Source organism: Syngnathoides biaculeatus, chromosome 3 (genome assembly GCF_019802595.1).
Source record: "Syngnathoides biaculeatus isolate LvHL_M chromosome 3, ASM1980259v1, whole genome shotgun sequence".
Taxonomy (NCBI): domain Eukaryota; kingdom Metazoa; phylum Chordata; class Actinopteri; order Syngnathiformes; family Syngnathidae; genus Syngnathoides; species Syngnathoides biaculeatus.
In genome coordinates this window covers 26,166,187-26,238,275 of record NC_084642.1, presented here as the reverse complement: position 1 = coordinate 26,238,275, position 72,089 = coordinate 26,166,187, and the positions used below count along the sequence as shown (strand labels likewise).

Sequence of the window (72,089 nt, the reverse complement as noted above, 5' to 3'; positions counted from 1 at the left end):
GAGAACACATCAAAATACATGCTAGCGGTAAGAAAGACAAAGAAGAGTAATTATTTCATACATAGTATAACAGCAGATTAGATTATACCATTATATGCAGTAGAGCTAGGGTTAGGATTAGGGTTAGAACCCTAAGAACAGCAAAATATAGGACAGGACTGGACAGAAGAAGGACAAGAACAGGGGGGGAAGCATGCAGGACAGGGCTAGTGGACCCAGCTGCACAACTAAAGTGTGATGGGAGTGGCTAATGGCTCCAGCAAGAGTGGAAGATTTTTATTAGAGAAAGACTTATGTTCTTCTCAATCAATTCACAACCGACACCCAAACCTCATTACCACCATACTTGTTGAATCAAGAGATCACTTACTGTTAATAAGAGTGGTGGACTGGGACACATGGGAGGAAAACACGAAATGCAACTCAAACAATCTCCAAAAGTACACAAGGGAGTGAAACAAAGACAGAGAAACACAGTCGCACTTAGTAGAAAAATAGCAGACAAAAATAGCTTCTGGTAGAAGAGAATAAATTTGAGAATGCACGGGAAGCAAAGTACAATTTGTTAGTGTTTACCTCCTGCGTCTTCCATCATTGAATCCTGAGCTGATAACAAATCACCAGCAGCTGCGTTGCAAGAAACTCCTCCTACCGATCAGCACCCAGGCCCTGTAACACAACAGAAAACTCCACACAGGAAGCATGCAAACAAAACAGTATATTACAGAAAGTGTGTCCATAATAGCAATGAACAGAATTGGTGACAAATGGCAGCCTTGGCAGAATCAAAACCTGAGTGGAGATGAGTCAGAATTACCACCAGCAATGCTGTGCAAATTCTAACACAGGTTTTAATAGAGACTGAACAGCCCATCTTATGACGTCCGGTACCCCATACTCTGAGAGCACCCAGCACGACTCCCCCTGGAAACACTGTCAAACATTTTCTTTAAGTGTGCAAAGCACTAGCTGGGCGTGATCCCACGCACCCTGAATGACCTTGAGGAGGATATGGAACTGGTCTGAGAGAGCTGAGATTATCAATCACAATGATTTCAATCAGAATGGGGAAAAAAGTGTGATGTAAACCCAACTAATGTCAGACAAATATACAGCCAGAAAGGAGCATGACAATTCATTCATTCATTTTTATTTTCATTTTCATTTTCATTTTCGCTTATCCCTTATCATGGGCATGTTGGAGCCTAAACCTGCTCAGTCTGGGCAAGAGGCGGGGTACACTGCTGAACTGCTTGCCAGCCAGTAGAGCATATAAATGCAAACATCGGATAGATGGGGATAGAAATGCACAGTAATATATGATTTAACTCTGTCTTTTTCACAAAAAGCTGTGGGAAAACAGACGGGAACTACCAAACATTATTGCCAAGGCAGATATGACATAAGGGTGTGAAAGTTGGAAATACCAGAATTTTTTTTCATTTTTATCCAGTGAGTGTCAATCATGACCAACATCAGCCTCATTTGCATGACCGACCCTGAACTAATAAGCGTAATGGAAATTCAAACTACATGAACCAAAGGAAGCTTTTGTTACCAGGAACTCTTGCTACAAGGCAGTCAAAGTTTCTGGGCTGGTTGGCGCCAAAGCCCCGAATGTTTAAAAAGTATATATTTTTAAATATCATCCATCAATCCATTTTTTTTATATATGTATTGTTTGTCCTCATTCTGGTTATGGGTGAAATGGAGCCAATTTCATGTGATTTGGAGTAAGGGCTGCGGTACACTCTTGACTGGTATCCAGTTAATCCTGGGTGACACAGACCTGTAGTCAGATTAACATTCACAATTTTGGACACAATAAAAGTTTCAATTAAACCAAGCTCCATAGTTGGGAAATATTACAGAAAACCAGAGTACCCATGGAAAAGCCACGTAACCAAAGGGAGAACACAGATACTCCACACAGGAGGAGGGACTAAACCAAGATTTAAACGTGTGACTTCTCAACTGTCAAAACGACATGTGAATCATTCATTCACTACCCTGCCAACTGTATAAACAATGTTTACTTTCCTGTATAAAATATTTACTGAAGGCACAGACCTCAGTGACAAGTGAAGGCCATGGATGGGATAAAATTCCAGATCTCTTTCTGCAGGCTAATATACCAAATGACAAACAGTGGCAATTTGATTATTTAATTGGTGTCCTGAAGATACCGTGGACACTGCACTGTTATTTGCTCGGACTGTTTTTACTCAACTGGTGCTAGTACTGGTCCAGCAGCCATTCCTGGAAATACAGGAAAAAAAAGAGAAAGGATACTCACAATCATTAATCTAAGAAAAAAAAAAGGCATAGATATATTGGTGACTGAGAAACAGAAATTTTGAAACTTGGCGAAGTGGTTTGGACTCAGCTGTCACTCAAATATGGTCGTGAGACTTTGATACACTTTAATCTTTGATTTAGACATTCACCTTGTCACACGGTCATTTTCTTTACAGAAAACAGATTTACAGCAATACCTTTAAAAGTTTGGAACCACAATCAAAACCATGAAGGATAGTGCAGATTCCTCCATTTCTGGAGAGGTTAATGAAAGTTGGTTCTTGTTTAAAATCGGAAAAGGTTCAGAATTCCAAGGAAGTCTCTTTTGCCTCTATCCATGTTGGTAATGGCACGTTGGACTAGCAAGATTTAATGACTACACAGGGAAAGCACCATGGACCACTGAGCAGTAAAATTAGACTACGTATTCCACTGCCAAAAACAAATTTTGACTCCCAAAAAAGGCTGCATTGGAAACAATGTTAAGTTACTGTTGAAAATATATGATGTAGTAAACTAATAAAGTGCTAAGTATGTTAATTAAATAATTTTGCATGATTCAGACTTGCAAAAAAATGTTTTAGAAAAATGTACACATTTAATCACACTCGCGCAAGTCGGAGCAGTTCCTAGCGCAGGCCATTGATCCAAAGATGTTAGAATAGTGAGGCTAACCCCATTAAAAGTGCAGTAGACGGAAAACATTAGGGCTTGACATCAAAAGATGACTGTGAGAGATATCAGATACAGAATATGAAAGAGATCATATTAAATATTTACATCTGTATCAAAAAACATTTTGGTAATTACCAATGCTTTCAATTTATGGCAGTTTAAAGTTTACAGGTGAAATGATTTTGAACTTCTCTAAAGTTTCAATGTCCTAAAATCGCACCACGTCCACTCTTAACATACATCAGACCTAAGAACAATCTAATAGGAAAATCTTACTTAATCTTAGGTTTAAGATTGTCTGGCGTTTGAGGTGTGAGGTCGTGAAGGGGCCGAATCAGCACCAAAAAAGGCTGATTGTGTTTCATGTATACTGAGCAAAAGATGTTTGTAAAGAGTTCAGATGGTTGAGATGGCACAGGCATTTCTGTCAATGTGTGACCCAGGTGGCATTTGATGGGCACTGCTGGCTGTCAACAAGGTGAACACCTGCTACAATGGCGATGTATTTGTACAACTGTATCAGGTTTTGGACAGTGACGTGAAGCAGACATTCAGTTTTTGGGACATATTGAAGGTACTTTTGTACTGTTATGGGGCTCGGCCGTCTGTGACTTTCATGTGCACAGTTTGGGAACTTTTATGAATGGATGTCACTTCGCCATATTCTACCAGTTTAATCAACGACTGTAATAATAAAACATTTCCTAGCATGTTAAATTTGTGATTGTTAGGGTGCTATAGATATATCGTATTTATGTCACCCCAATTCACAACTTTACAGCTTTACAATGTTACTTTTGCTTGAACTTTACCTTTCCGAACACTAAAATTATCAATGCCAAATCTGTTCAGTTGAAGTTTCTCCAACCCTTCAAAATTCACCCAACCAAGCCTGTGTCCACTCTTACCCAAAGCCCTCCAGCTATAATTCTGCTTCCTACACATTCCATGTTCCAATAGATCGTCATCGCCCCTTCAATATCATACCTGCTTTGCGATTATTTAATTAAACACACATCTATTTCATCGGCCTCCATCTGCTTTTGGATCTAGTCCGACACCATAAAAATACCAATTCTGAAACACATTCTCGACTGTTGATTTTAATAAGTCATTTTAGAAACTTTAAATTAACATTGTACTAAGCCTGTGTTTTGAAAATTAAATGCTGTTATGTCTTAATACCAGGGGAAAGGCAATTAGTAAAACACCAAACTGGTCTACCTGACCGTATCCGAATCACAGCAATCGTGTTTTTCTCAGTTCTGACAGTGGATGTGAACATTAGTCACAGCTCCCTGGGTTCATGCTCAGCACTCGAGCTGCACGGTCAATTAAATAATTTCAGGTACAAGTTCACAGTTTTCTGATAGGGTGCTAAGTGAATGTGAATAATTGTTTTGGATTATCGTAGAAAAATAAATTACATACACTATGGAATTGTGATGTTACAGTAGCCATAAATCCCACCGTGTGAATGGAAAGATTTATGGATGTAAATAGACCCTCTGGTTGCCAGAAAAGTCTAAATGGAGTTTATAATGATGAGTACCCCATTATTTGATCCTGGATGGACTGAAATCTACACAATCCATGCTTGCTATATAGAGTATATATACATATCGTGAGTTTGTTTATTTTCTGTTGGCAAATAAAGCAAAAGATCTGAGCTCCATCAGGACATCGACACATATTGACAGTTCACCTAATTACGCCAACACCCACTAGTGCACATGGCTACATAAGTACATCAACAATTCAAGCACTGCACGGTGTTGGGTGAGAAAATGACAAGTACATCTAAAAGAATGAGACTTGCTTTGGCCTCTATACAGCTCTGCATAAGGTGCAGCATTAGACTCAAGGATACTCAAGGTGAACTTTTGGGGAGCTAAAATTTACACCACTATCCCTCTTAAACCCTGCAGATTTGACTTGCTATGGCCATGCTAGCAAAGACTTGTATCTGATACAATTATGAGACAGTCACCTTGTGAATTTAACATTCAAAGACAAGCTATATTTAAAGTGCACCGTTGGATTACAACACCACATAGTAAATTGGTTCTAAGAAGAAAGCACACATTCAGATTCTATTGAGACAATGTTTTTGTTTTTTGGGTTGTTTCTTTGTTTTGTTTGGTCACAACATGACAAAGTTCTGTCAACACACAGAAAGCTAAGTCACATAAAGCAACAACAGACTATGATCGGTCAGTCACAGAACATTTTATAACTGAGCTAATTTGGTGAGCGTATACGAGTACCGCTCATCACAGGAGAGGTGTCACATAGTGACAGTTTAGAAGACACAATGAAGTTATTTGAAATATTACATTGCAACTGTTAAACTGTTAATTTTACTCATGTTTTTTTTTAAGTGTTTCCTTTACTGATGCACAGACGATTGTTGGGTCCAAAGAGGCTACAACTATATAAAAAAAGTTTCTTTCGGCTTGTCCCATTAGGGGTCGCCACAGCGTTCCATCTTAGATTAATGCTCATATTTGTTTGGCACAGTTTTTACACCGGATGCCCTTCTTGTCGCAACCCCTCTTGGGGAGTAGAGGGCCCAGTGAGATATGAACTCACAAACCCTGGTTTACCAAAACCAATGATCTAACCACTGAGCTATGGCCCCATAGCAACAGGCTACAGCTATATACACCAAACAAAAATATAAATACAACACTTTTGCTTTTGTCCATTATTTTTAAGGCAATACTGACCAACTCTATGCGAAGGATATGTGTGACTCTGTGTGAAGCCTATGGTGGTCACACTAGATACCGACTGGTTTTCTGATTCCCCCAGACCCCCACAGTAAAGCAAAACTGCACATACAGTATCAGACTGGCCTTTTAATTAAGCCATTCGACGGCATACCTGTGCAATTATCATGCTGTTTACTGTTCATCTCACTATGCCACTCCAGTGAGGATGGATTATCTTTAAAAAGGATAAATGCTCAGGGACAAAGATTTAGACGCTTTTGTAAACTATATTTAAGGAAAATGGCCCTTTGTATATGTAGAAAAAATGTTAGATCTAAGAGTCCGGCTCACAAAAAAAGGGAGCAAAAAACAAAAGTCCCGTGTTCTTTTTTTGTTCAGTCTATTTACAACAGCATGCCACACGATGGGCAAAAGGATTACACCTAATTTATCAAATGATTATACAGAACTTGATTAACATTTTGTGATTTTTCCAATTTGATTCTAAACTTGCAGCATCAGACAAGCATCCATACTTGCATAATCCAATGCCTCACTTTCGTAATCCATATTTGTCATCAGCTCTTTCGCAACAGTTCTGTTAGCAAATTGAACAGACAGCTAGTGGGTGTGTTAGATTGAACAGAAAAGGAAATTATGATGCAGGAGACATGCTGATAGCCTGGACACACATATTTACACAAAGACAATCTAACAGCCCAAAGACCAACACTGATTGAGAGTCTGTTTGTTTCCAATCTGTCTCTTCCTGACAGCCCACTGAGCTGCTCTGTCTCTTCTTCCAGGGTGATTTCAGTCTTTTAATTGATTTGTGACTGTGTTACCATTCCTGGCGCATGAAAATAAACATGTTGATGCAACAAAGTTATTTTTTCCACCTATCTATCCATTTTCTCCAGCTATTCATTTTTACATTAATTGATACTACAGTATTCACTGTAGTATCAATTAATGTAAAAAGACCAAGTGGCCAGAAAATGTATATATGTGAGTGTAAATATGTAATCAACGTTTTGGCTGTGGTTCTACAGATACCATAACAAACAGTATCATCCTCGTATGTGTCAGATAAGGTTTTTTTATTGTCAGTTACAAAGTCATTGTTATTGTTACTTCAACCCCTTGAAGCTTGTGCAATATGTGTGTTAATTTAAAAAAAAAAAACGGAATTTGAATACTGCAAGCATCCACATTTTTCTGTGTGAAGAAATTACAGACTATTAAGGACGGTGATGATGATGATGATGATGAGTAAATGTTTTGACACTGCATGAATGTAAAGATTTAGGGATGTAAGCATGCAATCATCTGCTAGCATTTTTTTTTTTTTGCAAAATGATGATTGTGTTTTGGAAATTGGTTGAATTTCTTACGGTATGGTAACATTATTAATTGAGTGATATAGGCAGGGCACATAGAGACAGACAACAGTTGCACTCACAATCACACCTAGGGGGAATTTAGAGTGTCCAATTAATGTTGAATGTTTTGGGAATGTGGGAGGAAACCGGAGTGCCCGGGGAAAATCAACGCAGGCACGGGGAGAACATGCAAACTCCACACAGGCAGGGCCGGGATTTGAACCCCGGTCCTCAAAACTGTGAGGCCAACACTTTACACCTGTTCCACCGTGCCACATGTGCACCACATTAAGACCTTTAATTATGAATGTTTTCTGTTGCTTGATGTGAATGTGATCTAGAGCATCTCTTTGGTGACGTATTTGGTTTTCCTCCTGACTTTATGGGCAGGGGGCAACAAATACAGTGGTCAATTCCCCCCAGAGATGATCCCGTCCTTCAACTGTCTTTAAAGAGTCTGTGAGATTATACAACATTCGGCGTGATGCTTCATGGTGTAGTGGGAGCAGCTACACATATCTTGTTAAGGGCCTGAAAAGCCGACAAGTATATTAAGTGTGATTTAGTTCCAGTGAAGTGCCCAGACTTCTTTAGGGTATTTGTGAGAGTGTTTGTGGTTTTGTCTGTCTTTGTGTATAATGTGGAGAAGAACAGGGTTGGGGGGTCACACTCTGTATCACTGCCTGGAGGGAACAAGCTGAGCCAGTTAGAAATAGCACAGACAAGAGTAAAATATTTTTAATAGCTCCTCCCACTCCATCATATCATATCTTGGCCTATCCTCATCAACACAAAGCTGCTTCAAGGTTAAAAACCATAAATACAGAGAGACTCGATAAAAATTATCACAGTATAGTTAAGACTTGGTAATAAAACATTTTACGTGCATTGTAAATATGTTCTGTAATGTGAATTAAAATCTTGATGTGTACACAGTATATCAGTAGAATTTTGTTGGTTGTATTGTATTTGGTCGATCTAATGAGCTGATGTTGTGCAGTCGTTGTGGTCTAAAGAAAATGAGGCAAAATAATGAAAAAAATTGTAATTTTGAAATGTGATGTATCAGAATGATCCAACTTTGATAGATGATGGCCTTTATTAAGAATCAAATACAGTGGTACATTGAAAATGAATGACCTGATGTGTGTTTTTCAAGATAGGAACCATTGTTTGGCCAATTTTTTGCTTGGACTTGCGATCATGAGCTTTAGATACAAGCATTCTGTCCCTGGGCAAGAAACTCAACCCACATTGCCCATTAATTCATGTAGTTGGATATTTGGTGGTGACCTAAAGAGCTTTAGGCAAAGAATAGCAGCCACACGTCCGTCAGACTGCCCAAGGGTAACTATGGCTATACAAGTAGCTTATTACCACCAGTCTTGACTGTGGAGTGAATGAATAATGTGTGCAATTGTAAAGTCGCTTTGAGTCTCATGAAAAGCGCCATATCATTGTAATGCAGTATCATTGTTATTATTATTGTGAATATCCACCCATCCATTACCGCTCAAATAAGCGGCTCCGGCGTGAGTGTTGGAGCCTATCCCAGATATCTTCAGGCAGGAAGTGGGGTACACCCTGAACTGGTCGCCACCTAATCGCAAGGCACATATAAACAAACAATCATTCTAACACATTAACACCTATGGGTAATTTAGAGTCATCAATTAACCTACCATGCATGTATTTGGGATGTGGGAGGAACCTGCAGTTCCCAGCGAAATCCCACGCAGGCACGAAGAGAACATGCAGACTCCAAACAGTCGGGGCCAGGATTTGAACCCCGGTCCTCAGAAATGTGATGCAATTGCTATAATTAGTTGTCAAAAGTTCCACCTCACTTTATAGAAAAAAAAATATTGGCTGTCTATGTTTGACAAATTACTGCCGTCAATGGGCAATACTTTGAAACAATCTAAAACTAAAATAATTTCTGCATAGTGGAAGGCTCTGTTTGCTGCATGTTAGAATTCAGTAATGCATTATTAAGTTTCAAACATGAAGCCTCATTTCATCTCATCAAAAGTTCATATTCATCAGGCATTTCTTAGATAGACAACTAAATGTGAACATGTTGAAACGTAAGATAGGGTAAAACGTACAGTTTTTTCAGGAGTTTTTTTTTTTTTTCTTTCAGAGGCAGAATTCTTTTCGCTGGAAAGGTTTTATGTTATTCTCATAAAATGTTTAGGGTCATTATTCAGCTTTCGTTTCAAGAGCCATCCAATCAGTTTGAAGCATTCAGCTGAATGTGATCAGAGATCAGAATCAGTCTTGCTACTTCTCTGAACAGTCACATCATCATTAACACCAGTGTGCCCATTTCATTTGCAGCCACACAGGCTGGTGCAGTAGCCACAACATATTTGGCACATGATGTGGCACACTTTGAACCACCTTTCCTCTTCCCTTCATTCGTATCCAAATTGGAATCATAACAATCGTTCAAAAAATACATTTCAGAACACAAGCGACTTTTTGATGTTTTCTGACAAAGCCTCAAAAACGCTGCTGAAGATCAATAAGTAAAATGACTGTAATTTCTAAATCGTAATGAATCGGCACTTCACACACACACACACACACACACATTGATTGCTTGACGGTAATTTGTTGCTGTCGCACTTCACTTACTGCACATTCAGTGTATTGCAGATTTTTCCTAATAGATCAGTGTTGTGTAATTAGTCACCCGCACATCTCTAGTACAGTTGGTGTAAATTTGATTCCAGTGACTTACATAAGGTCAAATGGGGTCTTGTTCTTTGCAGAAAAGGAAATATTTCTTAGTGATCGTAACTCATATATTTGATAAATCATCCAATTGCTTGAAGATACCAAGTTCATGACTTAAATCCATTGTTGAACACACAAGCCACAGTCAGACTTTAATAAAATGAATTGACAGTGTAATGCTAATGCACACACCCATAACAAGGACAGGAACAGGAACAAATGCAAGTAACTGTAAAGAATTCTAGGAGGGAACAGGATGTGCCTGCCCTACTTTTCCTGATGTTTTGCGCTGGCTACACCACGAGGACCCCTCGTGGGAGGGTCTTAAATCAAGAAATTGCATGTGCACATAATCCTCGTGGACTCAAGCAGAGTACAGCCACTTTTTTGTACATGTGCTCATGTACCATCAAGTGGACAAATAAAATACCCGCACCTCTCAAAAGTAACATTTATTGGAATTGTATTACACATATAAACATTTACATTTATACACTAGATCATACATTTTCAGTTCTATAGAAATGCTAAGCTATGAATAACTTTGTGGCAGCATTTGAACTACGCTTCCCGATGCTCAGGGCCAAGTCTAATTGACAACACTTGTAGCCAATCATGAGGTGCACAGAGATAAAAGCAGTGAGTCCCTCCTTACTCACTCTCTTTTGTTCCCTCTCCAATGTGATCCCCCCTCTGTGCCAGAAACTCACTTCAGTCAGAGGGGCTGAACTGCACGTGGGCACTGGCTTCATGGCTTGTGCCACAGTTTCCTCTTATGGTGATGTAGTATTGAGTGAGTCTTTCTCGCTTCCCTCCTGCATGTAACACGTCTGCAGTCAGATTTCTGTGCCTCTTCTTCCCTTCTCCTGTATGATGGGTCCATCTTGGACAGGATTTCCTCTGTTGATAGGACATGAGTAGCATCATGCGACGCTTGCAGGTGTACTACGCGAGCACCTGAACCATTGGTGCTTTTGTGTTTGGGAAGTACAAGACTAGAGTTGAGTATTGTGTATTCTTGTTTACCTGGCAGTGTAGCCACTGCTTTGAGATGCTTGGCAACTGCTGTGTGCCTGGTTCTGCTGTATTTTTTAATAGCAAACATCTTACATTGTTAATTATACTTTAAACTTATCTGAGTCATGAATGAAGTTTGTTTTGTATTTATTCTACTTTAACACTTTTATTTAAGGTGCACCGAATTTATTCCCTTTGTTTATTTTTTGGGGGAAGGGTTGTTTTATCTTTTGTTGTTTTAATTTATGTTAGTATTTGGTTGTTTGGTTTACTGATTTGTGTTAGTCAATTATGTTTGTTTTTATTGTAACCCAACAAACTCCATTCTGGTTTCTTAGTTGCTGAGACCTGGGGATTGCTGTGCCCCCGCCCTTAACACCAACCGCCTTTGGGCTTGGTGTTGTGTTTCCCTGGGATCAGGATCCCTTCACCGTGTGAATGCCACGTGACCCTTGGTGCTTTCTAGATTTGTTTTATTGGGGATGCTCAAACCACCACTAGCCCCTGAACCCAGGTAAGCCTCAGCCTTTATTGGTCCCTCCTATTTTAACTGTTATTTTTAGCAGGGGTCAAGTGTATTATTTGTGTAATAAAGTTTCTCTTTCAACTGGTTCCTCGTCTCTAGTCTGACAAAACCAGGGGTGCTGAGACTATGGTCCCGTTGACCATTTCAGTTCGGCCTGTCAAAGATCGGTCCAGAATTGCCCAAATCATAACAAAATCATGACTACACTCATTCTACCTTGTCCGTAATGCTGACTGGTTTCATCTGGTTGTGTTGTCATGTCCATTGGTCCCACCAAGTGATAAGTCCACTGATCCATTGAGTTGACTTTGGCTATTCTGTTTGTACTCTGCTTCAGCTCTGAACATTTTAACCACCAGCATTAGACCAAAGTATAGAAAAGTCAACAGTGAATGTCGTGCCTGATTCTGCTTCTTTAGGAAATAAGTTAAGTGATACATTAATTTCCCCAACAGACTAACCAGAATCCAATTAATATTGGGTTCATAACATTTCTCAGCGAAGCATGATTTTATGCTGTTTTGATGTTTCATCGCTTAAACATTCATAAATATTTAACAATCCACATAATTTACAAATATATAAAGTGGAAAGAAAGTGATTGTTAAATCTACAATCAACAATGTGAGATACCTTAAAAGTGTAAAGAAATGCATGTCACTGGTGCCACACTATTTTTTTTTATTTACCTTTATAAAAGGTGTATTTTTTAAAATGTTTTAATTGACACCATAGTTTTAATGGGTTTTTTAAGCTTGCAGTCCATTGTGCATCATCCCGACATGTGGTGTCATAAATGGGTCATGAAGGTTCAGGACTGTCTCGCTGAATAATTTACAATACTTACCTTAAATAACATTCAGAATGAAAGGTGAGAATTTCCAACTTCATTGTAGTCGGGACTTTGAGAGCTTCTCCGCGCCTTCAATCACCCGCAGTTTTGCTAATTAAACAGTTGTGTCAGCTTGTTACCTTTTCTTGCGCTTCACAAAATTACAGTGGTGGAACCCATGGTGTATGCGTGTTTGTATGCCTCCGATATCAAACCCACACTTACTTTCATGTTTTTATACACCCATGCAGACACACGGACACTTGCCTTCATGGAGCACAATCAGAATCTATCTATCTATCTATCTATCAGTTCAGAGGTTTTTGAGAAATGTACTGAGAATAGTGTGCTTGTTCATGTTTAGGTACTGTACTTACTGTACGCTGCTGTCATGGCAATTCTGCACTAAGTTGGTGCTTTAACACTAATATTTAAATTATTGGTTCACATCGAGGTAACTAACTCGTGTGGTGGGCATTACCGAGTAATGGGTTCAGTTAGGCTAATGCCTTTTTTTCTTTTTTTGTAGTAGATAAGTGAGAACCCTGCCACCTGGCAGCTGCTTCTCTGAGAATTGCCGCACCAAAACTAAAACCGGACTTTGATGCACTGGGAAAAAAATAAATAAATGTGATCAACAAAACAACACAGTTACCATTTTCAGTAAATCTCAGTATTAACACTAAAGTGCATTTTTGTTGTTGTTTATTTTTTGTATGTACGCATCTGCTTGTGACTTGGCCCGGCTGTCAAATTTTAAACATCATTGTTGCTCCCGAGCCAAAAAGTTTGCCCACTCCAGGTCTAAACGTATGTGTGCCTTAGTAAATATCTCCCTGGGGCTAACATCCTTGTAGAGCTACACAACTTTTTATTTTATTGATACTCCCTTTGCTTATTTATTTATTTTTTAAATTCAGTTTCTTGAAAATGCTGCCAGACAAACTGTTTTAGGAAACATAAAGAGGGACAGAACAGACATGGGGGATAGAGGTGAAAATCACAGCAAAAGAATAGTAGGTGTCAAGATATTTGGCTATAAGTAATGGGATGGGGTTTGGGGGACACCCAGCGAGGACTTGTAACAATTGACTCAGTTCATTTCTGAAGTAATATTAAACAGACCTGTCAAAAACAAGAATTTGCATCAAATAGTGTCACAATTACAAATGGAGTGTTCTGACAAATATATCAGCCGAATAAAGCATAAGGATAAAATATACATTTTGCTTTCTTAAAGAACAACTATGAATACACAAGAGAAAATGAGACATTTCACAAAATGATGAATTTGGTTTCCTCTAATCAACTGCATTTACTAGTCTAGTCTACAAATATGATATGTGAGGCAGCACAAATAGGTTTCAGTTTAAACTTGGCATTTATCAAAAACTGAGACATTAATTTAAAAAGATGAAAATAAGTTGCTATATGAAGGCAGTTTTATCCGACTGGTAGTGGTTGAAAAACTGGAGGCACTCTTTAAATGTCAAAGAGGCAATGAAAAGGACACGAAGAATGTAGTTTCAGGCCAAGGAGATGCTCGCTGCGTGCTGATCAATTGGAAAAGTGAATCAAAGAAATACAGAACAAGAAATTTTTTTCTGAGCTGACAAAACCAAACTGGAACCTACAGGAAGCGCAGACAGTGCAAAGTTGGCCTGCTGTGTAATTTCCGTGATCGCTCACAACGCTTCTTGCGAATTCTAACGAAAACAAGCAAATCTGATGCAAGATGTGCAATTCCCACAATGGAATCCAGATTTTTATTGTTGGACTAATTTGTGTCCTCATTATCTGAAATGTCTACAGTGTATATCAACATTGGAATGTATCACATATTTAGCTTTCATATTGAGCTATGTTGTGTTGTTTGTTTTTTTAATGTCCTCTGAATGACCTTTTGATCAATTCACTTGCTAGACCACACCCAGGGTGACAACGTCAAAAGATAATAAGTACATATTAGCAATAATGGTGTGCGACCCATGTTTGACTCAAGAATTCAACATTGACCGGCATTCTACAGTGCCATATTTTTTTTTGAAGTAAAACAGTAAGATACATTTTGCGTGTGCATGTGATGACAAAATGCTGATTAAGAATAAGAGTAAACTAAGAAGTTTGTTTTTCAGCGCTTTGGGGAAAGTCTTTTCAAGTCAAAGTGAAATCACAAGTCACTATTGTTCAAGTCCAAGTCCAGTTGAGAGTCTTTTAGTATAAATTTATTCAGCGTTTGACACGCTTCCAAGTCATAAGACTCGAATCAACACCCCTGGCTGTGGCCTTATCAGACGTGTTAACTGGTCTTTTGGTCATGCTCATATTTAATGATATATTTGGTGACAGTGTCATTTAGTGAATGTTTTAGTCAGACCAGCCTGATGGGAGGGATTTACCATGCATAATACAAATATACTGGTATTGTCAAAATGGGAAGGAGTCACTGATGGCGTAGTGGTACACAGGTCTCACTTTGGTGTAGGCAGTGAGGGATCCAGTCCCGCTCAGTGATGGTGTTGATATGTGCCCAGTGGCTGACTGGCAGTCAGTTCAGGGTGTAGTCCGCTTTTCACCTGAAGTTGGCTGGGATAGGCTCCAGCGCTCCCATGACCCTTGTGAGGATAAGATGCTTGAAAAAGTGGAATGGAATGTCAAAAAAATGGGAAAATTAAGGCCCATTATGTTTTGAAGCAAACTTAAATTGTCTGTGTCCACTGCAAAGTCTTGTACCTAGTAACTGAGACACTTTGAGGCTATTTATGTCCAGCTGATTTGTGTGTGAATTGACACTAAAGTTACAGTTACAATTCTCCATAAAACAGCTGCATATGAATCCTTTATTAAGCCATCAGTTTTGTCATTTAGAGAAAGCCTGACATGTTTTACCGAGCCAGTTTAAACCCTATTTTTGATTTAACCTTTACTTAGCAAGGAGCTCCTAATTGAGATCAAATAACTCTTTTGCAAGAGTGTCCTGGTCAATCACAGGGTCGCCTGCGTCATATTACCCTGTACTCTAATTCATTTACTGGGAAAGTGACTGTTAGAGTGTTCCCTGTACTCTCAATCAAGGGTATTACACTCATCTGGAAAATAGGGTTGCAGGTGGGCGTATCTAGGCTGGTGAGTCAGCATTGCTGCCTCTGGTAATCACCTGTTTCCCTGATGAAAAAAAAAACAACTACATTCAGACAAAACCAATTTTGCTGCAGTGTTTATTGCAGGTGGTGTAACACAAGCAATAGTGAAATATCAATCCATCCATTTTCTTAGCCGGTTATCCTCACATGGGTCGCGAGAGTGCCGGAGCTTATCCCAGCTCTCATCGGGGAGGGCCCAGGGTAGAGCCTGAAATGGTTGCCAGACAATCACAGGGAACATTGAGACGAAGAACAGTCGCACTCACAATCACCCCTAGGGGCAATTTAGAGTGTCCAATTAATGTTGCAGGTTTTTGGGATGTGGGAGGAAACTCGAGTTCCCAGAGAAAACCCACGCAGGCACATGGAGAACACGCAAACTCCACCCAGGGAGGGCTGGGATTGACCCCGAGTCCTCAGAACTGTGAGGACGTTTGTAGACACACACACACACACACGCATACACACACACACACACACACACACACACACACACACACAAACATACATAAGTGTTTCTTCTTCTTCTTCTTCTTTTCCTTTCGGCTTGTCCCGTTAGGGGTCACCACAGCGTGTCATCTTTTGCCATCTTAGCCTATCTCCTGCATCTTCCTCTCTAACCCCAACTGCCCTCATGTCTTCCCTCACCACATCCATAAACCTTCTCTTTGGTCTTCCTCTCGCTCTTTTGCCTGGGAGCTCCATCCTCAGCATCCTTCTACCAATATACTCACTCTCTCGCCTCTGAACATGTCCAAACCATCGAAGTCTGCTCTCTCGAATCTTGTCTCCAAAACATCCAGCTTTGGCTGTCCCTCTAATGAGCTCATTTCTAATCCTATCCAACCTGGTCACTCCGAGCGAGAACCTCAACATCTTCATTTCTGCCACCTCCAGTTCAGATTCCTGTTGTTTCTTCAGTGCCACCGTCTCTAATCCGTACATCATGGCCGGCCTCACCACTGTTTTGTAAACTTTGCCCTTCATCCTAGCAGACACTCTTCTGTCACATAACACACCAGACACCTTTCGCCAGCTGTTCCAACCTGCTTGGACCCGTTTCTTCACTTCCTGACCACACTCTCCATTGCTCTGTATTGTTGACCCCAAGTATTTGAAGTCGTCGACCCTCGCTATCTCTTCTCCCTGTAGCCTCACTCTTCCCCCTCCACTTTTGTCATTCACGCACATATATTCTGTTTTACTTCGGCTAATCTTCATTCCTCTCCTTTCCAGTGCATGTCTCCATCTTTCCAATTGTTCCTCTGCGTGCTCCCTGCTTTCACTGCATATGACAATATCATCTGCGAACATCATGGTCCAAGGGGATTCCAGTCTAACCTCATCTGTCAGCCTATCCATTACCACTGCAAACAGGAAGGGGCTCAGAGCTGATCCCTGATGCAGTCCCACCTCCACCTTAAATTCCTCTGTCACACCTAAGGCACACCTCACCATTGTTCTGCTGCCATCATACATGTCCTGTACTATTTTAACATACTTCTCTGCCACACCAGACTTACGCATGCAGTACCACAGTTCCTCTCTTGGTACTCTGTCATAGGCTTTCTCTAGATCCACAAAGACACAATGTAGCTCCTGCTGACCTTCTCTGTACTTTTCCACGAGCATCCTCAAGGCAAATAATGCATCTGTGGTACTCTTTCTAGGCATGAAACCATACTGTTGCTCGCAGATACTTACTTCTGTCCTGAGTCTAGCCTCCACTACTCTTTCCCATAACTTCATTGTGTGGCTCATCAACTTTATTCCTCTATAGTTCCCACAGCTCTGAACATCCCTTGTTCTTAAAAATGGGAACTAGAACACTTTTCCTCCATTCTTCAGGCATCTTTTCGCCCGCTAGTATTCTGTTGAATAAGTTGGTCAAAAACTCCACAGCCATCTCTCCAAATTGCTTCCATACCTCTACCGGTATGTCATCAGGACCAACTGCCTTTCCAGTTTTCATCCTTTGTAGTGCCTTTCTGACTTCCCCCTTAGTAATCATTTCCACTTCCTGGTCCTTCACTCTTGCCTCTTCAACTCTTCCTTCTCTCTCATTTTCTTCATTCATCAACTTCTCAAAGTATTCTTTCCATCTATTTAGTACACTAGCGGCACCAGTCAACACATTTCCATCTCTATCCTTAATCACCCTGACCTGCTGCACATCCTTCCCATCTCTATCCCTCTGTCTGGCCAACCTGTAGAGATCCTTTTCTCCTTCTTTCGTGTCCAACCTGGTGTACATGTCTTCATATGCCTCTTGTTTAGCCTTTGCCACCTCTACCTTTGCCCTACGTCGCATCTCGATGTACTCCTTTCGCCTCTCCTCAGTCCTCTCAGTATCCCACTTCTTCTTCGCTAATCTCTTTCCTTGTATGACTCCCTGTATTTTGGGGTTCCACCACCAAGTCTCCTTCTCCCCTTTCCTACCAGATGACACACCAAGTACTCTCCTGCCTGTCTCTCTGATCACCTTGGCTGTCGTCGTCCAGTCTTCCGGGAGCTTCTGCTGTCCATCGAGAGCCTCTTCCACCTCTTTCCGGAAGGCTGCACAACATTCTTCCTTTTTCAGCTTCCACCACATGGTTCTCTGCTCTACCTTTGTCTTCTTAATCTTCCTACCCACCACCAGAATCATCCTACATACTACCATCCTATGCTGTCGAGCTACACTCTCCCCTACCACTACTTTACAGTCAGTAACCTCCTTCAGATTACATCGTCTGCACAAAATATAATCTACCTGCGTGGTTCTACCTCTGCTCTTGTAGGTCACTATATGTTCCTCCCTCTTCTGGAAATAAGTGTTCACTACAGCCATCTCCATCCTTTTTGCAAAGTCCACCACCATCTGCCCTTCAAAGTTCCTTTCATGGATGCCGTACTTACCCATCACTTCTTCATCGCCCCTGTTTCCTTTACCAATATGTCCATTACAATCTGCACCAATCACAACTCTCTCGCTGTCTGGGATGCTCAGAACTACTTCATCTAGTTCCTTCCAGAATTTCTCTTTCAACTCTTGGTCACATCCTACCTGTGGTGCATAGCCGCTAACCACATTATACATAACACCCTCAATTTCAAATTTTAGTCTCATCACTCGATCTGATACTCTTTTCACCTCCAAGACATTCTTAGCCAGCTCTTCCTTTAAAATAACCCCTACTCCATTTCTCTTCCCATCTACTCCGTGGTAGAATAATTTAAACCCTGCTCCCAAACTTCTAGCCTTACTACCTTTCCACCTGCTCTCTTGGATGCACAGAATATCAACCTTTCTCCTAATCATCATGTCAACCAACTCCTGTGCTTTTCCTGTCATAGTCCCAACATTCAAAGTCCCTACACTCAGTTGTAGGCTCTGTGCATTCCTCTTTTTCTTCTGACGCTGGATCCGGTTTCCTCCTCTTCTTTGTCTTCGACCCACAGTAGCTGAATTTCCACCGACGCCCTGCAGGTTAGCAGTGCCGGGGGAGGGCGTTGTTAACCCGGGCCACGACCGATCCGGTATGGGATTCTTTAGATGAACGCTCATATTTGTTTGGCACAGTTTTTACGCCGGATGCCCTTCCTGACGCAACCCTCTGCATTTATCCGGGCTTGGGACCGGCCTACAGATTGCACTGGTTTGTGCCCCCATAGGGCTGCATTACATAAGTGTTTCTGTGGTGGTTAAATAACCACCAATGTCTGTAAATTGGAACACATCAAGAGTCTATGGTATTGTATTATTAGATACATAAAGCATAGTGATCAATCAAATTAAAAACAGCAAGTATGTCAGTAAGTGAATGTACCATCCTGTGCCATGCGATTAAGTATTTTTACAACACTGCACAACAAGCTCATTGTGTGCCAGTGCCATTCATATCCTAGAAATCTCATATGATGGGATCGTAATGAACACACATTCATAGATAGTAGAACATGTTCTAATAAGTCCTAAGTCACTTCTCTTCAGGAAGTAAAGGAAAGTTTTCTATTAAGAAAGGAGTTGCACCCTTTGGATGCAGCATTTGACAAATGAACCTCTCAAAAGACACCCATTAACAGTGGCAGTTTCCTGATGCCACGACAATAACACTAGTATGTTATGACAGGTATTTGATATTCAGAGAAGCATGCATAAGCATGTCAATTAAGAAAACGGTGGAGGAGATGTCAGATACTCCAACGAAGCAGATCTTGATCAGGCGGAGGTGCAACATTTGTTATACTCTGCAACCAGCTGCAGCGGCTTCCCAAGGGGAGATAGTTTTGATGCTGCCTATGTCTGCCACTCTTCTGCTTCATCAGGATTTCTCAAAAATGTTTTGACAAGTAAACAAGCAGGTTGAGGAAACAGATTGACTGGGTTGGTAATAAAGCAATTTAAAGTGAAACTTCTTTCATCTTACAGTACACTCTGTCCCTAACAATTCCAGCTAGAGTTTCCTTAGCATGAATCCAGACAATTTTGTGCAATAGAGACAAAGAGAATAACAGTGGGGAAATGATTTGCAAGGGAGTGAGGAAGATGAATATGCATGCATTAATCAGGCAAGTGACCATGGTTTCATTTTCTTACAGGATAATGTCTGTACTGCTCCGTTTATATTATATGTCCAGATGAAAAGGAAACAAAATGGACATTAGTGCTGAACAAAATAAAATAAAATGTTTTGTTTTGAAATACATTTTAACAAACATTTGTTACACGTAATATGTAGATGAAAAAAAAAAAATCTGTGATTTAGAGATTTGTTTTTCCCACATTCGTTCAAATGCTTTGTTTGACCATTCATTTATTTGCACCTGTCACTTAACCTAATAGTGTGGGAGGAACCAACCAACCTCCCTCGACTATGAAGATGCACTAAACACTCCACAGCATGCTGCCCCCAAAAGATTTATTAAAACTAATTCCCAGTAGCTCAGCACAAATGAATTTGGGAATCTCTGGTGCAAATTATTGTAAAACAATTGCTTCAATGAATTTACTCTCAGCCCTGCAAGATGTTGTGTTTTCATGGGATGGCTTTGTTCGTGTATGGCCTCCTTTATCATCGGGATTGGTACCATTCACTTGCTTCCATTAAATTTGGGTGAGAATTCAGACATTGATGGGACAACAACACCAGTGAATCAAATGCAATCTGCTCTGTACTGGCTGGACACAAAACTGTGAAACCACAAACCTCTGTTTAAATCAACCTTAAGTTAAATTTAATTAACCTTAACAGTATGTAACTTTTTTTTTTTTAATAGTTTTCGCCCAAGCCCCTACTCACGGTGATGACACAATGCTGATTAAGCATATCAGCTCCCTTAAAATCTTGCAGTATTTTTCAGAATTTGATTTTTTTGTTTTAAATCAGTGAATGCTCGATTCATATCCAGTTCTGTCACACACGGTGGTGCAACAAAAATTGCATAGCGGGAATGATGGCACAGAAATAACATATACCTAGCATAGACAAAACCTCTTCTGAAGATCTCTTAGTTGCCAAACAAGGTGCCTGAAGTAAAATACACACACATGGAGCAATGCATGCACATACACCACAATAATAGGAAATGACTCACTCTGTCTACATTGTACTGCCTGGGATATTTATCTCTTATATCTTAATCACAAATGCTGAAAAGTGTAATCTATGTAGCCTCCCGAGACCGTTTAGCTGTCCAACAGGTTGCCTGACGTAAAATAAATGAAGTTCAGCAGCGCATGAGCCATACATGCACAAAATGCTGCAATAACAATTGTCTCTTTTGAAGAATGCATCTTTTTCCCTGATGGCTGTCTATTAAAACAGACTAAAAAACGTCATAAATTGTTGTTAAATCAACACATCAGGGAGGATGGACTGACGGCGGGTGGGTTGCAAAAGACCCAACAACACACTTTGAGTGGCCCCTCTGGTAATTTTATGAATTGTCAACCAGAAAAATATAGTTTTCTTTTGAATGATTTTGTAGATTTCATGTTGTAAAATACTCAAAAAATATCTGACTCCAAAAGTGGAAAGTAGGCATGTTTGAAGGTCTTTAGGAAGTAAATGGATGGAAGGCAGAGTGTTCATGTTAAAATTAATCACAAAAAGTGAGATGTGCAGGCGATAGAAGCGTCAGGAGACTGAAGGACTGTCAATTGGCCTTGCTTGTCCTGGCATTTCAGCAGACACCCTGAGTCCATACTCGTTTCCGGAAGGTTCAGTTTCCCCCCGCCGCCAGTACAAGACGTCCTCTCTGCGGCTGTCGCTGCTAACAGACGCCATCAGTCACAGTTGCTCAGAAACCGCTCGCATCCATTCTCACAACACTGCTGTGAAGGCAACTGTTCTAGCTTGTCTCCAAATCTGATCCAAAGACAAGCAAAGGCACATATTTACACACTGTCACAGCAACACTCAGACACACAGACGCAAAGAGAGACACAGATATTCTTACTTAATTTTGCCAGAACCACTTCTGATGAATTTTTCAATGTCCTGGTTTTGATATCCCACACTCTGGGTAGTTGGCTGCTGTATATACAGTCGGAATCCAGCTCATATGGTTTTGCTGGATTTACTGTCTTCATCTGAGAATTATATTCCACATACTGCCTTGTACACAATTGCATGGGAAAATATTCTGTGAATATTTTCATTTTGTTTCATTACTTAACTTTGCAGCCAGCCATTTTCTGAGCAGAGCACTTTTTTGTTGTCATAGCTTTACAGCATTTTGATTGACCTGTCAAGAATACACGACCTACAGGATCTACCAAAAGACTCCCTCCTTCCACCTGAGAAATGTATTTCAAGCATGTGTATATATATTGTCTGTATGTGCCCTCCAGCAACTGGCTGGTGACCAGTCCAGGGTGTACCCCGCTTCTCACTTAATGTCATCTGGGATTGGCTCCAGTTTACCTCTCATCCTAGTGACTATGGGCTGCGCCGAAAGTGGATGAACTGATGTTAACTATTATTTTGGGCATTATAATTTTCAAGGTAAGGTGTATTCTCATTCCCCCTCACCAGCTCACATAACAAATCTTAATTTTCTCAAAATCGACACTAATTGTCGCACAGGCACATCCAGAATCTTGCAATATTTGAGAGACGTCACCTACAACCTGTGATAGACGATTGCATTATACATTGTCATCTTGTCCTGACGGAACAGAGCCTCTTACACAACCTAACCACACAAAGCATTAATTCAGTTGGGTGGAAATGGTTGGATGCATGCCAGGTTTTATGTTAATTGTTATTTTTATGTATACTGTACTTTATGACATCTCATATGCTCAGGGAGAGGATATGTGCATTTCATTATATTTTATATGTCTCATGTTCAATACTGAGCACTCTGTCACTGTTTCAGATGGCTGTGAGAGAAATGTCCCTGTGGGGAAATAAATATCAACTCAAAAATTAATGTAGTGTTCATCATATTACAACAATAACTAACTATCCATTCATCCATTTTCTGAGCCACTTATCCTCAAGAGTGTCACAGGAGTGTTGGAGCCTATCCCAGCTATCATCGGGCAGGAGGCAGGGTACGCCCTGAACTGGCTGCCAGCCAATCGCGGTGCACACAAAGACAGACAACAGTCACAATCACAATCACACCCAGGGACAATTTAGAGTCTCCAATTAATGCATGATTTGGGGATGTGAGAGGAAATCGGAGTGCCCGGAGAAAACCCACGCAGGCATGGGGAGAACATGCAAACTCCACACAGGTGGGGTGGGGATTTAATCCCTGGTCCTCAGAGCTGTGAGGCCAATGCTGTAGAGCTGCGCCACCGTGCCACAATAACTAACTAAATAAATAAATACACAGTATACATTTATATGCTGGGAAACTCTCTACACAACAACATACCACTGTCCCATCTGACTGGTCAGGTGAGGAATTATTAATCCCTTCAACGATTGCGATGATTCGTTTGTTTCTCTCCAGAAATAGATTTGACGAGCTGTGGCATCAAACGAGGATGCAATTCAAGATAGAGCATCGTTAAAGCTCTCAACACAAATTCATTATGCACTGAGCCATGTCAACATAGCATGCCGATTTTCTTATCATCAAGATGAAGAAGACTATTGATCTCACAGTGGGGAAATTCATTGGTTATAGAAGCAAGCAACAATAATACTTTAAAAAGAATAAATATCAAAATGGGGCAGGTGAGAGGGGAAATGTTATTTAGATACAGAATCAATTTGGGAAAAACCTGAGCATTGTTTAAGGAAAATGAAAAACAACCTTTTTTGTATTTTTAATGTCTTATTGTTTTTAGGCTACTTGGTATTTCATAATTTACAGACCCTACCGGTTCCCCTGCTATGCCTCTAAATACATGCACATGCTGTAATGGGATGTCACCTTGCAATGCATGATCCTCTCCCCGAAACTCTAAAGACTAATTCCCCATAAAAATGCAAATGATCCACTGCTCATGAGAAAGAAAAAAAAAACGTTATCAGGAAGCAAATATTTGGGGAGTTTAGAGTATGTTTTGACACCACGTTCATTTGCACATGTCAAAATCTGACACTGCTTTTTAATAACGTTCAAAGAAACTTCAATCCTTTGCTTAGGTCTAGAATATTTATTGTCTCACGCATCTGAAAGTGCTAATCAGTACGTCATTAAATGTATAGGACAAGCATGTTTCTGACAGGTCTCTTGCATTAAATCTCTTTCTGTTGTGTAAGTGGTTCTAGTATGTGTTTATTTCAAAATGTACGTATTGAGATGGATGATTGTGGAATATTAAAGAGTATTTTTGCTTGCATTGTGATTGTTAATGGAGCCCTCGGCGTGTGTTTGACATGCCCGTGGCTCTTGGCGGCTTCATCACAACTGTGCTTGTTGAGCTCATCTGACCATCTCTCAGTCTTCTTCTGTGCCGCTCTCTCACTCGCTCCCTCTCAGCTGCCATTATTTATTCAGTTTGTTTGGCGGGACTCGGCAGCCGCAGCAACCCCCGCCTGCCGGACCTATTGAACTGAGGCATAATAGATGTAATACATCAATGCGTTTGAGCTGAGAGCCTTTAATTAGGCCTTCCTGCTTGTTTCATCAATTCCCCATGCCCTCCTGGGATTTGGGGGAGGGCTATTGGTGATACAGACAGGCCTCCTGCACTGCATGTGAATCACTGCCACCACCTCAGCCATTTCTTTGACTCTTCAGTGGGTCTTTTGTCCCTGAAACCCCTAGCCACTTGTCCTCCTCTTGCCCAGCTCTCTGCCAATCATGTATGCAGGGTCACATGGCACAAATGTTAATCCTAACCTGAATGTCCATAATTGAAAACATGTATCCCTTTGGGATAGAAAGAGTACCGGTAACGGTCTATTTTTAGGTCTCATCATGTCTGTGTGCCTGTCTTTTTTAATGGTTGTATTTGTGAAATTCTGCAGTGCTGACCTTGCTCCCCAGGTGCTGTGGAAATGTGTCATGTTTTATCAACACCACGCAACTGTCAACTTGACAAAGATCCTGTGGAGTTTGCCGTTGTCATTTACGTTTGCAATTAATCATTGCAACTGACAATGTAACATTTCCATTTTAAGTTCCCTAGATCCCTTTTTCCCATAAAAGTGAGGGGCCCCAACGGCGGAGACAGAGCCCCATGCAAGTGTGTCAGTGGTAAAGTTACAATGACTTTTCAGTTGAGTATTTGAATGAATATATATCCATTCATCCATTTTCTTAGCTGCTTATCCTCACAAAGGTCGCGGGGAGTCCTATATATATATATATAACTCCATTTTAGAGGTTATGTTTTTGCAAAATATTTGCTCTGTTTTATAATGGCATTTTACATATATACAGTTTTAATGAGTTCTCCCAGTAAGAGCTTCCCACTGAGAGGCTTAAACATGTTACACTGACTTTAAGCGCCAATTTTGCAAATGTTTTATCCCTTTTTTTTTTAACTCAACTTCCACACTGAGTCACTTCCTCTCTTCCCTGCTACGTTTCTCTTTGTCTCTCTATAGTTTTCCCGCAGTCAGAGATTATGGCCTGAGATACAGATTTGATGGACTGAAACAGGTGTCTGAACACGCATGTGATTGGTTGGTATGGTTAAGCAACTGTAAAGCCTGTAATCTGTTGTAGCACCCCGTATGACACCACAGTCATGGGCTTCATCAAAGATGGAGACAAGTTTGCATTGTCAACAGGAAGTGGAGAGTCGTGAGCTTTGGTGTGGCTGACACAACCTGCAGCTGAACACACTAAAGACTTTAGAGATGATTCTGGATTTCAAGCGGCATCTTTCATCACTGCGTGTCCCTTATGCTGTCCAACTGTATTATGTCAACTGTCGAGAGTTTTAAATTCCTGGGAATTACAGTCTTTCAGGACTTCATCTGGGAGATCAACATAAACTGCATCCTCTATAAGACCAAGCAGAGGATGTTCTTCCTGCAGCTTCCGAGGAAGCATGGCCTGCCAAAAGAGCTGTTGAGACAGTTCTACACAGCGATAATTGAATCAGAACTGTGTACCTCCATCTCAGTCTGGTTTGGGACTGCCACAAAAAAATTACCAACTCCGACTGCAATCAAAACTGGTGAGAACTTGCACACTACCCAAACTACAACAAGAGCAGACAAAATCCTCTCAGAACCTCCATGTCCTGGTCACCAGTTCTTCCAACTCCTTCCCTCAAGTACAGGTAGGGGCTACCAAACAATGCAAACCAAAAGAAGGAGCCATTCCAACAGCTTTTTCCTCCTCCCGATTACTTTCTTAAGCAGGCTTTTTAAAAAAGCTAATTTAAAATTAAACTGCAACACTTGCCCAGTCCACACTGTTCCAGATTATCACATGACTTGTCCCTTTAAACTGCATGCATTCCTTGAAATCCTGGCATCCTTTGCACAATGGTCATTGCACTGGACTGTTGCTCTATTAGGCACTCTAACTCCTCTAAATGCTTGAATGCTTTGCACAATTGTCAAAAAAAAGAAAGTTCAATTATTGCCAGATTGCTCGTGCTTGTAGCCGTTAGTCTCTGTGACTGTTACCAAAATGTTACCATACCATTTTCTTTTGCCACTTATCCTCACGAGGGTCACAGGGAGTGCTGGAGCCTATTCCAGCTGTCAACAGGCAGGGTATACGCCCTGAACTGATTGCCAGCCAATCGCAAGGCACATGGAGACAAACAGCCACATTCACACCTCGGGGCAATTTAGATTATCCAATTAGTGTTGCATGTTTTTGGAACATGCTCAAAAGTTCTCACCGAGACCAGCGTTCATCAACGTTTAATTTTAAACATTGCAGAACGTTCAAGAACATCCGTGGAACGTTTTACTAAGGTTCGCCGAGCGTTGCACGCGTTTGCCTATCGTTAGGCAGTCATAACTCTAGCTTTACTTGGTTGTTACTTAATCGTTTGTTTTGCAGTGAACGACTCACCGGCGACATGTCAACGACCACTGAACAATTCCCTAGCACACACAGCGTGTAACTAAAGTGAAACGAACGTAGTTTGGCATCCATTGAGCGTCATTTGAGCGTTTCCCAAACTTCTATGCATATGGGTATATAAACCGATGCTTTGTAAGCAAGGTCCATTTAATATTAAGCTACAGTAGAGAGCACCTAGTATGGAAGATCCAGAAAGCAGCAGTTCGTTTTTGCGGAAAAACTCCACCAGACTATCCTCAACAGCCCGGTCCAGGATCCTGCAATCCTTTCACTGCTTCTTTTGTCTCTTTGTCAGACCGTCCTCACTGGGGTTTACAAGGTGTTTAGTGTCCCCAGGGGGTGTCACATGGTGCGTGACTTCGCGGACGTGCTCTTCCTCCTGCTGTTATTTTTCCTCCAAACACATTGTTCGTGATGAAAGAGCCTTAGCTTTCTTACTAGCAGCGCTAGTTGCTGAAGTCTGCGCCCTAACTTTTTTTCTTCTCGCCGGCATGATGCTCACTGTTCTAACTCACGACAACAACTGAAGTGACTATGAACTTTCCAACGTTTTAGTGCCGGTTCCACTGTAAAAATTCCACGCCAGCAAAATGCTTTTCTGTCGTTATTCACCCATTGGTCACATGCTCAACACACTCGTTTATGTTTGCACATGCTAATGCTTTTTAGGGGTATCTCATTTGGTCGTTGTTACACGCTTTGCGTGTGTTCGACACGCTTTTCGTGCGTTAGACAAACTTTAAGTCATCCGTTAGACACACGTTAATTACACGCCACATGTGTCATCCGTGTTTGAGAACGCTGAAAAATAGAACGATTGAAATGTTCAGAGGACGTTGACCAGAACGTCATGGTGTGACGGAGCCTTAAAATATCCCATGTATGTGCAACAACTTAGTCAAAGCCATTTCGCCAGCATCTCATTTTATCAGGAGTGGCGCCCGAGTTATTTCCACATCCATCCATCCATTTTCTTAGCTGCTTATCCTCATGAGGGTTGCAGGAATACTGGAGCTAATCCTAGCTGTCAACGGGCAGGAGCCAGGATACACCCTTAACTTGTTGCCAGCCAGGGCACATAGAGGCAAAAAGCGTCACTCACAATCACATCTAGGGATATTTTAGAGTCTCCAATTAATGCTGCACGTTTTTGGGATGTGGAAGGAAACCGGAGTGCCCGGAGAAAACCCACACAGGCACATCACAGCCACAGCAAAGCTCCAGACTCTCCACTTCCTGTCGATACAAAAACCTGTCACCATCTTTGATGACCCCAATGACTGTGGTGTCATCTGCAAACTTCAAGTGTTTGACAGCTAGGTGTGTTTAAGTGCAGTCATTTATATAGAGTAGAACAGCAGCAGGGAGAGGACACAACGTAGGAGTGCCCCAGTACTGATGGTGTGTGGATGAGTTGGTGTGCCCCAACCTCACCTCCTGTGACCAGCTCGTCACAAAGTTGAAGATCCATTGGCAGGTGGCAAGAGATGCTGAGCTGGAGACGACTGGAGGTGAGGAGTTTGGCAATGATTGTGTTGAATGCAGAGCTGAAGTCCATGAACAGGATCCTTGCGTAGTTTCCCATCCTGTCAATGTGTTCAAGGATGAAGTGCAGATCCATGTTGATTGCATCATTCACAGACCTGTTAGCTCAGTAGGCAAACTGCAGTGGGTCCAGTTGGGGACCTGTGACGCTCTTGACGTGGTCCAGCACAAGATATTCAAAGGACTTCATAACCTTAGATGTCAAGGCAACAGGCCTGTAATCATTCAGAGCAGAGATTGTAGGTTTCTTGGGGACCAGGCTCTTGTTGCATATTGTGTATGACATTGTAATCTTTTACTTTGGAATTGTGGAAAACGGGAGTAAAAACAAATGTTCATAATATGATTGGTAGCCGCATCAGTTCAGTTGCTAAGAAACCAGATACAACATTTCAACCTCCTTTTAACTGATCATTAACTTCCAATTCCCCCTGCATTTGAACATTTACATATCAGCAGTATGGGTGCCTGACAATTGATTGGAAATATCACTGTCTGCTTTGCGATGGATTACTATCAAATAATTTTTATTTGAAATGTAGTGTGATAAAAAAAACGTTTGAATCTACACTGTCAAGAGTTGTAATGAGCATTTTTTTATTAATAGTACATGCCTCTTGCAGAGTTTGGAGACACAGAAAGATGGACGCCCGGGCTATAATTAAGTAGAATTATTTATTGACCTCGGTTGTCTTCTGGGAGGATCACTCATGTAAAGATATATTAGCAGAACATTGAATGGATTAGCTCTAGTGGATGTAAAAATACTGGGCAGTACCATACAATATTCATTCTGCTTATTCAATATTTGTATGTGCATAAAGTAGTCCTATAAATGTGTGCATACATATTTTATCATGATTTCTTTTCACATTATTTTTGGGACATTTTCCTCATTATTGTTAAATCCACGCAGTGCACTGGATATATTTATCCATAGGCGGCAAATCACGTTTTTATTATGTGTTGTTTTGTTTTTGTTACATTAATCTAATTATGAAGGTATCATAAGATTTCTGCTATCACCTTACCATCTGCAACTCTTGATGAGTGCTGACCAGCCTTTATTGAGTGGAGGCATTCTTTTCCTTTTACAAGAATTTGCACGATCAGGATTTTTAGGCTCGACCACAGACTAGCAAGTTTAAAAAAACTGATCACCGATCAAATCGCAATATATCCAGTATAGAGCCACCCATTTTCTGAACAGCTTAACCTCATTAGGATGACTATGTATCGTTTGAAGATGTGAGAGCAAACTGGAATACCTGAAGAAAACGCACACAAGCAAGAGGAGAACATTGAAACTCCACACAGGCTGGACAGGATTTGTACCCAGGTCCTCAGAACTGTAAGGTGGATGTTCTAACCAGTCGTCTATATACACCTGTTTTCTCCAGGTGCACTCCTGCAATCCAAAAACTGTATGGTAAGTTAACTGAAAACTTTAAGTTGTCTGTGGGTGTGAATGTGAGTGTGAATGGTTGTTTGTTTGTTTGTTTGTCTGTGCCCTGCGATTAGCTGGAAACCAATTCACGGTGTAACCCAACTCTCACCGTCATCACTTCATCACAGCTGCTCCTCACACTGTCCAACTGTTTTGTGTCAACCGCCCAGACCTTCAAGTTCCTGGGAGTTACAGTCTCACAGGACCCAAAATGGTAGACAAATATCAACTCCATCCCACGAGAGCTGTTGAAACAGCTCTATGCATGGAATCAGTACTGTGTACCTCAATCGCAGTCTGGTTTTGGCTGCCACAACAAAAGTCGAAGTCCGGCTGCAATGGACAATCAGAACTGCTGGAAGGATCATCGACACCACCCTACCCACCCTTGAGGACTTGCAGGCCACACGAACTAGTACCTGACTGAGCAAAATCCTATCAGACCTTCCACATCCTGGCCACCAGCTCTTTCAGCTCCTTTCCTTGAGTAGGCACAGCTGAAAAATGGAAACAAAATCTAGCAGGCATTTCACCAGCTCCTTCCCTCTTACAATTCAACTGCGACATGCTGCTAATTTTCTCTCTTGAGTTGTTGTCAAATTCTGCCTGGCCAATTAGTATTATATATTCGATTATTTGTGTACGCACTGGAGCAGTCTGACCACTTTGCACAATATGCACATTTGTTGTTGACCAATACTAGCCTCTCATACCTGAGCAGCATTTCCACAATCAACTGACGAGTATCTGGAACACTTGCACAATCGACATTGTCCTAGACTATCTGATGACTAGTCACTTTAAACTGCATAATATATTCCTTCAAGTCTTGGCGCCCTTTCCAAAATGGCTCTAAATGCTAGAAGAATCTACATCCTTTGCACAACTGTGAAAAAAAAGTGTTCACTGTCAATTGACTGTCTGTCTGCTGTCTGTCATACTCGACATGCATGTCATACTTAGGCGGCTCCAACAACCGGAGACAAATCCCTTGTGTCTTGTTTTCATACTTGGCCAATAAAGCTGATTCTGTGTTCCATAGTGATGTAATACAAAGTATACATGCTTTCAAAATGATAATCTCCCTGAGTACCAGCAATTATAAATCTGGAAATGTCAGATGATGGAACTTTTCCGGGGCAAGATTTTGGTGCAACGGTAAGTTTGGTCAGCGTAGTTTTTAATTGTCATATTCTGTTAAAAAAAATAATATATATATATATATATATATATATATATATATATATATATATATCTTCTCTGAAAAAAATCACATTACCTGGATTTTGACATTGCAGTTTACATTAAAAAATGGATTACAAAGGATATAAACATTTTATTAAAGCTTTTGTGGAAGAGGGGTCAGTGAAAAAAACATTTCTGAGAGAAGACGTCTTATCTGACAATGCTGTTATCACAAAGCCATCTTGCAATATTTTTGTTTTTGGTGAACCTGTAAAACAGCTCTTAGTTTGATGCAGTGCAGATTAGCAAAGATTACTACAACCACAATAATAATCATCAAATTATGTTTTTCGGACAGTTCAATCAAAATGGAGCATTATTTTTGTTTTAAAGGTAAACTTTCATCCATCATGCTTATATTTTGTTTCATAAAATAAATTCACAAATGCAATGTATTTAATTTTGTCACCTTTGAACATGCTCCATATTAACTGCATTCCATTGACCGAGCATTCTAAATAGGTCATTCCAATCAATCACATCTCACATGAAGGGATAAAATAACTACAAAATATCTTAAAACATTCATAAAAAGAAAACTTTGATGTTTTTAGCATTTGCATTACTGTCGTGACAAATGTGGGTCATTTAAGCTATGATGCCAGTTACAAGAATTTATCAAGTCCTTTAATGTGTCCATCATTATAACTACTTGGCTTGTCAAACTTTTCTGGTAGTACAGCAAGTTTGCTTCTTTTATGTAATGGTTGAAAAGACCTACTAGTAGTAAAAAGCTTTTTTCTCGCTCCCTTTTGATGATACTTCAGGCACCATTATACCTGCTCGCTAATATACTATTGAATTGCATTTGTAATGAATCTACCTACAGTACCTGTAAAACCTGAGAATCGTAACAAAACACCCTCAAAAGCATAAGGTCCACAAGGGATGTTTGGAGCAAACCTGGAGCAAACCCAATTCTGTGGTTATTTCTGCCTTTTTTTTCTGCACCTTGCACCCTGTAGGTGCACAAGTTAGTATGGATGTTGGTAGCCATGGCAACAAAATGTTTGTCAATTAAACATAACTGAGGCACTGAATGGAGACTTGCAACCTCTTTCCTAATGAAGCACGCATGGCTGTTTTAATGTACTTCAATACTGCAGTCTCCATGTCCTTTTTAGCCTTTAGAATGATACCACTGACTAGGCTCGTGCCAGCTGCCCCTCGGCCACAAACCTCAACTTCATGTTTTTTTTCTTTCTCGTCCTTCCTTGCAAGTACATATCCCCTTAGATTAAGATTAGGCACCATTTTTCCCCTTGCAAGGATAGGTTTGCACACTTACTTTGATCTTTCATTAACACATGGTCACAGTTTCCACAATTCACTTTGTAACTATATGGCATTTAGATAACCTGTGTTAGTGGAAAGGTGGTCAGGTGGTGACATATTCATCCCTGACAGATGTGCATTGCAGTTTTTTTTTTTTTTTTTTAAATAGTGGTTTACCTTTAGTGTACATAGTTGTTCTGTTCTTGTGCACACAAAAGTACTCTCTTACTATATTAACTCTGTATTAACACATACTGTGCTGTGTTTCATCTCATGTGTGTGAGGATTTAGCAGTTTTATAGAGGTAAAGCTTTTAATATATGGACACCAAAAAATTGTCCTAAGACTGATGACATAGTTTCAGATGAAACGTAACGTAAACGAAAATGATACATATGAATAACTTCAGTCCTGGCTTTCCTTGACTGGCTGCCTGTGCATTTTAGAATACATTTTCAGATGTTTTACATTCCTTTTTAAATCTCTCAATGGTCTTGCTCTTCCTTACCTTGGTGAGTTGTTCTATGCATATCTCTCTGTCCTGTGCTTCAAATCGAGTGATTAACTGCTTCTTTTTTCATTTTTACTATGTTACTGTGGATTTTTTAGGGTGCCACAGTTTGTATTCTGATAAGTATTTATTGAGAACCACAGTTCTTCAGTCAAGAAGAACAAGGGTTATAAAAGGGAGTGACAGAGAAAAAAAAAGAGTGAAAAAGACAGAGTCAAATGGTAACTAATATAGGAATATAAGACCATAAAAGACAAAGGGCTAGCGGTCAACAAAATGAGGAAAGTCAAACATTTTATACATAATAAAATGACACTGGATTTGAGATTTGTCTAGGTCAGTAAAGCTACACCATACGAGGGAAGGACAGGACAGGATAGGATAGGATTGGACAGGGAAAGGAGGGTAAGCATGCAGAAGAAGGGTCCTGTACCTATATAACTCAAGTGTGGTGGGAGTAGCTACGTAAATTATAAACTTATGACGGACCAGAATGTAAGTGACGGGATACCCAAGAAATTTGCATTGTTATAAGTTATTTGTGGGTTCGTATCCCACTGGGGCCTCCACTCCCTGAGAAGGGTTGCGTCAGGAAGGGCATCCGGCGTAAAAATTGTGCCAAAACATATATGTGCGTTCATCTGAGATGACATGCTGTGGCGACCCCGAAAGGGACAAGCCGAAAGAAGAAGAAGATAAGTTATTTGTTTCAATGAGTGAATGTGTCCTCACACATTCCCAAGGGTGTGTCTTCAGAGCCACCTCGCTCTCTTTCACATGCACACATACACTAACACACACACAAACACACAACAACCAACTTGCATTATGTTGTTGAGTACTCCTATGGGTCATATACTGTAATGTGTCAATTAATAAAATGCTTTCTATTGACGCACTACAGTACATCACCTCTGTCCGCTATTCATTTTTTCTATCTAAGATATTCCAGGAGACATAGGAGGTGAGGGTTATAGCAATCAGCTGAGGAATAACCCACAACATTACAGTACTTTAAAGCTGCAATTTTTATAAAAGTGTACCACTAAGCAAAAAGCAAACAAAGAGGAAGTTGCTTCTTCTGACCTTATCTGAGGAAAATAGTAATTGTTTCTCACAAGGTTTCTTTAATTACAAGGTCCACCCACGGGGGGATATTGGTATAGCTTTACCATTACTTAAACAGGGAACAAAATGACATCCATTATCTGGGCCACTTCTCCTGACAAGGGTCACAGGAGTGCTGGACCCCATCCCAGCTATCTCCGGGCAGGAGGTGGGCAACACCCTGTACTGGTTGCCAGCCAATTGCTGGGCACATATAAACAAAACAAGCATTCAAACTCACATTCACACCTCAGGCTAATTTATAGTCTTCAGATAACCTACCACAGATGTTTTTGGGATGTGGGAGGAAACCCGAGGGCACGGAGAAAAGCAGGGCCAGAATTTGAACCCCAGGCTTTGTTCACCATGCTAGCAAAATTATATGAATATATGTTTATAGTAACAACAAGTGACTCCAATGTCTAAGGACACTAAACTATAAGCCACTGGTTTGTTAGAATTGAACATAATACTTTCAATATACCAGAAAAGAACCGGGCTGACTTCACAAGCTTTGAAAGCTGGTTTTGTCTTGTTTGGAGTATATTAACTTTCATTTCATATTATGTCTTGTTTTTGTTTTTTCCCCCTGATATTCATCTCTTGACTTCCTCCTTAAGTTTGCATTTCCACCTATTCTTGTCAGCCAAACAAGTTACTTTTCTCTACCAATTAGCTCCCTCCAGCCACTTGTGTCTCGTCAAGGTGTGCCTCATTGTCACATCATTTTGTTTATATTTAATTCTCTGTTTTCCTTCAGCCAATCTTGGTGCATTGTCCTCATATGTCATTTTCCCTTAGTCCCATCACGGTTCTCGTACTGGTGCATTTTTTATTTCTTTATGTTTTATTCGTTTCTTTGAATTTTGGGCTTTGTTACTTGAGTGCTTGTCTATTTAAAAATAATTTCTGAACTCCTGCCTGCTTCTCTGCGCTTTCTCACCAGGACCACTTTTTGCCTCAACATCACAAAAACCCAATTTTTTATGGGTTTACCATTACACAATAGAAATGCACAAAATGTACCACTTTGAATATGTAAACATGTCCCTTTTGTAGGGACTAATCCCTTCACATTAATAAACCTGTCTTTTTTTTCCTGTCAAGAGCCCCTTTTTCACTACATGGTGATTACTTGACTCCTTATGATATTAAATATTATAAGATAATTTGAGGTACAACTCGTAGTAGCTGGTCACTTGTGGCTCCGAGCTCTTAAACCGCTGCTGGTTTCTCAAATCTGTTGTTGCTGTGTCCTTGAGTTTTCTTAACTATATCAGTAAGACGGGATACACTGCCAGAAACACCACACAACACATTGCATATCAACATAGGCTACTAATTTCAGTTTACTCCGTCAATAGCGTTGTTACACCAAAGTATCTACTTAGCTTTAGCAATTTGTTACATTTCCTCCATCAGCCTCCCCTCCCACCCCCATTAAAAAACGTCTACTTACTGCAACCAAATTACTTGCCAATCTTGAATATTTAATATTATATTAATTCGGCCTTGTCTGTGTGGAGTTTGAATGTTCTCCCCATATCTGCATGGGTTTTCTCTGGTTTCCTCCCACACCCTAAAAACTCATAAGTGTGAATGTGAGTGTGAATGGTTGTTTACACAATTGGCTGGCGACCATTTCAGGGTTTACCCTGGCTCTTGCCTAAGTCATCTGGGAAAGACTCCAGCTCTTACTGGCGCTTAGTGAGAATTAGTGGTACAGAAAATGTTTGTTTTGTATTGTATGTATATACAAAAAAAAATAAGTATTTGAACATCCTAACACTTAGAAATCATGGAGGCCTCTGAAATTTTCATCTAGGTGCATGTCCACTGTGAGAGAAATAATCTAAAAAGAAAAATACAGAAATCACAATGTATGATTTTTTTTAATGATTTATTTGTGTGATACAGGTGCAAATAAGTATTTGAACACCTGAGAAAACCAATGTTAAGATTTGGTACAGTAGCCTTTCTTTGCAACTATAAAACGTTTCCTGTACTTGTTCACCAGGTTTGCACACACTGCAAGAGGGATTTTAGCCCACTCCTCCATACAGATCTTCTCTAGATCAGACAGGTTTCTGGGCTGTTGCTGAGGAACACGGAATTTCAGCTCCCTCCACGACCCATCTTCAATGATCTGACTGAGGGAAAGAGGTTGTTCCCCAAAATCTCACAATACGTCGCCGCGGTTATCCTCTCCTTAATACAGTTCAGTCTTCCTGTCCCATGTGCTGAAAAGCCCCCCCAAAACATGATGCTACCACCCCATGCTTCAGAGTAGGGATGGTGTTCTTGGAATCATTTGTCTTTCTCCAAATACAGTTAGTGGTATTATGCCCAAAAAGTTCAATCTTTGTCTCATCTGACCACAAAACCTTCTCGCATGACTCCTCTGAATGATTCAAATGGTCATTGGCAAACTTAAGACAGGCCTTGACATGTGTTTGTTTAAGCAGGGGAACCTGCCATGCCATGCATGTTTTCAAACAATGACGTCTTAGTGTATTACCAACATTCACCTTAGAAACTGTGGTCCCAGCTCTTTTCAGGTCATTGACCAAATCCTGTCGTGTAATCCTGGGCTGATTCCTCACCTTTCTAAGGATCATTAAAACCCCACGAAGTGATATCTTGCATGGGGCTCCATTCTGATTGAGATTGACCATCATCTTAAGCTTCTTCCATTTTCTAATGATCACTCTAACAGTAGACTTTTTTCACCAAAATGGCAATTTCTCCGTAGCCCTTTCCAGCCATGTGACTTTTACAATTTTGTCTCTGGGGTCTTTGGACAGCTCTTTGGTCTTGGCCATATTACAAATTTGAGTCCTACTCATTATATGGTGTGGACAGGTGTCTTTATGCGGCTAACGACCTCACACAGGTGCATCTGATTCAGGATAATACATGGAGTGGAGGTGCACTTTTCAAGGCAGACTAACAGGATCAGAATTCTAGCTGATGGACAGGTGTTCAAATAGCGATTTGCAGCTGTATCATACAAATCGTTAAAAAAAAATATATATACATTGTGTTTTCTGGATTTTTCTTTTTAGATTATCTCTCTCAGTGGACATGCACCTACGATGAAAATTTCAGACCCCTCCATGATTTCTAAGTAGAGAACTAGCAATATGGAGGGGTGTTCAAATTCTCATTTTCTTCACTGTAAATACTCTACAGCCAGGGAAGTATACATGGAGGACAGCACTAGCCTGAATAAACACATTTAATCTTTTCAAATCCAGTTTGTGGACTTTACGTTCACTTAACGAGTCATACTACTTTATAGCAACACATACAGTAGTAAGGTCAGTGTGTTATGTTTCGATATTATTCGTGGTTTAAAATAATAATGACCAGCACAGTGTGTTTTCTACACTCTACTGTCAGGCAAGGGTGATGTTGCTTTTCATTTATTAGAAGGCATTTTTGATAAAGTGCACACTTAAACTCTATATTACAAATCTACAGTTGAAATCATCCATGACAACAACTTCCTTATATTGTTAAAATAAAAAGGGCTCCAGTCTCAGATTAACGACTAGGACTAGCAATTGAAAATTGCAATTGATGGAACACTGAATGGATAAAGTGTGCCAATATTACATTTGGACCTGGTATTCCTCTAGTAAAATTATATATATATATTATTTTTTTTTTTTATTTTATTTAATTTTTTTTTTTAATCCTTTGCTGGCCTCTTTTGAGGATGGAGTTGATGTTTGTCCCAACTTCAGGTCAAAAACTCTCCAGTCAAAGCAGCTTTGAAGTTCTAATTTTGCCTTGTGGTCCACTTTTTAAATGATTTTGCCAAAGGCTTCACCATTTAAGTCCTTGCCTGTATGTGGGTATTAAATACAGTAAGCAGTGATCAGAGGAGCCAATGGGTGCACGGGGGATTGCACGATATGTGTTTTTGATGGATGTATAACAATGGTCTAGAGTGTTATTTGCTCTTGTTGGACATTTCAGGTGCTGCTTATACAGTGCAAAAAGTATTTGAACACCCTGCTATATTGCAAGTTCTCGCACTTAGAAATCATGGACAGGTCTGAAATTGTCTTCATAGGTGGATGTCCACTGTGAGAGAAATAATCTAAAAAGAAAAATCCAGAAATCACAATGTATAATTTTTTAACAATATATTTTGTGTGATACAGCTGCAAATATGTATTTGAACACCTGTCTATGTGCTAGAATTCTGACCTTCAAAGATCTGTTAGTCCGTCTTTAAAAGGCCGCCTCCACTCCATGTCTTATCCTGAATCAGATGCATCTGCGTGAGGTCGTTAGCTGCATGAAGACACCTGTCCACCCCATACAATCAGTAAGACTCAAACTTGTAACATGGCCAAGACCAAAGCGCTGTCCAAAGACACCAGAGACAAAATTGTACAACTCCACACGGCTGGGAAGGGCTACGGAGAAATTGCCAAGCAGCTTGGTAAAAAAAGGTCAACTGTTGGAGCAATCATTAGAAAATGGAAGAAGCTAAACATGATGGTCAAGCTCTGATTGGAGCTCCCTCCAAGTTATGACCTCATGGGGTCTCAATGATCTTTGGAAAGGTGAGGAATCAACCCAGGACTACACCGCAGGGCTTAGTCAATGACCTGAAAAGAGCTGGAACGACCGTTTCTAAGGTGACTGTTGGTAATACACTAAGACGTCATGGTTTGAAATCATGCATGCCACAGAGGGTTCCCCTGCTTAAACCGGTACATGTCAAGGCCTGTCTTAAGTTTGCCAATGACCATTTGGATGAAACAGAGGAGTCATGGGAGAAAGTTTTGTGGTCAGAAAAGACCGATATGAAACTTTTTGGTCGGAATTCCACTCACCATGTTTAGAGGAAGACGAAGGATGAGTTCCATCCCAAGAACAACAACCACTATAGGTCCATTCTGCTTGGCCATCAGGTACCGATCAGCTGCCTCGTGAGTCTGACAGGTGAAAAAGACTGATAGGAGTCATTCTTCCACTTGACAGCATCCCTCACCGCTGCTGTCCACCAACGGTTTCGGGGATTGCCGCCAAGATAGGCACTGACTACCTTACGACCACATCCCTTGTCGACTGCCTCAGCAATGGAGGCATGGAAAAATGGTCCACTCATACTCCATGTCCCCCACCTACACTGAGACGTGGGTGACTTTCTGCCAAAGGTGGGAGTTGAAACTTCTTCTTACAGGGGATTCTGCCAGATGTTCCCAACAGACTCTCACAATACATGTGAGGCTACCAGGTCAGATCGGTATCTTTCCCACCATTGATGGCATCCGACCATCAGGTGGTGATCAGTTGATAACTCCCTCTCTCTCTTCACACGAGTACCTGAGAGATCCAGCTGCAAGTCCGATGATATGACCACAAAGTCTACGACCTGCGACCTAGGTTGTCCTGGTTCCAAGTGCAGTTATGGACACCCTTGTGCTTGAATATGGTATTCGTTTTGGACAATCCATGGTAAGCACAGAAGTCCAATAACAGAATATCTCTTGTGATGAGAGTATGGGCTAGATGAGCATTTATGTAGCAAAACAATGGAGTCCCAAATGGGAGCACTTTCCAGCACCCCATGCAAGTATGTACATCAAAAGGGGTGGGACTCTCAACTGCGATCGAGTGCACAGGCACAAACCATAGTCAGGACCAGCTGTCAGGACCAGCCTCCCTCAACACCATTAGGGTGGAGGGAGGCTAACCTCTTGTCGACCAGGCAAATCCCATTGTATAGGCGTCAAGCCAGGGGGCAATAAGTATACCCACACCTGGTGGGCGACTCTCACTATTGGCATCACCAGAATGAAAGTGAAGTCCAACCCCTCTCAAGAGGACTAGAACCATAGTCTAAGTCATGTGTGGAGGTGAGCCTGAATATATCTAGTCAGAGCTTCTAAACCAGCTCAGGCTCCTTCCCGGCCAGAGAAGTGATGTTCCATCTCCCTAGAGCCAGCTTCTGTTGCCGGGGATCAGATCACCAGGATCCCCGCCTCCAGCAACTACCCAATTCACACTGCACCTTAGCCATATGGCCCCTCCCACACTTAGTTAAACCATGGGAGGGGTGACCCATGTTACCATTTTGGGATGTGTCCGGTCGGGCCCCAGGGGTGGAAGCCCAACCATCCAGCGCTGCCTTTGAAGCCCCACCTCCAGGCCTAAATTCTAATTATTTTGTTCACCATGTGGCTTTTTGGAGCCATCCTTCACCTAGGACCTGTTTGCCCTCAGTGAAGTGATGTGTGAAGTTCCAAACAACTTAGCTCCAAGGATCATTAGGACACACAAACACCTCCACCATGAAAAGGAGGGGGTGTTGGGAGTTGTAGTATTCATTATATAATTGCAATCATTGCATAAAAGAAGAAAAGATGTTTTTGCTGATCCACCCAGGGCGTTGGGGTGGGTTGAGGTGTGTTTTCTTGCCCATGGTCTAGAAACGGCCTTGGGCATGAGGTCCCAGTTTGTGTTTCAGTTACTTATCAAATTTTTTGAAGGAGGAAATTTAAATAATTTTCCCCTCCCAGATAGTACAGTGGGAACACAGTATTTCCCAGAAGGGGACATTGTGATGTACTGTATGTGGTCTTTTTGTATCTTCAGGGACTAAAATGAGAATTTTTGGTTATTTAATTAAACAGACCTTTGCCTTGTATGGTATTTCTTTCAGCCAATGCCAGGCTTCTTATAAAAGTTGTTTTTAATTATTCAGATCATGCATACACTTTCATCATCAAACCCATGGTCCTTTGAGATGTTATTGAGATTATGTTTTTAAATAGGGCAGCACACGATTAAACTGTTCTGTCCTATGTGGAATGTGCATGTGTCCCTTTCTTTGCATAAATATTCTCCAAGTACTTGTGAATGTTTGTGGCCCAATGTCACCAGGGTTAGGTGCCAACTCTTATGAGACAAACCATTTAAAAAAATAATGCATAGATCAATCATCGTTTGTTTCACAAGTGTACCCCACTTCTCATCCTACAAATCTGCTTGGCCTCTAGCTCACCTAAGACCTGATGATACACATACACATGATACACAGATGGATTGCATGAATGTAGTATGTACCCAAGTACATACTAACCAAATTCCATTACCTTTTATTATCAATATTATATCTATTATATTCAATCTTGCTCTGATCTATAAATGGTCTATCAAATAATATAAAACAAAGTAGGAGTAATTTGACTACTGAAGCATTTGATGTAAGGATCATCTTTAATCCTTTAATTTATTTTGCTGCCATTTAAATATAGGGCCGTTCCATCAAATAAACTACTCAATGACAAAAGAGTTGACAAACAAAAATCTTGCAATCAGCAGCCATTTATTTTCTAGCGGATTATTGAAGTCACATTTTTGCTGCACTGCGGCACTGGCAAAAAAAAAAAATGATCAGCATTGCTTCCAGTGGTGAAAAATAAACACCTTGGGAAAAAATTTTCAAATTATATGTAAGTGGGATCACATACGAATGTTATGTATACAGTTATGCTCATAAACATCGGGACCCTCAAGAGTGCCAATGTTTTTAGCCATGACTTTATTGTCTATTCCATATATAGATATATATTTCCTGTATAGTGTGTGATTATTTACATTTGGTATTACACACATTTTTATTCAGGAAATTCTGCACTGCAAATTACAACCACAATAAAACATTTGTTGCTATTGTCTTTGTCACAGCAGCATACTTGACAGTCTTGTCCAGTCCAGTCTACGATTATACTGTTGAAGTTGTCAATATGTGGCCTGTGAGTCTAATGAAACAGTCTGGAAATGTGTGTGAATATGTGTGTTTATGAAAACGCACTACAGATGTTTGTCCTTTACGGCTCCAGGCAAACTTGATCTCGTCAAGTCATCAAAAATTAATTTGGAGACTAGGCAAAAACCTGGGGCAGGAAAAACACCCTGAAACATCCGCAAGGTATTACCCATCATAGCCATCATAACAACATCTTTTTGAACATTTCCCTGCAAGGTCACCCATGAAATGATGTCCATCGTCATCCCATTTATAAAAAAAATAAATAAAATAAAACTTAGTGTCACCGCGTGAGTCATAAACTGTGCGCGACATCAAACACATTTCATTTTGTGCCGTGCATAAACAAGAGCTTTCCACACAGCACATTACTACTTTCTATAAATCTGTAATGACAGTCAAGATACATAAACGCGAGTCCACACTCCATCAAAGTATAATACACTCACACTCCCTCTCCCTTAGAGACACACAATTACCGACATCACAACTGTAGCCAAACTGGTAGTATAAAGCCTGATTTCAAGTATAAACCCTTTCCTCCTAATTCATCCTTATTGTCTCAATTAGTCCCGTGTGGGATTCACATGAAGAGGAAATGTAACAGTCACTTAACAAAATGAGATGTTTGTGTTTCAGAGGTGTCATTTTGAAAGTGCTGTTAATTACGTGTGTCCATGGGTGATAGAACTGCAACAGGGTTTGATGATCTCTGGGTGATGTCCTCCACTGCCGTCATGGCAAGGCACGCATTTACAATAAATTCAATTCACTGAGTGGCATAACGTGACAAACACAAATATATATCTTATCCATTATCATTCATTACGGAACATCAACAATAACTAGAGAAAGACTTATACCTTATACCTGAGCAAATGCAGCAGCGGTCAAAATTAGAAACATAACAATATACACAATGTTGCATACCTTAGCAAATAAATAATCATATCAAGTGACATATCAAATTCACATTTATGGGGGGGGGGGCAGACTCACATGAAAGTGGGTTTTTTAAATAATGTCAGTAACATAATTATCAAAAGTGACAGATATGTGTCATCATCCACAATTGGTCCAACCTGATAAAAATCACTTGAGAACATAGCACTCATGACACAGAATAGCAAATGTTTGCATGGACTGTAAAAATAACACGCAGAATGTTTTTGATCTGTGATCGAGCGAGGGACACAGACAACACTGCCATGCATTTTTGGTGCGACCCAAAATCGAATGCAATCCAGCGTCAACCTCCTCAAGGGCACCTACTGAGAGATCAGCTGGACTGGGGTGATTTATAGACTGCACAGACGCGACAGGGGACTTTCAACTTGGCATCCTCTATTTCTTCTGATGGGTTAGTGAAAGCATTTCACTGTCTTTCAATAGGACTGTAGACTATATTTCTAAATGGCCTGCTCTGATTAGCATTTTTACAATGTATTAGAGGAACACCGAACAGACACAAATGCAGCCAAAGATGCCATCCGTGATCCATAATTGCAACAGGGGAAGCATTTAATTTTCATTATACACTGCAATTAATATGGAAGGACTTCTTCTCAGTTCTCCTTTGTAACACCATCACTTCTCACCATTTCGGCGACCTACATGGTTGTGACAGAATTGTCACGCAGACCTTGGGAACAGTTGAATACGATTGTTTGAACATGTGTCGGTAGGACCTCTTTAGGGAGCATCATGCTCTTATCAACTGGTCCATCTGTAGTCTGCGCAAGGAATAACAAATGTTCTTTGCAGTATTAACTTCTCTAAGCTAGCCAAATTGCAGTGACTGAGCCGTTGGCCTTTGTAGCCGAGACAGGAAACTTTCCATTACTAGTTTACAGAAGCTGCCGCAGCGCAAGAAGGTTGTTTCGCTGCTGTCACACGAGCATTGGATTATTCATTAACATTTTGCCAGGGGAAAAACAACATAGATAAGCTGTATTTATTCATTCACTAACCTTTTTAGATATTTTAAAAGCTCTTCAACAAGGACCTACCTAGCATACCAAACGTTTGTGACATTATTCCATCCTGTTGTGTTTGCTACTTACTTAAAATGCAGTAAACGAATTGTGCCTTTGGATTTGTCTTTTCCGTATCTCCTTCTGTCATTTCTTTCGTTTTGGTTTCCATGCAGGTATAGTGTTTTCTATCAATGAAGTGAATTAGTCATTTCTTCAGTCCAATCTCTTCCCTCCCCTGTGTGCCCTCCATTTCTGTGGCTCTCTCTTTGAGGAGACCTTGCCTGTGCAGACCGCTCCCTGAGGGCAGCCTCATGATTAGTGCAGTGATCTTTGCCTCTCACTCACCACACCTGCAGTGTGCCTGCTCCCACGATTGTCTTTTTTTTTTTTTTAAATCTTTTTACATATTCAACCTATCTATTATCCTGGGGTTATTGTCACGGCGTGTGATATACCACTGAAAAATGAGACCAGCACAGGAAATGTACTATGAAGCTGGAAAATTGATCCAATCAATCTTTTGTAATGGGGTTTCGTATCATAGAAAGATTTTATTCTGAATATGTAATATCCACTGTTTACAATACTGTACTCTTTTACATACAGGCTCCAAAGGTTGTGGGTTCAACCTTCAGCACTTGTGATCACATGGAAGTGTCCTTGAACAAGAGACTGAACCCCCAATTCCTCCTGATCCTTCACCATTTGTAAGTGAATGAGGAGAAAGTGCTAAAACAATTAGAGTACCTTGGGAGAAAAAATGCTGGACAAGGGAAACCCCATTTACTGATTACTATTCTATAAAAACAATCAGGTTCCAATAAGCAGATTCCATCCATCCATCAATTTTCAACACTGGTTAGGGTCTTGGAACATGAATAAGGTGTGACATACAGGCGATGAATGCTGCATCATCAACGGTTAAATATAGTGCTTGCGATAGTGGTGTGTTGAAAAGAAAAGGAAGTGGTCATGTTCTTTGGGAACCAGGCCAACTTGGGATGGCGGTGTTCCAAACAGAGCTAAGGGTGAGTACCCTTGTGTTCTTGACGTACACGTACACACAGTTAGTTAGTTTCAGCTCTAGCCAGGATATATAGCATTTACTGTATTAATCCATATATATTCGTCTTTGTCACAGTGTATTTTTTTGTGATGTACCCACATTGTCACATGGGTTACCTGTACAATCGGGTGCATTTACACTCTTAATGGGGAAGTGGAGTCTTGTAGTCTGGATGTAGCAGCCTGGTTAAGTGGTGTGGCTGCTTATAGCCAGGCTAAAACAAAATTTTAAACACAACAGCTCGTTCTTTTATGCCATGACAAGACCCTGACGATACTGAGGCAGTTTTCGTGATATCGCGATATAATGAATCTTGTTATATGCCTTATGTATATATTGTCTCCCTGGAAAAAACACCATCTATCAGTGGGGAAAACACAATCTTGCATTCACGAACACAAAAGAAGGCCAAGCCCACAACAAGTCAAGTCAAATGTAAAAATGCTGCACTGACTAACTGTTAATAAATTATTTTCCAATCAAAAAAACATCCACATAAACACACATGCGCACGCACACACACTCACACACACACAGACACAGCTTTAAATAGTGTCCCGATAGTTCGGAAAAAGTGTAACGATGTTATATCATTGACAGTAAATATTATGCTTATGTTGCCATCAAAATAACGTTTGCATTTTTGTTGCTGGTTGTTTTATAGAAGGAAAGCACTGTTCAGATGTTTGAAATGTCACTGAAGCAAGGGATATTAGTGCAAAAGTAATTGTTGTGCAAAAAAAAAGGCTTTTTTGTTATCTTTTTTTTGTTCCAATATATTGGTATTTGGGTGAAACCAACCTGATTTCTATGGCTTGTTACAAAGAAAAAGAAAAAGATAGGTGAAAGAAGACTAATCTTTTATTTGGTAGTCTTTGTATTTACATAGTCAAAAAAATCTATATTCCGTGGGCCTTGAATCAAGTAAAATGCTTTAAATTGGCTGGCACTCTAGGTTGTCTATTCTGAATGTCGATGCATTGAAAGAGTTAAGTTCGAGTGGAAGTGAAACTTATCTTTGCATTATTGAAAGAGTTCTAAATTGCAAGGATGTACTCATGCTGCTTGGATCAATTCCATGGTAGGAGGTCGCAGACATTTAGCTTTTTCTCATTTAGGTAGTCATCCATGATACTTGAGTGACTGCAGTATGTGTTTTAGGAACGCTGCAGTCACAGTTGGCACAATTGTGAGACAAGTCTGAATAAAACAACGCTGAACGATGGCATGTGGAAACCACGGAACTTTGGATCTTATTGTTTTTCCTTTCTGTAGTTTACTGTGAATAGTGTTACTTTCTGTGTAGTTTTTCTTTAAATAATTCATACGATGTTAAAAGGGAAGACTCAAAGCGCACAAAGACCTAACGTCATTAGATGTGCCTGAAGTGACACATATAAGATCAGTTTGCTCGTGTATATGATGGATAGATTGAAGTGCAAGAGGAAATATTTATAATGCTAACATCAGAATATGATTATTAATGAGATGAATGAACAAGTAAGTCACTAACTTTGGTGATCTCTCTGGGTTACTTTAATTTCCACTTCCACTAATCTTGGGTTTCTTCCCCTTGTGGCGCTGTCACTTTCGATATGGATCTGCCTGTTTATTTTTCACTCTCACTTCCATTCTTCCTTCAGATGAACTGTCACTTCCCCCCCGTCGAATATCAATCCACTTGCTGCAATCTGTCCCCAAGTTAGTGATGCCAAATCCATGACGGCCTCACTCAATTCACATTTTCCAGCCAATGGAATCTGAGGACACGTGAAGCGAACCTTGCTTAGATATGCACATTCCCTCTCACACTCATCAATCAGGCCCCATGGGAGCTGCTGTGCCCCAGATTGGTTTTTAGCTTTTCAGTGAATTGATTGAGAAGAACAAACTTAAAGTAATGTGTTTGCCAATAAGTTGCCACACCAGCTCAATTTCAAACAGCATTAGGGCGCCATGGCTGCCTCGCGTGATGTTTACTGAGGCTTTGGGGTTGTATTCAGGAGCCTCTACCTTTTCTTGTTTTGTACACAATCTATGTAAAAAAAAAAAAAGGAAAAAAAACCCTGGGAGGGGAACTGCTGCTGTTGACAATAAAAACTAAGAGTTTCTGTGAGACAGTAAAATGAGTGTATTTGAGGGAAAGTAGAATAGCGGCATGTTAAAATAGCAGAAATCCAAATGCTTTAGTGTGACAGAATAGTTCTTTCAGTTAATGCCATTTTTCATTATATGGAATGAGGCACACGGGATGAAACAGAGGAAAAATCTGAACTACATTCTGGAGTTTTTATTTAATGATGACAAGTTCTTAGGTGCAGCATTGTCCCTTCATCTTGTGCTTAGGAGCAATCTTGATTGGGCCTGATTAGATTTGTGCAGCGCAACGAGGAAAAAAAAAGTTCTTTTTTTTAAAAGCCATGTTTCTGTTAACTCTACTGGATGTCAAATTGTGTCATAGTTGCAGACCAGAGGACGAAGAAATTGGTATTGGTGCCGAGTGACTTTTAAATGAATTGGAGCTATATACAGAATATTCAACTTTGTTGCAAACCCTTTGGCAATGATGACACCCTCCAAATCTCACAAGTATTCATGAAGAAGTTCGCAGGGCTCTTTTCCCCAATTGACCCCTCCGTACAGGGCACTTAACCACGCCTCCTGAAGTCACGTCACCCCACCGTTGCTAACCTCAGACAAACAGACAAAATGGCGTCGCAGGAAGAAAAGTCGAGAGCGAAATTGTCCGATTTACCAGCTGATTTCTCACTCGCATTCTTAGCTAACAGTGAAATATTGTTGAAAATCAGACAGCAGGGCTTCAAGTATTTCATCGAGGGGTATTTCAATGGTATTTACATGCATATCAACGGAGAAACCATTGATATTAGCGCGAGATCTTTCCGGAGTCAGAGGAAGACCGAGAAGCCACATAATATAATATATTATAACCCAAAGACGAATTCGTCATTGACAGTTTCCTATTTTCCTGTGACCTATCACACTTGTGTGCAGAATCTGTATGTGTATCTGTATCGCCGTTTGTGAACCGCCATATGAAGGAAAAGAAGAAGGCGAGGCTTGATTTAAGAGTTGTTTCTCTCGTTTTCTTTGTGTAACATCACGCGCTCCCCTCAATAATTATTCTTGAATTAGTGCCGAACCTACGTAAGTCCCGACAGAGTACGACAATCACTACTTTACTGTCCTCAAACATCCTTCCTTCAGTCTTGGTGTCTCGGTGCACGTCGAAGGCTTTTAGGACGACGCGGCTTACGCAATTTCTACAGAGGGGTCAATTGCGCATTTTATCTCCCCTCAAATATTTTCAATTTGATTGAAATCAGGACTCATTGCAGGCCATTTTGCAACAGTCAATTTTTCCCCCCCTGTTCAAACATTTTTGTGTGCTTTTAGATGTGTACTTTGGGTCTTTGTCTTGCTGGAGGACCCATGAACTTTGCCTCTAACCAAGTTTTCTTGCACAGGCTAAGAATTTCGCTCCAAAATCCCTTGATAATTGTCCTATTTCATGATAGCTGTGATACAGTCAAAGCTTCCAATATCAGATGCAGTAAAGCAGCTCCACAGGATTATGGATCTTTCATCATGCTTGACTGTTGGCAGGGTGGTTTTTTTTCCCTTTAAGGTCTATATTGCGATTTCTGTAAACATACTATTTGTGTGTATGGCTAAAAAAAAGCTCTATTTTCATTTCCACTGTCCATAAAACATTGTTTATTATTTGCTCTTTTGTATCAAACACAAGTTCTCGATGGAAAAATGTTTCATTTTCTTCAGGTGATATTTCATATTTCCTACTTAAATTCCAAGGGTGCCAGTAATGGTGAGCGCAGCTGTGTAAAGTATTAGAACAGTGAGGGCAGACCATTTATTTTGGCTGTAGACTGAAAATATTTGGCTTTCACAAAGTAAAAAATAATTTATCAGACAAAGCATTACATTTTATCTCTTAATTCCAGGTGTGTGCATCTACAACATTTTTAGGTGAGCTAAAGGATTGTGGGTGAAAAATATTTAGTTTAAATCTGATGACACATTTGAAGGCTTTATGATGCATAATGAGGGATAAAATAATGCATAATTGTTGAAGTGTTAAGTATTTTGGAAGCAGCTTTCTTTTTGAGGATTCAGCGATTGCCTTTGACCCTGTGCACCTCAAGAAAAGAACCACTCAGCACTAAAGCGGAATTTGAATCACATCTCCACAGTCAGTACCTAAACAACAGCGTCCTGACATAAGATGAAAATCGTTAAAGCAGTATTCACTTGAGCAGGGGTCATCAACGCGGTGCCCGCGGGCGAATGGTAGCCCATGAGGCCCATAAAAGGCGCCCGGGAGATATGTTCTAAAAAAATACCATTGGCCACGAACTGTTACTATTATTTGTGCTTTAAATTTCGAATCTGACTTGCTTACATGAATTAAAATTTTAAAATACCTGTAATGTAATTTACTACAATAAATTAAAACAAAAATATTTTATGTACGTGTAATAAACTGAGTCTGAAATTTGCCGCAAAGAGGTCACGTAGCCCTTTATACGATTGGTGCTCACAAAGTAGCCCTCAGCATCAAAAAAGTTGCTGAGCCCTGCACTTGAGCATTATTAATATGTTCGAATAGTACAGGACAGGCGGCACGGTGTATCAGTTTGTAAAGTATTGGCCTCACAGTTCTGAGGACCAGAGTTTGATCCTGGACCCGCCTGTATGGAGTTTGCATGTTCTCCCCGTGCCTGCATGCGTTTTATCCGGGCACTCTGGTTTCTTCCCACATCCCAAAAACATGCAACATTGATTTTACACTCAAATTGCCCCTGGGTGTGATTGTGAGTGTGGCTGTTTGTCTCTATGTGCCCTGCGATTTGCTGGCAACCAGTTCAGAGTGTACCCCGCTTCCCGCCTGTTGATAGCTGGGATAGGCTCCAGCACTCCCAGCAACCCTCGTGAGGATAAGCGGCAAAGAAAATGGATGGATGTTTAGATATTGAACCATGGCATAGTACAAACCTTTTTGCTGCAGAAATGAAATACCTTTACTCCCTGAGGCATTTATGAAGTCAAATTTAGTTACTATTTTAGTTGTTATTCATTTCTTGGTGTCTTCGCACACCTTGAAAAGGTTTTATACATAACCAACTGGGCAGTCATAGTATTTGTCACAGGTGTCGTACTAATAGGGCTGTGGATATTGCATGTCCCTTGCACGCACACACACAGACACAGACAGACACATGACACAAGCACACTTTTTAGGCTACTGCATTTTGGATTTTTTTTTTTTTTTTTAGTGGAGCAACTGTTACCCATATTTGTGAAGCTTGTATCTGCAGCACTATTTTGGCATGTCTGGCTGCAATGGTTGAATACAACGATGCCTACGGTGCTCGGGCTGATATACTGTTGCATACTGTCTGAGCAGTACATGAGTCACTCGATAGTGCTTTGTTTAAATGTTTTCAAAAAATCCTCAGAATAAGTGGCATGTTCTAGTTAAAAAGCTCCTATTCTTCTCTATGGCAATGTCAATTTGTTTATCGATGGATATCATTATTTTACTGATCATTTCATTGTTGCATTCAAATCACATCTCACTTTTTCATCCTCACCTTTTATTCTCATTTTCAACTACTTTTCATGTTACACTTATTATGGGAGAATTTTTTTTTTTTATGAACTACTTATTCAAAGAATTGTGGGATGTCAGCTAAACAATAAAAAAAAATGTCCTAATTCAGTGTCCATATGGAGCTCCAGCTTTCAAATGGTTTCAAGCTAGATGTGTTGGTCTCTGCAGGCTTGGAGTTGAAACCCATGAAGTGCGTACAATCAATTGGCAGGCCAATAAGGAGCTGTCTCTGCTTTGTTAGAAAATATTAAAAAATAGGTTTGATCAGGGATTTGGATGATTTACTGAGCTACTTTTCACAGCCTTTTTTTGTTACGATAATGGAATTTGTCATTTGATTGATGTGCTGTTTAGTTGGCTTCCAAATAACAAAACTCTGGCTGATTGGATGCTTTATCCAACAAGATATGATTACCTCTGCCAAGGAGATGTTTGCACCCGTGTCCCTATGTTTTTTGGGGGATTTGTGTTTGAGATCATAAACAAACTACGGAGTCCAAAAGTTGATCGCAGACTTCAGTACATCACGGGCTTGAAAAGCAGTTCTGACAATTTACTTCAGATTACAATTAAATGTTAGCCCTTACTGAGACTGATGTGTTTTTACTACATCCCAAAACAGCATAGGCCTGAAAATATTTTATATGAACTACACATCTTGTGTGGTTTAATACTTTGATGAAACAATACATGGGGGCTTTCTACATGTTAAAACGGCTGCAACTGTCTGCGTACATAATACACTGCAATAACTGTCCCGGAGTAATCTTCTTGACCTAATTTAAAAAATGTCGACATTCACATGCATCCATTCATCCATCAATCCATTTTCTGAGCTGCTTATCCTCACAAGGGTCGTGGGAGTGCTGGAGCCTATCCCAGCTGTCAACGGGCAGGAGGCAGAGTACATCCTGTAGTGGTTGCCAGCTAATCGCAGCAGGGCACAAATCATTACAATAAGATGGAATTCATTTAGATGACTAATACATTAATTGGGTTCAGAGACGGTAAGATCCAATTGTTTAACCATTAAGTCTAATAAGACGTAAGTGATTTAAGACAGCCGCCTAATTATTGGCAGGTTGCTATCTATTTCATGACACCATGAGCAGCCACAGCAGTAACACGGTAATAAAGCCCTCTAGCAAATTCATTTATGTTAAATTAACAAGTTCATGAAATTATGTCTTTGTGGATGATATAATGGTATAAACGAGAGGAAAAAAAACATTTGTAGTTGGAAAAGAAGAGTTTCCCTGATGAAAATGCAATTTTGGCCTTTTGTCAGGGGAAAGAAAATTGGAACGGACCAACCAAGCCCAGTTGCCTACTCCTGTATTGCTGGGCTTAAAAAGTACAAGTAGTAGGTAAATGTCAAGATTGAAGACATTGATGAATTATGATTGTTCTCCACATCCCTATAGAATAGCTGTTATTGTCATCCCAGATTCCCTCAAATATTATTAATTTTAACCTGGGAAAAAAACAACTCTTCAACCATGACAAAAGTAAAATACAGATAATTTTTCAGTGAAACTGGGATTTTGTGGCAATGCAGTATATTATGCCACTTTTCCACAAATTAAAAAAGGCTCCAGGTGTTATAATAAAATGTGTGTTACATGCTTGGGTGAGATCCCAACCATCGAACCTTACAAGCGTGGAAGGCTGACGTGTGACCCAATAAGTGATTTTTTCTTACAGGCTATTGTAATTTTTCTATGTCCCCTTTATATATCTTCTTTCCACTCAAGGTTAAATTTTCTTCTTTTAGATCCATATGTAATGTTTATGAAATGACATTTCCGTCTGTGAGACATATTTTTTTTGTGGATGCTAATCCATGTGGTCCTCAGGAAATACGCTTTTTTAACATTTGACCCAACATTTTCATGATCATATAACTACAAAGCTAATTTATCGGACTAAGCTTAAAGCCCCACTGACGTGAAAAGCATAAGATTGAGTATGTTTTCAATGAAAATTTTTTAAAAAGGCAGCCGGAATGGACCCATCTGTTTTTTCACCGCACATGATTTTGACGTGTATGGCTTTTTGCAACCCCGCCATGAAAGTCCCTTCCAGGGATTTGTTTTGGAGAAGGAGCAGGAAGTGACATCATTAGAAGACACGCACTCAAGCGGGTTCATGTGTTTTTACTAGTTTTACCTCCAGGAAGGTCGCTCTTCGTTCCTTCATGTTAGCCAAAATGCTGGATCGTTGTATTGTTGGATATTGTTCGAACACTCGGGAGGATGGATTCACGCTTCATACATTTCCAAAAGAATTGGTTCGTCATGAAAAATGGATTGCACAGGTGCAAAGGATGAGCGCTTGATGGGTTCCAAATGGCGGTAGGTGTGTATAGAGCTTCTTCTTCTTCTTCTTTTCCTTTTGGCTTGTCCCGTGAGGGGTCGCCAAATCGTGTCATCTTTTTCCATCATAACCTATCTTCTGCATCTTCCTCTCTAACCCCAACAGCCCTCATGTCTTTCTTCACTACATCCATAAACCTTCTCTTTGGTCTTCCTCTCGCTCTTTTGCCTGGCAGCTCCATCCTCAGCACCCTTCCACCAATATACTCACTCTCTCGCCTCTTAACATGTCCAAACCATCGAAGTCTGCTCTCTCGAATCTTGTCTCCAAAACATCCAACTTTGGCTTTCCCTCTAATGAGCTCATTTCTAATCCTATCCAACCTGCTCACTCCTAGTGAGAACCTCAAGATCTTCATTTCTGCTACCTCGAGTTCTGCTTCATGTTGTTTCTTCAGTGCCACCGTCTCTAATCCGTACATCATGGCCTCACCACTGTTTTGTAAACATTGCCCTTCATCCTAGCACAGACTCTTCTGTCTCATAACACACCAGACACCTTCCGCCAGCTGGTCCAACCTGCTTGGACCAGTTTCTTCTCTTCCTTACCACACTCACCGTTGCTCTGGATTGTTGACCCTAAATATTTGAAGTCCTCCACCGTCGCTATCTCTTCTCCCTGTAGCCTCACTCTTCCCCCTCCACTTTTCTCATTCACGCACATATATTCTGTTTTACTTCGGCTAATCTTCATTCCTCTCCTTTCCAGTGCATGTCTCCATCTTTCTAATTGTTCCTTCACCTGTTCCCTGCTTTCACTGCAGATCACAATGTCATCTGCAAATATCATGGTCCGAGGGGATTTTGGTCTAACCTCATTTGTCACCACTCCAAACAGGAAGGGGCTCAGAGCTGATCCCTGATGCAGTCCCACCTCCACCTTAAATTCCTCTGTCACACCTAAGGCACACCTCACCATTGTTTCGCTGCCATCATACATGTCCTGTACTATTTTAACATACTTCTCTGCCACACCAGACTTACGCATGCAGTACCACAGTTCCTCTCTTGGTACTCTGTCACAGGCTTTCTCTAGATCCACAAAGACACAATGTAGCTCCTTCTGACCTTGTCTGTACTTTTCCACTAGCATCCTCAAGGCAAATAATGCATCTGTGGTACTCTTTCTAGGCATGAAACCATACTGTTGCTCGGAGATACTTACTTCTGTCCTGAGTCGAGCCTCCACTACTCTTTCCCATAACTTCATTGTGTGGCTCATCAACTTTATTCCTCTATAATTCCTACAGCTCTGAACATCGCCTTTGTTCTTAAAAATAGGAACTAGAACACTTTTCCTCCATTCTACAGGCATCTTTTCGCTAGCTAGTTTTCTGTTAAATAAGTTGGTCAAAAACTCCACAGCCATCTCTCCAAATTGCTTCCATACCTCCACTGGTATTACATCAGGACCAACTGCCTTTCCATTTTTCATCCATTCTAGTGCCTTTCTGACTTCCCCCTTACTAATCATTGCCACTTCCTGGTCCTTCACACTTGCCTCTTCAACTCTTCCTTCTCCCTCTCATTTTCTTCATTCATCAACTTCTCAAAGTATTCTTTCCATCTATTTAGCACACTACTGGCACCAGTCAACACATTTCCATCTCTATCCTTAATCACCCTTACCTGCTGCACATCCTTCCCATCTCCATCCCTCTCTCTGGCAACCTGTAGAAATCCTTTTCTCCTTCTTTCATGTCCAACCTGGTGTACAAGTCTTCATATGCCTCTTGTTTAGCCTTTGCCACCTCTACCTTTGCCCTATGTTGCATCTCGATGTACTCCTTTCACCTCTCCTCAGTCCTCTCAGTGTCCCACTTCTTCTTCGCCAATCTCTTTCCTTGTATGACTCCCTGTATTTTGGGGTTCCACCACCAAGTCTCCTTCTCCCCTTTCCTACCAAAAGACACATCAAGTACTCTCCTGCCTGTCTCTCTGATTACCTTGGCTGTCGTTGTCCAGTCTTCCGGGAGCTTCTGCTGTCCATCGAGAGCCTCTTCCACCTCTTTCCGAAAGGTCGCACAACATTCTTCCTTTCTCAGCTTCCACCACATGGTTCTCTGCTCTACCTTTGTCTTCTTAATCTTCCGACCCACCACCAGAGTCATCCTAGACACTACCATCCTATGCTGTCGAGCTACACTCTCCCCTACCACTACTTTACAGTCAGTAATCTCCTTCAGATTACATCGTCTGCACAAAATATAATCCGCCTGCGTGCTTCTACCTCTGCTTTTGTAGGTGACTATATGTTCCTCCCTCTTCTGGAAATAAGTGTTCACTATAGCCATCTCCATCCTTTTTGCAAAGTCCACCACCATCTTTCCCTCAAAGTTCCTTTCCTGGATGCCATACTTACCCATCACTTCTTCATCGCCCCTGTTTCCTTCACCAATATCTCCATTAAAATCTGATACTCTTTTCACCTCCAAGACATTCTTAGCCAGCTCTTCCTTTAAAATAAACCCTACTCCTTTTCTCTTCCCATCTACTCCGTGGTAGAATAATTTAAACCCTGCTCCTAAGCTTCTAGCCTTACTACCTTTCCACCTGCTCTCTTGGATGCACATAATATTAACCTTTCTCCTAATCACATGTAAACCAACTCCTGAGCTTTTCCTGTCATAGTCCCAACATTCAAAGTCCCTACTCTCAGTTGTCGGCTCTGTGCATTCCTCTTTTTCTTTTAATGATGCATCCCGTTTCCTCCTCTTCTTTGTCTTCGACCCACAGTATCTGAATTTCCACCGATGCCCTGCAGGTTAGCAGTGCCGGGGGCAGGCGTTGTTAACCCGGGCCACGACCGATCCGGTATGGGATTCTTTAGATGAACGCTCATATTTGTTTGGCACAGTTTTTACGCCGGATGCCCTTCCTGATGCAACCCACTGCATTTATCCGGTTTTGGGACCGGCCTACAGATTGCACTGGTTTGCGCCCCCATAGGGCTGCATTAGGTGTGTATAGAGCTATTTAAAAAAATAAATAAATAGTTGGGCTCTGGCGGGAAGTGACCGACCGCGTGCAAGCTCCGGCGGTGTGCGACCGGCCATGAGCGAGCTCCGGCGGGGAGTGGCACGCCGTGACTGAGTATGCTACATACTGTCATACATACTGTCGGGGAGTCTGTTGTTCGTTAGAAGTGATCCGCATTTCAACTAAATATGGCTCAAAACGATTGGTAATATTGCCTTGGAATCCTTGTAAATGTATAACTGCCTCATCATATTTTACATAATCGCTATGGTTAGGCCTTTAGCACCCTTCAGATGTAGCATAAGCACAATTGCATAGGTTTAGCAAACAGTGCTTATTCCTTGTCTTGATAACCCATGAGAATGAATTACAAACGTAAACAAAAAGGAAATACCGGGAATACATTTTGCACTCATAAAACCGTAAATAAAAGAAAAACATTTCCTCCATCCATTCTCAACACCATTTATCCTCTGCAGGGTTATGGGGTGCTGGAGTCCAGGGCTCAAATAGTCTTCTTTTCCTTAACTTTTCCCCCCTCTTCCTCCTGTCAGTGAGTAGTTATTATTTTTTTGTAATATCTTGGTTTCTAATATGTATTTAATGTTGCATAAGGCTGACCAAAGTGTCATCTGAATGAGTGTTGCCAATGAATGCAGCTGTTAATTGGTGTTGGGCATACCCTTGCTTTACTTTACAATTGGTCCCTACTAATAAACTAATAGTCACCACTAGATGGCAGAGGAAGGTATAACAAACAACTTAATGGTAAATACAGTGTGGAACCTCAATTTAGTGGATTACAAAGTATAAAGTTATTGTGAATAATTTTTTTAAGAAACCTTGAAAATGAAAATTCAAACGAGGAATTAGTGAACTTCATATTTCCAAATCTGTGCCATAGATGAACAGCTTGATTTAAAAAAAAAAGTAAATTACTGTTTCTATTCTAAAAATATTTTCTGCCTGATGCCAGTACACAACAAATTGATGGATATCTATTGTTGAAATCAATACCCTATAAAATGAGTTTGTTCAAATATTGTTTCATTTGAAAAAGGTGTTTTGTAACAAAATAATGCTTGAACTATCCCAACATTAACAGACGTGAACACAGTTTTGATGTGTATTTTCGCATGAGTCAGCAAAGTTATTTGATTTCTCAGCTGTTTTATGATAAAAAAATCTGTTTATTTCGGACAACCCTGCTCAATATAGTACGTTTACTGGATCTTTCTTTTTCCAAACAGATTGAGTTAATTCATATTCCTCTTGTGTACTTCTGCCATCCACTCAGTTCCAAACAGAACATTCCCAGTGTGAGACAAAAAAAGGATTATCATATTTTATTCTAATGCATTCATCGGACTGCCAGTCAAAAGTTTTGATGCATGTCTCCGTTAGTTATTGCAACACCAAATGTAAAGGTAATGGTGTATAATTCCATGTTCAGGTTCAGTCCTTTGTTCATTAGCTTCTGTGTTGATTCCAAACTTTTATGAGAACCTCAGAGTACTTGTAGGCTGGAAAGCACAGAAGATTATAGAAGCAACAAAACATTCTGGGAAAAAAAAATGTGCATTAAGTAAATCCAGTTTGTAGAAAACAAGGTTGCTGTAGCCATGTAACATTTGCGAATAATGTGTGGAGTAGGTTTCGACAGATCACAGAACAATGTTTGGAAAACACCACAAAAGTAGACTGAAACCCTTTATTAGATTTCCTTTGCACGAACATGATATTTTATGTTTGATTTCAGTTACCACCCCTTTGGATTTAGGAAACGGCGACACCCAGGCTCCAGCTGCAGAAGGGAGTAGGATGTCATCTCTTGTTGAATACTCCAAGTGAATATTAAAACTACAAATGAGTTTGTCTCTATAAGATTGATGATAGGGTTTGTCACACTGTGCCCTGCAGATAATGGCACCGACAAGCTTGGAAGTGTGTTCGTGAAAGGCCTGTAGAAATTGCTACACTGTTACAGGACTTTGAATCTGCTGTTTTCTTATGATCACCAGCTCCTTGTGGTGAGTTAAAGGTGTGGCCCATGTTAGGAGAATACTATGAACATCGTGAATGTCAAGGCCCCAGCAGCAATTTTGTCCAGGCTACAGGATCTATTTGAAATCAGTATGACATTGACCTGGACGATGGCATCAGCCAAAAGAGCATGTACAGTAATTTCAAGAACAGTGTCTTATTTGTACAAAATAGCCCATCAGATACCGGTTTCAAAGGAAGGTATGAGACTGTTCGTGCATTTTAAGTGCAAATAACTGTTACTTGTAATTTCAGAAGCTCTGTTTGTTGTTGATTAAATTAATCATTGTTGGAAAAATTATATCAGTGCGAATCTGACTGCAAAAAGCGAAGTGAAAATGACTGGTGAACGACAACGAGGAAAAGAATGGCGATGGACCTTTTAGTTGATCGCAGGCAATGATTCTTATGGGGTAAGTTTTCATTCATGTCGTCTATGTTATGGTAGTGTTGATGAAAATGTTCCTCGAAGCAGTTATGGCACAAATCTGACTACAAAAAGTGTTTTCACCAGCAAAAATCACAGGTTTGTAGGATTCAAACATAGTAGAAAACTAGATAGATATTATGATTTTTTTGCAAAGTTTGAGGATTGTTCATGCTGTCAGAAATCAGAACTCTCTGCCCCTCTATCTCTATGTTCCTCTGCCCACCTGAACTGTGATGCCCCATGACCATGCAGACGCACTAATTCACAGATCCATACACATATGCTCATACACACACACACACACACGATTCAGGGTTGCACAAGCCATTTTAGCAGCTTTTGGGGTTTTGTCATCATGTTTCATACACCATGGTTCTCCGACCTTGACTTTGTTGCACACGTCAACTCATATTTGCACATTGCCAATAATATATCTTATACTGGCTATAGCATGGTTTTATTTAGCTTTTTAGATGTATATTTCTACTCTTATTAAGCACCGTGGACCCCTGAGCACCATAATTTCAATCCTCTGTATGTGTTACACATTTTGAAGAACTAACATTAAAAGTACTTGTACCTTGTAAATCTGACAATGCACTTGCTCTCAGTGTGACCTGGAAATGAAATGGCTCGACAGCATACCGCCATTATTTATTGTTTAAAGCTAGCTAGAGTAGTTATTTCAATGGCAACCATCGTAGTTATGAACTCAAAATCAGGGAACAACTATAATTTCAGCAAGAGCTGGAGACATTTATATGGTTTGCGGTCATCCCTTCAAAGGAAAACTGCACCAACAATGTGCCCCAAGACAAAAATTAGTTTGGCACCCATGCTTTAGGCCAATGCAATTACTGTATCTAATATGAGCCAATTTGTCCATAAGAGGGAGGGAAACGATTCAAACAGTCTGATACTTTAAAAAGGGTGAACGTGAGGTTATATGACAGTAATAAAATAGTGATTTGCAAAGGTGATTGGTTGCTTCGTAAACACTTTTTTTTTTGGGGGGGGGGCTAAGCATTCAGAGACTAGTTTTCTGATTGCTTATTGATTATGAATAAGTATCTTATTAAGCAGAGATCAGCTCAAGGTGAGAAAAGGTCAGTTAAACAGCCTGCCACAGAGTTGGACTGATAAATATAGTAACGGGTGCCGTACCAGATTGATTGAGGAAAAAGTACTTTTAACTTTTCCGCAACCTGAAAGGTTCTCTCAATCTGTTTAGAATCAATTAACAGTATCAGTGCTGGTGTTTAACCAAGCTCCCTGAATAGTTGTCACATTTGGCTCTGCTATAATTTCCAGAAAAGAGTTTTCAGAACAGAATATCAGTGAACACATGGTGAAATAACAGAGGTCAAAACATACTATTGGTCACAACAGTAAACATTTACACCATCTGATACACAAACCACAACAAAACAATAATTAGTATCGTCATGTGTATTGGTATCGGACAACGGTTAAGTCATGTTATCATTTGTAGATGAGGGGGGACACCTGGTGAGTACATGCAACAACTAACCAATAAGACAAGATAAAGAGGAAAGAAAGGGATGTTAGAAATGAGCAAGATGATGAGTGGTGCAGTGGGATGATTTTATACATTCTAAACACCTGTAAGAACCTGAGAGTTGTTATCTTAATCCAACCTGTTTTATTAGTCCCTATGTAAGAAACTCAAGCCTGTAGCTTTTCTCTGTAACTTATTAATGAATGAACATCGTATCACATGCATATTGGTCAACTAGTGTTTGGAGTTGCCAAGTCAGCATATTGAGGAAGGCCCAGCCACCTCTGTCTGATGGGGGAGCCAAGCAGCAAGCGCATGACAGACCCAGCCATGGGGACATCACTCACTCCTCAAGACCCAGGGCAGTCCCCCAGCCCAACTGAAGTGCCCTGACCAGTCCCAAAAGAAAGTGCAAGGGTACCGGATGACCACCACCAATACTCCACTGCGGTAAAGCATTAGGTCCCAACCACCAATAGGGCCCAACGCTAGAGTCATTTCCTACCCGAAAAATGGTCAAACCCATATTAAGCACCCATCGTGACCAATAAGCAGGTGAAGGCACCAGGAGAGGGGAAATGATCGCATGGACCAGGGGGGTGGGGGGAGGGGTGGTCGGCACCCAAGACTCGATAACCGAAGGAGGGGGTGTGCAGGACTGATTGAAAATAGCACTAATGTGTTGGTCCTGGAATTGTTCAAATTTAAACATTTCGTTTCTCTGTTTCGATGCCTAGTCCGCTTAACCTGAACAAGAATGTGGCAAAACAATACAAACGAAGATGCGCTTGTTCGCAATGTAACCGGCGCAAACAAAATTCTTAACTATTAAAGGTAATGATCAGATACCTCAGTGCAAGACTTGGAAAAACATATTGTGCAAAGGATGCTTTCACGATGTGTCGGAGTCTGACATGCTGCCTCCCGCTGCAAGCCTCACCCAACACCACACAAAGTTTCAGTCAAGTCAACACTCAGTCAATTGGGTGAGTGGAAACAAAATATGTTCATGCCCAGACTGAGACATCTAACACGGTAAACCGTTGATTTCACTTTCGCACTGATCGTTTTCAGTGTGCATTTTAGTCTTCAAACCAATTCAAAAGATGATGGCAGGGGACATAAGTATTAAAATAAACTAAAATCTGGTAATTGGGACAAAATTCACATAGACAATGGATCGCAGTTTTATAGACAATAACCTTGTGCGCCATGAGTGGTTAGGAAAGGAATCAACAGCATTTGGTTCCATCAATGAAAAAATAAAATCATAAATCACCAGTGCCATGGATATATATATATATATATTTTTTTTTTTCCACCAAAATGCTTTTATGGTGCATACCATTCAAAATAATGGGCTACAATCTTGAAAAATGCAGTCAAGTTAAAACTTGCACATATAAAGCATTCTACAAGATAAAACTGTCCCAAATAACTATTATAAATGCTATATTAGTCAGGTGGGAGTTAGACAGTCAAAATGGAAAGGCAGTTGGTCCTGATGACATACCTGTGGAGATATTCAAGCAATTTGGGGAGGTGTTTGTGGAGTTTTTGACCAAATTATTCAACAGAAAATAAGATGCCTGAAGAATGGAAATAAAAGTGTGCTAGTTCCTATTTTTAAGAACAAAGGCGATTTGCAGATTGGTGGGAGCTATAGAGAAATAAAGTTGAGTCACACAATGAAGTTATGGGAAAGAGTTGTGGAGACTACACTCAGAACAGAAGTAAATATCTGTGAGCAACAGTATTGTTTCCTGAAAGAGTACCACAGATGCATTATTTCCTTTGAGGAAGCTAGTAGATTAAATATGAAGAAGGTAGGAGTGTTATATATATACACACATATAGGTATGTATGCATTTGTGAAAGTGAAAGAACAATTTCAAAGAAAATCTTGTACATCTCAAAATTGAATTAGAATCCTAACATGTCACACACCATGAAAATGCATCTTGGATACATAACGGTAAATGCATTTTGACATTTAAAGAGTGGGAAAACATACCTTGAGAATATTTTTTTTCTTTGACACTTTAACTGTTATAACCTGCCCTGCAATTGTCTGGCAACCAGTTCAAGGTGAACCCCACCTCTCACCCAGAGTCAGCTGCCATAAGCTCCAGCACACCTCCAACCCTGATGAGCATAATAAGTGGTACAGAAAATGGATGAATGGATTTATTATCTTTTGGATCATAACATCTGCCAATAATTTTAACATTCATGTCAGTAAAATGTATTGATCTTGAAAATAGAATTCTGTGAGGTGTTACTGATCAAATGATACATAAACATTGATCCTGATGAATTACCTCAGCTATTTTGTTAACTTTATAACACCATTCTTGGAATCAAAACTTACAAGATGATTGATAACACACCTTTCATACTAGCAGGAGTCGGGGGACTCTCACTCTCATCATAATGCCACAGAACACTTCACGATATACTGTATTGTTACTACAAGTGTTAGCTATAATCGTAGCCCAGAAGGGTGGTCAGATTTGACCTATTTTTTTCCTTTGATTCACATTTTTTGTACCAAGCTCAGTAAATGTCCCCCCAAATACCCTATAAGTGTAGACAAAAACATGAGTAATGCAACAGCTTCAAGTGTGTATTCTTCCACACACAATAACAAAAGAAATAAAATGACTCTGCTTTGTATTGTCAAGTGAATTCCTCTCCAAAATGACACTTAAGTACAGAATACTCTAACTGGTGTGCTTCAATTGCATACTATCATAAAATGGGGTATCATCCACCTCCTGTAGGCTTATTTAAATGGGCTATGTACTTGCAGAAGATACATAGCATAAAGATATGCTTTCAAGCGTTTCGTGATAGCAGGGAGGGCAACAAAAGCAATCTGAAGATGCGGTAGAAGATATTACTTCATATTCGTTTGAGGGAGCTTCATTGTTGCTGTGCAAGATACAATAACATAGAGGGTGTTGGGATGAGCTCAATCATTTTTGTGGTACCTTTACAGTTGATTCACTGAAATGATTAACTCTCAAATATTTGGCGTCGCTATGACGGCAACCAGAAATTTTCTGCATATACCTATGACTAAACTTACAACTTCAAGGCAATACGGCTTTATAAAAGTTGTCCATTATTTAAATGATGGAATTTCTCCAAAAACCATTGAGAGAGCTTCGAGTGACAAATCAGATTTTCTGAAGTGCTTTATGTTATTAGGTTAGAGCGTGACCTTGATGTTTCCTTGGAACATTTAACCAACTCCACGGTGGCTATTATTTTGATGAATATTCGGCACTGCGTACAGAATCAGGCTTATTTATTTACCCAGTGAGAGGTATGCTGCGACCTTGCCATGACCCCATACTGTGTTTTTCCTCTTCATTTATCTACTTGTACTTCCTCTGGTCGCCATGCGGCTTGAAATACAGTCTATCAGAATGCATGCCCTTCTGTTAAAGCGCTTTTTTAATGTGTGCATACAAAAACTGAAATACAGTAGTTACATTACAAACTAAAATCTCAAGTACTTTATACATGTTCTCGGGTTTAAATCCTGGCCTGGCCAAATCCTGTGTGGGGTTTGCACATTCTCCTCATGCCTGTGTGGGTTTTCTCCGGTGATTCTGGTTTCTTCACACATCTCCAAAACATGCATGGTAGGATAAATGAAGGGTCTAAATTGCCCATAAGTGTGAATATGAGTGTTAATGGTTGTTTGTTTACATGTGTCACGTCAGCATGAATACAACATTATCATATCTACTTTCCGTACAGCTGATCCTTATCAGAGTCGCCTGCGTGCTAGAGCCTATCCCAGCTATCCTTGGACGAGAGGTGGGGTACACCCTGAACTGGTCACCACCCAAATCACAGGGCACGTATAGACAAACACTCACATTCACACCTAAAGGCAATTTAGAGTGTTCAAATAATCTATGTATGTTTTTGAGATGTGGAAGGAAAATGGAGGTCACCATAAACTCGACCACTGTGCTGCCATATAATAATATCTGTAAAGTATATCAAACATAGTGCTTGTTTCCTGGCCCGTACGTACCCTGTATTGTTATCTATAACTAGAAATAAGGCTTTTGATTGAGCCCCAGCAGCACAGTGGAAGACTTCAGTTCTGAGGACCTGGGTTAAAATCTGGCCTCACCTGTGTAGAGTTGGTATGTTCTCCCTATGTCTGCATGGGTTGTTTCCAGGTGCACCGGAGGTTAAAGAATAAATTGTCCACAGTGGTTGTCAGTGGCTGTTTATGTGTGCCTTTTGATTGGCTGCCGACCAGTTCAGGGTGTACCCTGCCTTACAGTGATCTTCTGACATTAAAAAGAATTGTTGTATTAGTTTTGTTATTTTTGACATATGACAGCCACCAACGTGTGACGCATGATTTTAATAAGCTATATTCAATAAATAAAAAGAAACGCTTCCAGAGAAAACCAAGTGGCTAGGTTTAACTGCTGTATAATCACTTCAGAATGGCAGATGTGGTTTGTAAAAGGGGTTCTAGAGTTACCAAGAAAATGTTTAACATCTTTAACCTCTGACCTTTAAAGGTGACAATTTACAAGCATGTGTGAAGATGAAGGTAATGTGTAACTGCATGGATTTGCCAACGCTGTTTTGCTGAGGTTCAGGAGCGAAAAAAAATTCACATTGACCAGGTAAAATAGATCTAATTTATTACTCCTCATAGCAAATAATCGGTTTGAAAAATGCAACACAATGTAGTTTCTTATAAATGCAGGTGAAAAAAATGCAGTGTTATCTTTACTTTAGATGTCAAAATGTTTTTGTGGATCTTTGTGTTTGTTTTTCTTCTGTGCGAGTCAAAATGGCTCTTTTGAGATTTCAGGTCGCTAACCAAAGTCCAAAAAGGTACAATGGCAGCTTTTTATTTGTGAAGAGATCTACACATATCCTCACACATACCTCAGTTGCCATGATTTTTTTTTTTTAAGAAGTCCATCCATCAATCCCAGCTGACCTCAGGCAAAATGCAGACTAGGCACCAGTCCACACATTTTGGTGAATATGTACATTTTCTGAAACTAAACTCTATAGAGCTCATTTCTTCCTCAAATCTGTGGGGCAGGCTCATCACATGGAAGAAAGGCAAACATTGTACTACTGAAAGACAACCTTAAATCTCACTGTTGTTTAGAAATGTTGAATTTGAGTGTGCATTCACATGAAAGAGAGGAAGATCTGAGGGATGCCATAAGCTGGGCTCTGGGGCCTTAACAGCGAGACCCTGAAGACATGCTGGGAATATTAGAGAATGATTGATACACACAGCTGGGGAATGGAGGCGAGCAAAGGAATGTCAGAGTTTTTATCTTGGCCCGCTCCTTTGAAATATGGTTTACAATCCTCTGCTCATCCCGTTTTCCTCTAAGAACCTATAGATTATAAGACTGGACTGTCAAGTCTCTAATTGTCATGAAAAACACAGTATTCAAGTGTGCCATGCAACTCTGCAAAGCTGTATTCCTATTTATACAATTCTGGCAGCTAATTTTCACATTCATTTACACTACCTTGAAAAAGTGTATTTCAGAGAATTTTGAATATCGGGAAAAATATTAAACAACAAAAAAAAGACTGCTATAACAGGACAAAGAAAAAGAAACCTCAGTCACAAATAGCACTGAATTTAGGGTTATTATGTTGGGACACACTAAATATAAACCCCTCCTAACCTCAAATTCCCCCAAAAGTATTTAAGTTCCCTGTGGACCTTTCCCTTCATGTTACACTTTTACAAGGCCAGAGCATTCAAGCCCGGCCTAGAGTGCAATTTATCTCCTCAATTGATAATCGAACCTGGCACCTCCAGTTAAATAAATGTAAAAAATTTAAAAGCTGTTGGCTAATTTTGTCTTCCTCCTTTCATTTGTCGCAACAAGTAAACAGCCAGAGAAAACTGCACCAAAAAGGGAAAAACAATTCTAAGAGTAAAGAAACCTTTAAGTCTTCTACGATCGTAACAAACTTAGAAAGCCAGTCCAAATATAAATATATATATATATATATATATATATATATATATATATTAGCTCTGCATGATTTTAATTTGATTTCTCATCAGCTCTCCTCAGACCAGTTGTGTCTATACATCACCTCCCTCCTTCCACTCCTGTAGTGACAGCAAGAGGACATTGAATAAATATTGATATTTCATCTGAACTGTCAAAATGGTTGATAAATATTTGTCCATGATAAATAAACATAATCAAGCGATGGCCGACATGCTCAGACACTGCGAGAGGCAACAAGATTTCCCAGATAAGGTTTGGTGGCAATGCTGCAAAAATCAGATGAGCAAACCAGAGACTTAATTTCCTCCTCATCTACTTTTTTCCCCCCCTCTTTATGCAGGGCTGATTTGACTACTTTATTCCAATCCCTGCTGCCGTCAAGATACTATTGTGGAGCCACGTGAAAATTTAATCGATGGAACTTTTGAACACTTTATCATGCAAGATAGCGGATCGCACCATAAAAACTGCAACAACTTGTTGAAAAGATGAAAGTCTAATTCAGCCACCACCATTGAAGATGTTCTACATAGGTCACCCGATACACATATTAAAGTCCTCTCCTTTATTGCCAAAAAGCTATCACTTCTCAATGTACTGCACCAGGAGATTAAGGAGCTCAAAAATTTGCAAATCAGAGAGCTCAAACAAGACAACTCTATTTCATTCAGCCATGAAAGTGATGACAATTGAAGTTGATCTTCTAAAGAAAGAAACACAAACAAATCAAAGAGGCTATCCTGGAATTACAGTCAAGAAGCATGCAGGATAACCGTAATTTTTTCATTTCCGAGTGTACACTTGATAATCTAGAAACTCAAGTTAAAAAAAATAAAAAATTGTCTGTGGACAGTGCTGAAAATCCCAAGGGTGACACTTGCCAATATTACGTTCCACCAAGTCCATAGACTAGAATGAACTTAATCTTTTTAGCACTTAAAATTTACTGATTTTAGCAAATGGCTGCAATATAATAGAGTGAAAATTTTAAAGGGGTCTGAATACTTTCAATACCCACAGTACACTAATTTGAGCATAATAATCCATCAGGAAATTATTACACACCAATTTAAAAGTAACAAACATAAAAACACTACAACTGAATGGCGACCAGTTCAGGCTGGAGTCCACCTTTCACCTGAATCTGGCTGGGTTAGGCTCCAGCTCTCCCATGACCCTTGTGAGGATAAACGGCTTGAATAATGGATGGACAGATTACAACAGTGCAAGAGTCAAATGGCAAATTTACTCAATCACCACAGGACAATAATGATATACTCTATAACCTTTCAACAAATTTTAATCTGTAGGATACCAATTTCTTCTCATCTTGTCTATTGTGGGATTTAATAGGAATAGATCTTCCAAACAAACTTGCTCATACAATACTTGTAATTCTAGCAATTGCTTCGAAAAAGAAATATTCATAAACTGGAAAGATAAACAAGCTATCAACACTAAATGGCAAAATCTTGTCACAGAGTACCATATATACTGTAACACTATAAAATATTTCAGAGAGACCTAAGAAAAGCTGGTTTCACTACATTAACAGTGAACCTTGGGTCTTGTCTCCCTGGGAAAGAATGTTATACAGAAATGTAATGAGTCATGTAAATGTAATATAATATGACCAAATCATATCTTTTTGCGGTGCCTCTCGTGTTTGTGAGACTATAATGAGAAGTAGCTAACCTAAGTTCTTTCCTCTATCAAGAATAGGAGAACAAAGAGCTAAGTGATACTCACTTTTATTACATGTGATTTTTAAACTTTGTTTCATTCTAAACCTATATAAAGACTTTACTCTTCTGCAATTATTCTGTCAAAAAGCACTTCAAAATAATGTTTTCATATGTCAATGTTATCTTATTTTCAACACCAAGCTCCAAATATAAAACCTCTTTCAAAATGAATTGCGGCTAGTCAAAGAATAGACCCAATTGTATAAAAAAAAAAAAAGTTTGAACTTTCTCTTCTTTCGAATTGTCGCATTAGAGGTCACCACAACATGTCATCTTCTTCCATCTAAGCCTGTCTCCTACATCTTCCTCTAACCCCGACTACCCTCACAACATCCATCAATCTTCTCTTTGGTCTTCCTCTCACTGTTTTGCGTGGCAGCTCCATCCTCAGCACCCTTTTAGCAATATACTCATACTTTGCCCTGTGGACATGTCCAAACCACCGAAGTCTGCGCTCTCGAACCTTTTCTCCAAAACATCCAACTCCCTCTAATGAGCTCATTTCAAATCCTATCTGACCTGTTCACTCCTAGTGAGAACCTCAACATCTTCATCTCTCCCACCTCCAGTTCTGCTTACCGTTGTCTCTTCAGTGCCACCATCTCTAATCCATACATCATGGCTGGCCTCAACACTGTTTTATAAACTTTGCCCTTCATCTTGGCAGAGACTCTTGTGTCACATAACACAGACACCTTTCACCAGCTGTTCCATCCTGCTTGGAGCCGTTTCTTCACTTCCTTATCCCACTCACCATTGTTCTGGATTGTTGACCAAGTATTAATAGTCGTCCACCCTCGCTATCTCTTCTCCCTGTACCCTCACTCTTCCCCCTCCACCCCTCTCATTTAGGCACATATATATTGTCTTACTTTAGCTAATCTTCATTCCTCTTCTTTCCAGTGCATCCCTCCATCTTTCCACCACCTGAGCCCCGCTTTCACTGCATATCACAATATCATCTGTGAACATCATGGTCCAAGGGGATCCAGTCTAACCTCATCTTTCAGCCTGTTCATTACCACAGCAACTAGGAAGGGGCTCAGAGCTGATCCATATTGCAGTCCCACCTCACCACTTTTCTGCTGCCCACATACATGTCCTGTACTATCCATCCATCCATTTTATTTGCCGCTTATCCTCACGAGGGTTGCTATCCCACCTGTCAGTGGGCAGGAGCCAGGGTACACCCTGAACTGGTTGCCAGCCAATTGCAGGGCACATAGACAAAACAGTCGCACTCACAATCACACCGAGGGACAATTTAGATTGTCCAATTAAATGTTCCATGTTTTTGGGATGTGGGAGGAAACCAGAGTGCCCGGAGAAAACCCACACAGGCACAGGGAGAACATGCAAACTCCACAAAGGTGAGACCGGGATCAAACTCGGGTCCTCAGAACTGTGAGGCCAACACTTTACCAACTGATACACCGTACCACCTGTCCTGTACTATTCAAACATATTTCCACCACCCCAGACTCACGCATGCAGTCCCACAGTCCTCTCTTGGTACTCTGTCATAGACTTTCTCTAGATCCACAAAAACTCTCACGACGAGGCTTGAGGGCGGACCCAAATGCACGACTCAAGAGGCAAGCAGTTAGAGTACAAAAGCCTTGATTATGTCCGAGGTCTATGATCAGCAAGTCAGACCGTAAGACCAGCAGTAGCAGAAGAGGCAGGCTTACTTGGATGGTACGGGAACAGGCGAGGGTCGGTACACGGCAGGTCAGGTATACAGGTGAACGTTCAAAGCAGGCAGAAGTGTCAAGGGAGTCAGGCTTACGGGGTGAGTCGGAGAACAGGCGAAGGTCGGTACACACAGGTTGTTGATCAGGGATACGAGGGTGCTGGAACGGGACATGAAGCTTAACGATCTGGTGGCGGAGTAGTCGTCCCCTGTGTCCTCTAAGTACTGGGTGTACTCAGCCAAACCAGGGTGCAGGTGTGTGCTGACTAATTGGCTGACCACACCCAGCCTGGGGAGGATGCCAGGAGCATGACAAAAACACAATGTAGCTCCTTCTGACCGTCTCTGTACTTTTCCATTAGCACCCTCGAGGCAAATAATGCATCTGTGGTACTCTTTCTAGTCATGAAACCACACTGCTGCTTGAAAAAAAAAAGTTTGAACATTTAATGATAAAATTTCAATATTTATTATTTTGAATAAACTCAACACAAAAATGTCCATATACACAAAACTAAACTCAGGTCACAAAGGAATGTGACAGTAGCTGGAAAAATATGTTTAAACATCTGTTTCACATTGCTGGCCAGGTTGATGCTTGTGTGCATAACAGCGAACGAATATAGTTTATTCACCCGAAGTCACAACCCTTACAACAGGCTTTTCACTCTAATGCCCTGAACAGCACAAGTGAAGAATGCTGAGGGTCTTGTCCACCTGCTCTGCATCACCAAAGTCCTCACCAGTTGGAATGCTGTCCTCTCCATCAAAGTCCTTTGTGATCATCAATATCCTATTCACCAAACACAGACCTCACTAATTTGAGTTAGCTTGTTGCTAGTTTCTTAGCAAAGTCCATGGCTTCCTATTAGCCTCTATCTTAAGGCTCGGTCACACCATGACGTTCTGGTCAACATCCTCTGAACATTTCAATTGTTCTATTTTTCAGCGTTCTCAAACGCGGATGATGTGTGTCTAACGCATGACTTAACGTGTGTCTAACGCACGAAAAGCGTGTCTAACGCACGTAAAGCGTGTAACAGCGACCAAATAAGATACCCCTAAAAACCATTAGCGTGTGCAAATGCGTCATTGGGGCGCGACAAGCGATTTGTCAACGTAAGACGAGCGTGTTGAGCATGTGACCGATGGTTGAATAACGACAGAAAAGCATTTTGCTGGCGTGTAATTTTAACAGTGGCACTAAAACGTTGGAAAGTTCATAGTCACTTCAGTTGTTGTCGTGAGTTAGAACAGTGAGCATCATGCCGCCGAGAAAAAAAAAAGTTAGGGCGCCGACTTCAGCAACTAGTGCTGCTAGTAAGAAAGCTAAGCCGCTTTCTTCACGAGCAATGTGTTCGGAGGAAAAACAAGAGCAGGAGGAAGAGCACGTCCGCGAAGTCACGCACCATGTGACACCCCCTGGGGACCGTAAACACCTTGCAAACTCCAGTTAGGACAGTCCGACAAAGAGACAATAGAAGCAGAGAAACGATTGCAGGATCCTGGACCGGGCTGTTGTGGATAGTCTGGTGGAGTTTTTCCGCAAAAACGAACTGCTGCTCTCTGGATCTTCCATAGTAGGTGCTCTCTACTGTAGCTTAATATTAAATGGACCTTGCTTACAAAGCATCGGTTTATATACCCATATGCATAGAAGTTTGGGAAACGCTCGAATGACGCTCAATGGATGCCAAACTACGTTCGTTTCACTTTAGTTACACGCTGTGTGTGTAAAATTAAACGTTGATGAACGCTGGTCTCAGCGAGAACTTTTGTGCATGTTCAAACCTTTTTTTCCGGACCGGCGTTCTCCGCCAATTCCCAGCGATCATTGACGTTCACTGCCGTTCAAACAACGGTCTTCTGGAGCTATCCCGGCGACCATGGGCGACTACCGTTTCCTCAAACGCTATAGAACGCTGACCAGAACGTCACGGTGTGACGGGGCCATTAGCGGCTAACTCCACCAATTTATGTCTTACTTTGAGTAATCCAATCAAGACAACACATTATCGCAATTGACGTTTCGAAAGTCCTTGTCGAACCCTTTGGTCAACTATGAAAAATGTCCACGAATAACTTCCTACTTTTCCTCATGCATCGACCTCAAGTCCCTCATGCTTTCTCCTCTCTCTTTTCCTTCAACCTCCTTTTCCGTTGCAATCTCTCTCACACCATCCCACTAAGCACATCATTTCTTGTCCTTTGACCTCAGATGAGATTCGTTCATGTACATTAGTTAGAAGAGTAAATTAACAAACAAAAGAATGTTCTTTTTCATTAAATTAATTAATTTAATTAATAATAACTATATTGATAATTAATTTAATTAATAAAGATTTAATTAAACACATTTCAATATAAATTCTTCCAAAAGAAAATTGATTCAGCACACCTGAATAATATTCCACCTTCTTACATAAAGAAAACCCATAACTTCATTACTACTAAATTTTGTCATGAGCCAGCAGCACGGGGGCAGACCCAAATGCAGGACTCCCATGCAAAGGAAAAATCTTCAGAGTGTTTTTATTCCAAAAACAAGTCGATACCAAAAGTCAGTCCAAAACAAGTGGAAGCACAAAAACGCTAGGCTAGTGGCAAGGTTCAGAAATATAAACGAGGTCCGATCACTACGAGGCCAACTTAAAAACATGTCAAGACATGGTCAAATTAAAGAGGCACAGGCTCACTGTGACAAGGGCTCGCTCTACACTAAACTTCCGCACAGCAACGGAGTGGGTGGCACCGCCCAGGGCAGTGGCCTGGCCACCCCCCTCACAGGAAGCGCCACCCACGGCAGTGGCCAGGCCTTGCCCATGACACAATTTAAAGTTTTTATTGCATTTCTATTTAGCGTCAGG

General features: G+C 40.5%; 2 long non-coding RNA genes across 5 annotated transcripts in view; both read right to left on the bottom strand.

The window, feature by feature from the left end:
• LOC133498017 (uncharacterized) overlaps positions 1-561 on the bottom strand; it is an 11,076-nt gene extending 10,515 nt beyond the window's left edge. For all 3 annotated transcript variants that reach the window (XR_009794162.1, XR_009794160.1, XR_009794161.1), the window contains exon 1: positions 371-561. This is a non-coding gene — a long non-coding RNA (uncharacterized LOC133498017). The remainder of the gene's footprint in view (positions 1-370) is intronic.
• Positions 562-19,159: 18,598 nt separating this feature from the next.
• On the bottom strand, positions 19,160-69,465 carry LOC133497861 (uncharacterized). 2 transcript variants are annotated; one of them, XR_009794130.1, is made up of 6 exons: positions 69,221-69,465; positions 61,755-61,885; positions 28,418-28,534; positions 28,209-28,360; positions 21,771-21,903; positions 19,160-21,679 (listed from the first exon to the last, which is right to left on the bottom strand). It is a non-coding gene; the product is annotated as an uncharacterized LOC133497861 (long non-coding RNA). The 2 variants fall into 2 exon arrangements; XR_009794129.1 differs by lacking the exon at positions 21,771-21,903 and having other exon boundaries at positions 69,221-69,457.
• Between the last annotated feature and the right edge of the window lie 2,624 nt (positions 69,466-72,089).